This window comes from Phocoena sinus, chromosome 15 (assembly GCF_008692025.1).
Source record: "Phocoena sinus isolate mPhoSin1 chromosome 15, mPhoSin1.pri, whole genome shotgun sequence".
Taxonomy (NCBI): Eukaryota; Metazoa; Chordata; class Mammalia; order Artiodactyla; family Phocoenidae; genus Phocoena; species Phocoena sinus.
The window spans coordinates 772,369-841,817 of NC_045777.1; the positions used below are offsets into that span (position 1 = coordinate 772,369).

The following is a 69,449-nucleotide window of genomic DNA, read 5'->3' on the forward strand; positions in this document are numbered from 1 at the left end:
CCGCGCTGCGGCTGCGGGCGAGAGGGCCGACAGATGCACACCTGCTGGGCGGTCCCCGCGACGCCACTGGACACGCCCATGTGACTGCCCAGGCTCACCCCGCCCTGCCGCGCGAGACTGGGACCCGGGTGTGAGATCCATCCCGCCGGGCGGCGACGCGCAGGCGCGGCGCGTGGCGGCTCGTCGACCTCCCGGCCTGCCCCGCGTTCGCTGACGTCGCGCAGCCTCGTCCTCGCTGCCGCCGCCGCCACCGTAGTCGCCGCTGCTGTCGCCGCCGCTGTAGCTGCCGCTGCCGCCGTTGCCGCCATTGAAGTCTGCGCCTCGTCAGTGCGTCTCGTCCCGCGCTCGCCCGCGAGCGGCCCGCGCGCCCAGCCACCGCCGCCGCCGCCCGGACGGCGCCCGGGGAGGAGGCGGCGGGCCCGGGGCCGCGAGAGCGCGGGTGACAGGCCCGGCCTCGCGGGGAGGCCCGAGCCGGCGGGCGCCCCGGCCCCGCACCGCGCCGGCTGTTCATGAAGCATGTCGGCCACCAGCGTGGACCCCCAGGTAGCGGTGGGGCCGGGGTCGCGGGGCCGGGCGCCGGGGTCGCGGGGTCCGCTCGCGGAGCGGGAACATGGGGGCCGGGGTCGCGGGGCCCAGGTCGGGGTCGCGGCGTCGGCGTCGCGGGGCTGGGCCGACGTCGCCCGGGACCGCGGGCCCGTTGGGGCCGGAGCGCGCCGCCCGCCCGGAGGGGTTCTCATGGGTAATTTTGTGTTCCCTTCTCCCCTGGTGCTGTCCGCTCGCGCGTCTGGGCTTGCGGCGAAGCAGAGAACAAAAGGGCAAGATAATAAAGGTGAGCGGAGTCCGGATGGCGGTGCGGGCCGGGAGCGGAGGGGGCGGCGCTCGCCTGGAGCTCGGCGCGCGTGTTGGGGGAGGAGAGGTCTTGCAAGCGGCAGCCAGAACCGCGGAGTGTTTCTCCCTCCTCTTCGGGGAGACGAAACCTTAGGCTGTGATATTGGGGGAGACGTAACAGGTCGGAAACAGGGAGTTTTCAAGGAGAAGCAAGCAAATCGGTGGTGAGAGTCACTCCATCTCTCCCTCCCACGGCAGGCTGGTTGATTGGGGTGGGGGAAGGGAAGGAGGCCGGGGGCCGAGCGACCTGCCTGTCTGCGGGCCCCAGGTGTGGGGCTGGCCCTGGGGCGGCTGCTGGCCTTTGGCCCTGTACGCTGGCGCCTTACCCCAGTCGTAAAGCCCCTGTCTTTTGAGCCTCTTGGGATACTCTGGCTTGGGGTCCACCCCCAAAACTCCGTCTTGGGAGAACTGGTGACGCTTCATGTTTACTCCAAAGACTGTTTTGAACCAGTGTGTGTGTTACTCGGGTGTAACCAAATACGGTTATCATGTTTTGAGATTGGAGAAGGCCCAGCACTTATTTACCTTTCCCTTCTTTTCCTGGCTGAGCGTGGTGACAGTGGAAAATAAGAGCACAGCCAGATAACAGTTAAGAAGCGTCGCTCAGTTGCAGCTTCCCAGCTTTGCTGCCCACATAGCCAGGCTTTAGGAAGCACCGTTCTCTGTCTGGAGACGTAGGTCTCAGCCCACATCATCTTTACCAAAACCTGGTTACGAGTTCCTTGCAGTATTTTGTCTGCACCTATATTTTGTCAGCATCTACCAAAGTACGATTAATTTTTATCAGAAGCGTAACCTAAGTTATTGTATCAGCTTTCTAATTAGTTGTGTAAGTATCAGTTCTGTAATGTCTGTGCCCATTTTTAAGTAAAAGTGATTTATAGTAGAAGCTGATGGGTAGAAACTTGACTATCTTTAATTTCTGTGATTAAAAGCAACCTTAAAAAAATTCAAAGGTAATATTTTGCAACTTCTCATTCTAGTACAAAATGGTTCTTTGCATCAGAAGGATACAGTTCATGACAATGACTTTGAGCCCTACCTTTCTGGACAGTCAAACCAGGTGAGTTTTTTTATTTTTTAACATTGTTACATTTATTTGGACTGAGGTTTGTAATAAACCTTTATTAGCGTATTTCTGACTTTATTATCCTAAACAACAGAGAAGCAGACTATAAAGTACTAGAAATAAAGGAAGAGGCTGACAAAGGCTTATATTGAAGGGCAGCTTCACGTTGCAGGTGGGGCATGAGTGTGGGGAAGCTGGTTTTCTCTCTGGAGGAAATGGCGTCCCACGCGCCTGGCAGGGCCTCAGCACTGGTGGGTGAGTGATGCACTGCGTTAGACAGAGCGGGGGTGTGCGTGGTTCTCTGAAGTTTTCCGGTGACTGTTTTTAGCTTTGGATGATTGGACGTTTGGTCTCGGAGCAGCTAGAGCAGGACTCTGGAGTGAGACTCCGGCCTTGGGTTCTTCACACCACTGCTGACTGTGACGCTTCTTCGATGGCTTGCCCCCTCTGTGCTTGCTTCCTTTTCTTAGGACAGTTGGAAGAGGTGGCTCCTGATAGAGTTGTGGGGAGGGTGAGACTAGATGGTGCCCAAAGAGCTCAAGGCGGCACCTGAGTGAGATGTAGCCACCTGTTCTCTCAGGTGTTGCAGGCTTTCTCAGCCTTGGCACTAAGGGGGTTGTGGACAGAAACACTCGCTGTTTGGGGGGCATTGTAGGATGTCTAGCAGCCTCCCTGGCCTCCGTCTGTGAGATGTCATTAGTATTTGCGTACCACCCTCCGCGTAACAACCAAAAACGCCTCAGCAAACATCTGCTGGGGGGCTAAACTGTCCTGGTTAAAACCCCTGGGCTAGTTGGAGTTGAGGTTTAAGCAGAAGATCTGCCGCTTTTAAAATGCACAGTGTATGTTTGCTTTAGAGCAAAGTCAGGCTCTGCCTCTTCCCTGCGGAACGAAGCTAGTCTGCCCTTCTGTAGAACGTCTTAGAACTTTTCTCCATTCTTCTCCTCCTGCTGCACTTGGCAAGTCAGCCGCTGAGGAGCCTGAGAGACCCTGTTCAGGGGGCCCCCGAGGGCCCACCCCTCCTCTGGGCAGGACAAGGGGCTGCTCGGTGATGGGCTTTCAGCCAGAGGTGATGGCAGGAAGTTAAGTGGACTTATTTATTTCTCTTACATGGTTTGTTCTAGCAGTGTTGTGTGTTGATTTTAACCAAAAATTCAAGGGAGGGGGTTGCTTCGCTTGGAATCTTTTTTTATAAGGTAGGAGTGGAGCAGATGACTTTCTGATGTCAGGGGAGTAGTCCCAGCTGGCTCACGCTGGAGAAGCCGCGTGGAAGGACTGTGGTGGGTTGGTGCTATCGGTGGACAGCCTTCAAACACCCTCTTCATCTCGTGTGTTAAAATGTGTTCTTGTCAGCAAGACGATTAATCCGCACGCCACTTAGGAGTGAATTTATTGAGAAAACTCTTAATTGAGAGCAGACCTTCCAGAAATGCCCAATTGTTGCAGAGTGTGGGAAGCGTGCAACACGGGAGGGCTCTTAGATCCTAGTTTTCCTGGCCTTTTCGTCGTGCGGATGAGGAACCTGAAGGCCAGAGAGGCTCTGCTGTGCCTGGTGGCAGAGCCAGGCTGTGGACTGAGGGTCGGTACCTCTCACCCAAGTGTGCAGCGGGGTCCTTCGGTCCTGTGTTCGCCACTCATTTCTTCACGTGGGCTGTGATGCAGTCAGGGGTCGCTTGGGATTGTCACTGCCTCTAGATGTGGCCTCTACCGTGACGTCCAGCCCAGACTGCTAGTGAGGAAGCCGGAGCGGAGATTGGTGTGGCAGGAAGCAGTGAGCGCACACTTCCTGTCTGTCCACTTAGCCTTTACTGAGGTGGTGTTGACGTGAGATGAACTGCCCGTGTTTAAAGAGGACGGTTTTATATGTGACCTTTCCCTGGTACGCATGCGCACCTGTGGAGCCGTCACCGCGGTGGAGGTCGTGGGCGTATCAGTCAGCCCTGGGCTGCTTTCTTACCTTTTCTTAACCCAGCTGTGGTTTGTAGTAGCCGGTTGGAGACACTCTGGTGTTCTGATTTGTGACACCTTAGTGCTTCGGAAGACTTGGAAAGCATTTGAAAGCGTGCCTTTCCGTTAGCTGACTTGTACCACGCTCGGGGTGGGTGCGCTTCCCTCAGAAAGGCCTGGGGACCCTGCCCTCGGTGTGTGTTTTCCTTCCTAGTGGCACCCTGGAGCATCCTTACGTAGCAGACTTGAACTACGCTTCAGTCAGCTGTTTGGACACGTTGCGGGGAGAGGATGCACGGGGTGGGGGGCGGGGGGGCCCAGGGGCGAGGGGGTGGGGCTCTGGGTGGGGCTCTGATGCTGCTGGCTTGTCCTGACTTCGCCCTCCTAAGGGCCGGCCTGCTTTCTCGTTCTCTGTTTTTTTCTCTGAAAGGTAAGGAAAGACTGCAAGGACCCAGAAAGTTCCTGCTCAGAGTTTTGGAGACAGTGCCTCTGAGTTTGGCGTAGGTGCTGCTGGCCAAATGCCAGGCCGAGCGTGTGGACGGAGGGGTTACCAGGGATTCTGCGTCTGCACTCCAGCACTCAGTTGTCGGCAGCCTTGTCAGCGTGCCCGGTCGCGTCTGACGTAGACAGAAAGGAGAAAAGTCAACTTTTTCGTTTTTCCTCTTTAATAATTCAGCTGTGTTCTAAGTGTAATGAGAAGCATTCACCTTTTAGGAATGTTGTATAAATTTACTCGTTTCAGGTTCTAGGGCTGATCATTTGTAGTTGGTTTAAGCCGTGCTGTTGATTGGGTCCTCTGATGAGATGTGGGTAGAGCTGCCCGGAGTGCTGTGGGGTGTCCGCCACTTGAGGGTCAGTGTGGCATCTCTTCGAGACCTCGTGTCCACTGTCTCTCACGTGCCGTCCGTCCTCCGTGGTCGAGCTGACACTTACGCCTCTCTGCTCTCTTGGCAAGAAGCTCCTGTCTGGCCACCCTGAAGGCTCCTTCCTTGGAAATGGTGCTCAGCTGTCACCCAGCGTTTCTGTCAGGGTTGGGGGCGTTTCCCCCAGCGGCACAAAGCTGGACGCACCGACGCCTTCTCGCAGCGCCTGCCCCGTGCAGAGAGCCTGGAGGAGCTCAGCCCGCGCTTTCCTGCTGCTCCACAGTGGCTCCGGGGGCCTGGGCGGGGGTCAGGGGGAGCGCTTGCTCATGGGCACTGGTTGCCTGTGGCTGCGTCTGGGAGCCGGGGGCATCCTTCAGACGCGGCGATGGTACCGCCGAGTGGCATCGGGACACACCGCTCACCGCTGTGAAGCTGCTCAGAGCCGCGCACCTCAAGGCGGGAGACAAGCGCAGAAATTGTGTGGGTGTCGGAAGCCATGGTCTCCTCTGACCTGACCTGCAGCCTGAAGCCCGGGAAAAGCGAGCGGCCAGCCGCACCCCAGGATTTTCCCCAGGAGCTGTGGGCGTGGGGGGCCTGCTCTCAGCCCTGGGTCACTTCGTCACTGCTTTCACTAATTGCCCTTGGTACCTCCCCTCTTGCATAGTTTATTCCAGCCCCCTGCATCCCCCACGTAAATGCTTCTCAGCGTACGAGGTGTTCCATGTGCCTTGGGCGTCTGAAGCCTTGGGCTTTCTGTTTCTCCCTCCAATCCCTCTTCTTGGTCACTGTAATGGCTGAGTCACTTTATTGTTTGTGAACCATAAAGCATTTGAGTAACTTCAGAACTTCTCAGAAAAATGGATCTAGAAATCAAACGTTCCAACTTTCAGGCAGGTGGTTTTGGTCATTGAGCATGAGGGTTTTTTATAAAAGTGGTTAAGTTTTGTTTTAAGTATAAAAAACTTAATTATAGAATAGGTTTATGGGTTTATCGTGTTTTACTGTCTGGTTTTTCAAAGAAAGTCATCTAGGGGTAACTGTCAAGACTATTGGAGTTTATTTTGTTTGGAGTGCCCATTTTGTTTATCGCTTTTGACTCGGTGACAAGGAGGCACCCTGAAAGTCCAACGCTTGGGGGTGCCTTTTCTACTGTCACTAGACTAATGCTGCTTTGGAGACCTGTCAGCCTCCCTTTCTTGAGTCCCTAAGTTATACAAAGGCTACAGTTAGACGTGTCACACGTGAAAGTGGTCTTCGGGGGGGGCGCGATTTTACCTGTGTCGTCCTTAAAAGAGTTTGTTCCATGCTGCTCCTTTGAGTAGCCCCGCGATACCTCTGCACAGAAGTATTAGTGCACTAAGAGAAAGGGTGCGATTTGTCGTCATCCCTTTGGTTTCTGCACCCACGTCCCTGGCAGGTGAACTTGGGCCTCTTTACCTGGGCTGCACAGCTGACTAAGTAGATGGCGTGTTTGCTGTCGCAGGAGCCCAGCTGGGGAGCGTGGCTCTGAAGAGCCTGAGGCCGCGGCTGGGCGGGCTTCTGAGGGGCTGGGTGTGAGCTCTAGCAGTGCCGGAACCCTGCGGTGCCCCTGGCGGCCTTGTGTCGCAGCTCTCCGAGTGGCACGGTTCAGTTTCGCTGTGACTCGGGGCTGGGACAGTCAGCCCAAGCACTGCGGACAGTGGCCCCGAGCCCTGGTGGCGGGGGGCGGGGCGGGGGGATGCGGACCGCAGCAGGGAAGGCCCCCCGGGTTCTCCTGCTGTTCCTGGCAGCTTTGCCTGTTACTCCGCTGCTTCACTCCTGGAGTTTGGAAGGAGACCCAGCAGATATGGTAGAAGATGGGCTGCCAGTAAGCGGATGAAAATGGATTCAGTTCCCAGCACCGGAGGTCACTGCATGCGGCCTGGTGGGGACAGACGATGTCGGGAGGGCTCGGCCAGGGCCAACTCGGAGCCCTGGGGATGGCGGTGCGGGTGGCACGCGGCATCTTCTTAGTAAACCACAGTTTCTTACCCTGTGAACTTGAAGTGAGGCGTCTTTGTTCCTTTTGTTGTATGAATTTAAGTGTTCAGGGGAGAGCTGCAGTCCAGGTTATTTCACGATTTTGCAGTAAAGAGCTGCAGCCTCACTGGTGCTCTCCTCGTAGTGACCTACCTGCATTGACACGTTGTGGGAGGAGAGGTTGGAGTCCTCCCAGGGCTGCCTCCGCCTTGGTCCTGCCTGTGGCTGGGTGGAGGATTCGGGGGTGCCGGCTGGCTCGCCTTCTCTTTCCCTGGACAGTCCTGGCTGGAGGTGGCTGAGAGCTGCCCATCTGCACGATGGGGTCTGTGTGACCAGGGTGTTGGGCTTCTGCATTAATAGTGAGGTTGGGGTGGACTTGCGGGACGTGCCAAGGTTAACACAGTACGTGTGGGCTCACGTTCTAAGTGAAGTCCTGTTGTGCTTAAGGCTGAAGCGCGGGTCAGAAGGGAGGTGCTGGCCCCGTGGGCTCAGTGTTCCGTGGCCGTGCTTCTGTGGCTCTGGTTGGATGCGTGGCTGTGTGGTTAGGATGCCACGCAGCCCTTGGGTCCTCTCTTCTCCCGAGTGCATTCCTTGTGTGCGAGGGAGGACGCGTTGATGTGGCCCCGCCACTGCTGAGGTGGGTGCCCAGCTGACGGGGGAGGGGAGTGCTGGCCTCCCTTCAGAAGGCTTGTCCCCATTGTGCTGTTGAGACACCGGTGGGCGCCAAGGTCAGAGGCTGGAGGCTTCCACCCCTGGGGCTGCCACACCTCACAGGGCAAGTCCGCCACCCTGGCCTCCCAGGGACTGACTCTCCTCAGAGCAGCCCCTCCTGCGGGCACAGGGTGGGTGGAGGCAAGCAGGGAGGCGGGGCTGGGGGGGCCACGGTGCGGGGGCCAGAGTCACTGAGATCCTTTCAAGGGCAGTGGCTCATACGGCTCCCCTGCATTCAGAGCACTGATGACGGCCACTTGTCTGGCTTTTTCTACCCCCTGAGAATCTCAAGGATTCGTGTTAACAAGCAAATAGTCATTACTCCATTTTAAAAGTGCTTCTGGAATAGTCTGCCATCAAGTGGAGCAGCCAGCAGGAAGGAGGTGTGATTCCCAAAGCCCCAGGAATCCTAGGATGGGGCAGGGGGGAGGAGGTGTCAGTGGGGACCGGCGGCGGGTGCCTGGGTCAGCACATCCCGTGCTGGGCCGGGATGTGCCGAGGAGCTGGCCTGTCCTCCACGGGACTTCTGGGGGCTCCGGAGAGCTACTCCCTGTTCTCATTCCAGTGAAGCAGAGCCTCCTCCAGTCACCTGGGACACCAGCCACCCTCTGCCGGCCAGGGCAGCGGGTCCTCTGACTGGACGACAGGTGCGGGGTCGGGGAGGAGGGCTCCAGCTGCCGCTCTGCTTGTAGAACTTTCTGGTTACTTGGGAGAACTATGCAGAAATCGGACCAGAGAACTCCACGTTTGCCCCCGCTCTTGCTTTCCTTCACAGCCTTTCTGCTCTCGGGCCCAGTTCTGACTAGAACCCCTGGGTGAGTCTCTCTGCAAGGAGACGTCTTCCCAGAACTGCTGACCCCAGGTCTAAACCCGGCCCTGGGCAGCTTTCCTGAACCCCGCCCCCCCCAAGGGGAGGCCCTGCTGCTACTTAAACTCCTCCCAGGGGTTCCGGCCATCACACGGAGGCACGTTTTCAGTAAGGGTCTCCCCGCTGTAGCCAGCTCCCCTCTGAGAGCCCCAGGAAACGGTGGGGACTGAGGGGGCCAGACCCCTTTGGGCTCAGGGGTAGGGGCAGGGCGGGAGTCCTGGGGGTCATCCAGGTGGGTCATTAGCACGCCTGTAGCCCTGAGCTCGTGGCTGCTGCCCCTTAAAGCTTGCTCACTTGGCGCTGTGCTGTCCGTGCTGTCAGTGTCCTGTGTAAGCATTATTGCCAGTGGGACAGGGACCTGTTCCTCAGGCTGAGTGCCTTGAAGTGGGCCACTCTTCAAGGTGCAGTGGAGGGGTTGCTGAGAAGATTGCTGTCACCTAACTTGAATCCAGATCAGTTGCAAGTGGTCCTTTTGTTTGGAGTGGCCCCTGGGTCGTCTGGGCATCGCCGTCTCTGTCCTGGCTGGGCCCGCTGGGAGGGGAGCCGGTGCTGCACAGGCCTATTCCCCACCAGCCTGCGCTGAAGTGGGTGCGCTTGACGTGGCAGCGCTTCCTCCGTGTTGGGACACGTCTAACTCATCACGTGCTTGTTTTCGCAGAGTAACAGTTACCCCTCCATGGCCGACCCCTACCTGTCCAGCTATTACCCACCATCCATCGGATTTCCCTATTCCCTCAATGAAGCGCCATGGTCTACCGGAGGGGATCCTCCAATCCCATACCTCACCACCTACGGACAGCTCAGTAACGGAGACCATCATTTTATGCACGATGCTGTTTTCGGGCAGCCTGGGGGCCTGGGGAACAGCATCTATCAGCACAGGTTTAACTTTTTCCCCGAAAACCCCGCCTTCTCGGCCTGGGGGGCGAGTGGGTCTCAGGGGCAGCAGGCTCAGAGTTCAGCTTATGGGAACAGCTACACCTACCCGCCGAGCTCCCTGGGCGGCACGATCGTGGACGGACAGACGGGCTTTCACAGCGACACCCTCAACAAGGCCCCTGGAATGAATAGCCTGGAGCAGGGCATGGTGGGCCTCAAGATCGGGGATGTCACCACCTCTGCAGTCAAGACGGTGGGATCGGTCGTCAGCAGCGTGGCGATGACGGGCATCCTTTCCGGCAGCGGCGGGACGAACGTGACCATGCCGGTGTCGAAGCCGACCTCGTGGGCAGCCATCGCCAGCAAGCCCGCCAAACTGCAGCCGAAGATGAAGGCGAAGAGCGGGCCCGCCGTCGGGGGCGTGCTGCCCCCTCCGCCCATAAAGCATAACATGGACATTGGCACCTGGGACAACAAGGGGCCCATGCCCAAGGCCCCGGCTCCGCAGCCCCAGCCGGCCCCCCAGGCGGCCCCCCAGCCCCAGCCGGCCGTGCAGCCCCTTCCCACCCAGCCCCCCCCTCCGGCCCCACCACAGCATCCGGGCCCCCAGCAGCCGCCCCAGACCCGCTGGGTCGCCCCTCGCAACAGAAGCACGGCGTTCGGGCAGAGCGGGGGGACCAGCGGCGACAGTAACTCTCCCGGGAGCGCCCAGCCCAGCGCCACCCCGAGCCCGGAGTCCCACCCCGTCCTAGAAAAACTGAAAGCCGCCCACAGCTACAACCCCAAGGAGTTTGACTGGAACCTGAAGAGCGGCCGCGTGTTCATCATCAAGAGCTACTCGGAGGATGACGTGCACCGCTCCATCAAGTACTCCCTCTGGTGCAGCACGGAGCACGGCAACCGGCGCCTGGACAGCGCCTTCCGCGCCCTCGGCAGCAAGGGGCCCGTCTACCTGCTCTTCAGCGTCAATGGCAGCGGCCACTTCTGCGGGGTGGCTGAGATGAAGTCACCCGTGGACTACGGCACCAGCGCCGGGGTCTGGTCCCAGGACAAGTGGAAGGGCAAGTTCGACGTGAAGTGGATCTTCGTCAAGGACGTGCCCAACAACCAGCTCCGGCACATCCGGCTGGAGAACAATGACAACAAGCCGGTCACCAACTCCCGTGACACCCAGGAGGTGCCCCTGGAGAAGGCGAAGCAAGTGCTGAAGATCATCGCCTCGTACAAGCACACCACCTCCATCTTCGACGACTTCTCGCACTACGAGAAGCGCCAGGAGGAGGAGGAGGTGGTGCGCAAGGTGAGTCTGGGTCCCGGGGGTGCGGTGGGTCGCTGGCAGGGGCGGGGGACGTCTGAGTGGTCGCCACCCCGGAACCCGGGGTCCTTTTCCAGTTGTTAAGAAACACTGGTGCACACACTCTTGTAAAGGGCCTGCGGGTGACTTGCTCCTTTTCTCTTTGTGAATTATGGTGTTTTCTAGAACAGTGCTTCCTAGTCTCTGTCCAGCCAGGAACACTTAGAAATACTGTTCTGTGGCCCCGGGGTGGACAGGTGGGGCCGCTGGGGCGGATACCCCACCGAGGGCCTCGCTGGGCGTTGCCCTCAGCAGTGGGGACGCTCTGGTCTAGGGGTCGCTGCTTGCTTCTCTCTCGAAAACCCAACATCCTGCAGTTTTTGGAAACCTGAGTTTGCTCGTCTAGAGAGTAGAAGGGCAGGGGAGGGGGAGGTTGGAATGCAGGCAGTTCATAACTGAAATGTGTGCATCTAGAGTCACAGTGAAAACCCTTGGGTGGGTCTCTGAGTGAGTCCCAACCTCCTGTGACAGCCCACGGAATGAGTCTGCTCTGTAGGAGATCAGGGCTCAGAGGCCTGTCAGTTGGCCCAGAAATGGGAAAAATAAGGACATTGTGACACACTTGGCAAAGCACTTCGTTCAAGAGAGTTCGTCCTGAGATTCTTCCTGCTTTTTTGGTGTTAAAATGTTCTTTCTTTCATGAAATGTCAGTTGATAATAGGTGGGTTTTCAACCCCTGTTTGGTCCTCTGTAGTACCAAAAAAAAAAAAAAGCGTTACCCATCTGGGAAGTTCAGTGTCCTGAGTGTTTTCCGGCAGAAAGGCTTGTAAATGGGATGTACAGAGAACCCAGTGCCGGTAGCGGTTTTAAAGTTGTACAAAACTAACAGCTCACAGTTTGCAAAACTTTGAAAGCAGGTTGGTCCCACTCTCACTCTTGGGCGGAAAGGAGAAGGGCTTATTTCCAGTTACTGCGAAATTGGGTATAAAATGAAACACCAAATTGCTGGATTTGCAGGGACAGGACGGAGATCCCCTGGTGACTGGGCGCCGGCTCTGCGTGTGTGGCGTCTTAGGTGCTGTGGCCCTGGGTTCTGCTGGTTGTGATGAGCTGAGGGGTAAACTTCTGCCCCGCCCTGGTGGGTGTTTGAAGGTGCTGGTGACCTAGAACTTGCCTCGTGATGGAGCTGGCACGTCGGGAACGGGCGGAGGAAGGAGCAGCCCTCCCTCAGACCCTCGGGGCCCGAGGCTTCCAGGTGTTACTGTAGTGGGCTCGGCCCGGTGTCCTCTGTCGCCCGGTGTCCTCTGTCGCCTGATGTCCTCTGCCACTGGGCTACGCTGTGAGGCTTCCCTGGGCTGCTCCCCCCTCCCCCTGGGGCAGCGAATGCTCCAGAAGCAGGTGAGCGCCTGCGAGGAAAGGTGCGCGGGCCAGCTGGGCTGAAAGCCTTTGTCCACAGGGGTCAGCGTTCCATTAATCCATGTCTGGAAGCCCGACCTCTTGCTGTCCTGGTGGCCTCTCTCGAGCTCGCTGGACTGTAGAGGAGTGGAGGTGGGTCTCAACTTTGCCCCAGAAACTTCCACCAGGACGCTTGTCTTCAGGGTTCATTCTGGAGTCGGCAGCTGGCGCTGCTTTCCATGCAGGAGTTGGGTGTGTCCTTAAGAAAGACGGGTACTGAGATGAGGTTGGGAGCCGCTCCCTTAAAACCCTGAGCTTGCTGGCGAGGCCACCGTCACCAAGAAGGCCGCCCTGGAGACTTTCAAGAAGTCCTTTTGTTGATCAGCTGGAGTTTGACTCCATTGCTTTGAAATGATCCTGATGCTTAGAAACGCGTTGTGTTGAAGGTAGGATGCACTTGCCCTTCCGCAGGAGTGCTGGCGGTCCTGCACCTCAGCCGTCCATCTGAAAGCCAGCTGGCTCCTTAGGGAAGCACCAAGTCTTGTGGCAGCTGGGTCAGACCCAGCCCTGCAGGCCTCTGGGTGTTAAATGTAGAAACAGCCACTGCTTAGGGCACTTAAAATAGTGTAGGTTTTAAATGACAGAGTCAAGCTGAAGAGTCCCTCATACGACTGGCCTGGCCACGGTCCAGGGTCAGCTCTGCACAGGCACGGCAACTCAGTGGAAAACCGGGCAGAGACAGGGTTAGAAGTGCGCCTCCTCTGTTGGGTTTGCTGTGAGAAGAGGCTGTTCACAGTCTCAGGGGTGGTGGTCCTTGTAGTGGTTGAAGGGAGTCGGGGCTTTGGGAGGTGCCCACCCTTGTCGGCACCACTCCAGCCGCAGCCACTTTGAACTCCAAAGAGGCTTGCATTGCTCTCCAGGAGGGGCGGTAGCTGTGCTCTTCCTCGGAGGATGCAGAACACAGAGTTCCTGATCCTTCCAGTTCAGAGTTCAGGGTCGGGAGGCAGTGTTAATTCTTGGAGCTGCGGCCATCCACCCACCCAGCCCGGCTCACCCACATGCTCTGGGGCTTTTCAGGACGGTGAGACGGTTTGAAAAGCACCGCAGGTGCCCTGCCCTGGTGACGGCACGGAGGATGTGGGGGAGTCGGCGTCTTATGAACCTGAAGACACACGCGGTCTGTTTCTAGCAAAAGAGAGGGTTTTGCTTGTGTTGTACATTACATGTGTAGTGATCCCGAATGTTTGGGCATTGCGTCATCGACCAGCCCCTGTCCAGCAGTGTCCATTACCAGCTTCATCCTGCTTGGGGGGGGCAGCAGGAGGGGGACTGTTCCATGTCTCAGCTGAATCGTAAGTAGAGGCCTAGATGGCTTCCGGCAGGCAGGCAGCCGTGGGGAGGGACTGAGCTGCGGGTCACAGGCTTGTCACACGCTTTGGGAAAGGTGATCCTCTTGGTGGGAGGAAATAAACTGGCCAGGGGAGTCTTCCCTGCGCGGGTGGCCACCACGTCAGGCGGTTATTAGGCGTCCATTCCGTGTGGCCAGGACCCCGAAGCTTGGAACTGTCTTGGGCGGTGGCCCCTGCAGGGAGCCGGGTCCAGATCTGGCCACAGCACCTCGACCTGGAGGGAATTTGTCTGCGCGGCATGTTCGCTCGCTGTGTTAAGCTGCTTTTCTCTTTTTACAGGAGCGGCAGAATCGAAACAAGCAGTGAGGACGAAGCAGGTTCTGTACCGTCAGACGTGGGGCTGGCGCGGTTGGAGAGTGTGTGCTCGGTGCTGTCTCTTGGCGTCGGCTCTGGCCGGCCTCGTGCAGGGCTCGACTGCTCGCATCTTTACGTTCTTTGTAGTTTATTTTCGCCCAGATGATCCGCACTTGTTTGTATTTTTTCTGTGTGTTACAGTATTGTAGAACTCACTAATAAAGGACTATGTTTCCATCAGCTTATCAGTCCCACTGACCTAATGTGAAATATAAGTATCCTTAAAAACAAAAACCTAATCCATCCCAAAGATTTATTATTATTATTATTGGTGAAACTTACGTTCTTATGTTCACGGTCATTTAATATCTTTACATGAGACTTCTTGTCTCTCACCCCTTTTGCTTTAATAGCGAGCGTAAGAACCCGTGCGTCGTCCGGCATTTAGCGTGTTCTGTTCAAGGGCTTCCCTTCAGGATATGCCGAAGTCACAGGCTGATGACCACCTCGTCAGCCGCTTTGCCATTTCGTCCGTTACCTGTCGTCTGAATGCTGATCTGACTGGCCAGAAGGATAAATTCCAGTCTCCCCAGTTTGGTGAACCTGCTGTTTCCTAGGAACACGGGTCTTGCACAGCCGTGCGCGCCCGGCGGCTGCTCTGCTCCTACTCAGGCGGTGACCACAGGCCCGCGTGCGGAGGCCTTCCTCGTGTGCAGGCCGTTCGCTCCCCCTTTTCTTCACTGGAGAGTCCTAATGCCGTTTCACGTTTTTATGCCAATAATGCTAAGCTTTAAACCTGGGATCTGGTAGTCCAGACGGTGTGATGGATGATGCCACCGATTGTAAATTTCAGCGTGCGTGTCTAGTTTTTTTCCTGTTGAATGGGTACAAAAAAGCAAACAAACAGAAAACCTTTTAGAAACTGAATTTGCTGTCGTGTCTTGTGGAACGAGGGGCCTCCGAAGCGCTCGCCACGGGAGTTTGAGCATGAAAGCGGTGTGCACGCCTGCCTGGCGCCCCGCGCACGAGCCGGGCAGAGCCTCCCGTGCGGAGCGCAGGTGCTCTCTGAAAGCTGTCAGGCCCTCCGAGTTACAGTTTAAGCCGTTTTATCTAGACTTGTATTTAGAACGTGTCACTTTCTCTGAACTGTTATTGCCTGTACGGAGTCACAGACGACATCGGATAACTTCCTCTAGGAGAATACAAGCCTTAATAAACAATACCTATTTAGCAAGTCTGCGGTCACTTCATTCTTCACCCCGTTTTACCGGTTGATGTTTTTGTTTGTTTTTTGCGGTACGCGGGCCCCTCACTGTTGTGGCCTCTCCCGTGGCGGAGCACAGGCTCCAGATGCGCAGGCTCAGCGGCCATGGCTCACGGGCCCAGCCGCTCCGCGGCATGCGGGATCTTCCGGACCGGGGCACGAACCCGCGTCCCCTGCATCGGCAGGCGGACTCTCAAGCACCGCGCCACCAGGGAAGCCCACTGGTTAATGTTTTACTTGCAGAGCTGGTTAAAAGGGTCACTTCGAGAGGTCCGTGTGCGTCTCCCATGTCTGCCAGCCGTTTCTCACGTGTGCTTGGCCGTCGGGTGGCCTCAAAGAGCAGGTGGCTCCCGGCTCGTCAAGTGGTCGGTGGGCGATGCGCTGATGGCAGTGCTGTGACACGGTGCCCTGCCTCTTCCTGCGAGTCAGCGGCAGAAGCCATGACAGAATCAGCTACCAACCGGCCTGTGCACCTGTTCCTTAAATGGCACAGGCTCTGAAGGTGACCCCCAACGCTGCCGGCTCGCACCAGCCCTGGATCAGAGGGCGGCCGCCCTGCTGGCTTTGGGGGCACTCGGGCCTGAACGTTCCCGAGGAGGGAAAGCTACGCAGGTCGCGGTGTGGAAGGGTCAGCGGGGACCTCGCGTCACGTCTCGCTTACAAAGGGCTGCTGCTTGTCTGCCCTCCCCCCAAACCCAGCCGGTCAGCCCACCCAGAAGCCCACCCGCGGGGAGTCTTAGCTCTGCGGTGGCTTCTGTCCGCCCAGTGTGCTCCATACATCCCTCCGGCTCCAGAGGTTTCCTCGGAGGGTCTGACCGCAGACCGCGTCCTCACAGGCTGGCCCATGGGCGGCTCTTGCGCACTGGGTGTTAAACTGTCCAGTGACAGGGAGGCCCGGACAGAGGCGGGCTTGGCCTGCTGGTGGCCTGTGGCTTCTCCCTCAGTGGGCCCTGTGCCTCGGGTCCCTTGCCATCCAGGAAACGGGGGGTGGGGGGGCTCATCGGGCACGACGACAGCCTGAGCCCAGGCCCACGAGCAGGTTCCTGTCAGGGCGCGGGGTCCTCGTGTCCCACCAGCGAACGCCGTGGCCGCCAGCGGAGTCCTCGCGTGGGCTACTCAGCCTTGTGTGCAAACTGCTCCTGCCCCCTCCCCAGCCTCCCCTGCACGGCCCCCGCGCTGGCTTCTCCCGCATCCTGGAGCCGCTTTTGAGCTTTGCACGCTCAACTTTTTTCGAAACCAGTGTGTTGTAAAAGGAATTTGAGCAGTTGTCCTGCACCGTGTCTTTACTCCAGTGACGGGATGAGTCACACGGGGAACCTTTTTGAGCTGAGCGATCACCCGGTGGACCACGTCTTCCTGTACTGGAAAGGCCCCCAGAGGAGGGTGCAGGGGAAGGGGGATGGGAACAGCCACGTGCCAGGTAGTAACTTGGACCCCTCCTCGCCAGGCAGCGGGTCTAGGGTAGGTGCCACCTGGACGCAGCCTCAGCACCCACCCGGGGGCCCTGGCTTCACCCCTGACGGCAGCCTTCCTGAGGGCAGCTCTGGGAGCGACCAGATGGGTGCCCGACCTGCTGGCCCCCGTGGTGACACAGGGCGAGGCTCCCGTCGAGGGTCCCAGCGGATGCAGAGCCGGGAGGCGCAGGAATACCCCTCCAGGTACAGGGCGGCTCTGGGCTCTTGCAGGGTGGCAGTGCGGGTTGTGGTTTCTCATGTGACCAGGCTGCGCTCTGCCCCGCTGGAGTCTGGGAGGGGAAGAGAGATGAGGGGCTGGTGGCCGACCCCTGCTTGACATGGTGACAGGGTGAGGTGACATGGGGAGGGCCATGTCACCTCAGCCCTGCTTAACTGGCTCGGAAATTAGGGGCTTCCATAGGTTGAGGGGAAGGGGCTCTCCCCGGCAGGGGCCCAGCCAGGCCGGGGACCCAGGGCGCAGTGCTCTGGATGAGTAGTGGCCGGAGGCGGCGTCCAGCCCCGGAAGCACCCCTCCCACCTCCCAGGTGTCAGTTCTGCCACCACCTCCATCCGGCGGGAGGAGACCCCGAGCCGTCCCTCTGTCTCGGGACAGTTTGCTTGGGTTGGGTTAGTGGTGGCCTTGGCGTCCCCAGGGCCTATGGGAAGTGTCGGCAGGGTGGCCTGCCTCGCTCCTGTCTTGGTGGGAGAGACTGAAGGGGGGAGCAAGTACCATTTCTCAGTCTACGTCGAGAGGTCAGGACGGTGGGCTTGATGAGCCCCCAGAAGGTCCAGGTCCCTGGGCGGAGCTGCTCCATGGGCTGGGGAAGGCCTCACTCCCCTTTGCTATTTTGGGGGGCCTGCCACCCCCTTGGTACAGGGCTTAGGCACCTGGAGATGGAGAGGGTACCGGGTGCCGCGAAAGGGGACCCTGGTCCCAGGTCGGGGAAAGCTGCTCACAGAGGCATATTCCAGGGGGCTAGGATGGGGGTGAGGGCTGGTGAGGAAGCCACATTCTTTGTTTTCAAACTTTTTTTTGCGATACGCGGGCCTCTCACTGCTGTGGCCTCTCCCGTTGTGGAGCACAGGCTCCGGACGCGCAGGCTCAGCGGCCATGGCTCACGGGCCCAGCCGCTGCCGCGGCATGTGGGATCTTCCCGGACCGGGACACGAACCCATGTCCCCTGCATCGGCAGGCGGACTCCCAACCACTGCGCCACCAGGGAAGCCCTGTTTTCAAACTTTTAATTTGGAAATAATGTCAGATTTACAGGAAAGCTGTGAGAAGAGGAATAGAACAGAGAATACCTTTCACCCAGAGCTGCTTGTCGCCGGCGTTTCGCCCCATTTCCTCGAGCATTTGCTGGCTGTGTGTGCGTGGGTGTGTAGGCGTGCCATTGTCTTGTATGTGTATGTGTGTGTATATATAGGTGTGTGCATGCGTTATGTATGTGTGTAGATGTGTGCGTGTGTGGTACATGCGTGCCTGGGCGTGTGCAGGTGTGTGTGTGCACATGTGCGGTATATGCACGCGTGTGTATGTACAGGTAGGTGTGTGCTGAGTGCATGTGTTGCGTGCGTGTGCTCTGCCCCGTGTGAGGTCTGTACGGAGCTCGCAGCAGGTGGTCACACGTGTTGGGCTGCAGCGCGTCGTCAGGCTCCAGTGAGTGGACGCGGCTGCGCCCCGTTTGGTAACCAACACAACAGTGTGCCTGAGAGCATCCTGGGGGCGCTGCTTCCTGGCCAAGCCTCCCTGTGGAGGAGGCCTCAAGGTCATGCTCAGCCCCCACCCCGCTCCCTGCTCTGGACCAGGAGCCGCGGCTCCTCGCCGACCTGGTGGGGAGGCCTCGGGGTCGATCTTACCCCTCCAGCTCGTTCCGCCGAGGCCCCTGGGTGGCCGCCTCTGGCGATTGCTGTCCAGGGCCGGTGCACCGGGAGCGCTGGGGCCAGGTGCTTGGTGGCCAGGAAGCTCAGGGCAGTAGCCCAGGGGAGCGGAAGTGGGTTTAGTCCCTGGGCCGCTGCAGGTGGTGGGACGCCCTCCGGCAGAGGCAGGGGCAGGGGTCCAGGGCTGGGCCAGCAGGCGTTCAGCAGGGCCTGTCCCGCTGGTGGGATGAACTGCGGTGTCTCCTTGCTCACGTGAGACGGGCTGCCAGCTCCGCGGGAGGCCTGGCATCCGAGTGGTCCTGAGTAACGACTGCCCTCTGTGCCCCACTGCGGTGGCAGGGGCTGGACAGCCTCTCCCCACCCGCAGTGTGAAGACAGCTGCTGGCAAAGGTTCTGACGTGGCCCAGGTAGGGCAGGGTCCGTGCTTCATGCCTGAGCCCTGGGACAGTCCCAGTAGAGGACAGTTTCCAGGGAGTGGCCGGGGCCTATGGTTTGCCCCCCTTTTTTTTTTGCCGAATGGCACCCTTTGCCCCAGTCACCTCCCCCTAGCGATGTCAGTGTTCCTTCCTGCCCAAGTGCAGGCCTGGTGCAGGCACCTGAAGCCCGTCACCACATGAGTGGACGTGTCCCTTCGTGCAGGTCCCCAGGGCCTCCCACCGTCCCCAAGCCCTGCAGTCACTGGAACCTGGAACTCGGTCAGCCTCTGGAGCTCTGGTCACTGGCCTCTTTCAAAGGGACAGGGCTTGTTGACACAGTCCCTGCCACGGTGGGCCCCTGGGCCCGCGGGGGGATGAGGCCCCCGGGGGTCACAGAGCACATTCAGAGGGCGAGCAGGCTGGCAGAAGGAAGAGGCTGGTGTGGACCAAATGAGGGGTCCCAGCTGCACAGGAGGCGGGGGCGCTGGTGGGCTGGTGGGGGGTAAATGTGGGTGCTGCCAGAAGACACACTGCCCCACCCGGCCTTCCTGGGACAGTCCCCACCGGTGCCTTACTCTTGGGCAGTGTGACGGAAGCGAAGCTCAGGGCTGGCCCGATTCACCCCGTACCTGGCGGCCGGGGGTCCCAGGAGGGGATGGCACGGAGCTGGCTTCGCTCTCGCCTTGGGTCACAGTTTTTCCGCCACTGGCTGTGGAGGGGCGTGGCCTGGTGGACGCCAGGATGGAGTGGGGCGTGGCTGGAGAGGAAGGTGGACAGACCTTTGGCAGCCCTGGACCATGGGATGGGTCCTGGTCCCAGCTTCTCTGGCTGCTGGTGAGGGACCCCCAGCTCCAGGGGGTGGGGGGAGTAAGGAAATGACCACCAGAAGTGCCTGTGCCCTGGGACGCCTGCCCTTGGGGCGGTCAGGGTGGAGCTGAGGCCTGAAGGGCTATCTGGGGCGGGGGGGGAGGGTTTTACAGTTAGAGCAGCGGGGAGTCCAAAGGGCCCTGCTTCTTCCCAACCCTCAAGCTGCCCTCTGTGCTCTGCGCGCGCACACGCGAGGACACACGTGCACAGTAACATACATAAAACACAGATGTGCGCGCGAGCAAACATACCTGCCCGATGGTGTGCACATATGTAAGCCATCACACACAAACATCCACGAACACGTAACAACCCACATACCTGCAGTCACACATGGGCCCCGTGACACTGACGGTTGGTTGTAAAGGTGATGATGGCTCAAGACGAGCAAGGGCCCCTTGGGAGGAATCCTACCTGACCCTCCGTCTGGGCGTAGGTGCTCTGCATGTGGGGAAAGTGGGGTTTATCTGGGAATGGGCCTTCTGTGGGCTCTTGGGGCATCATCTCCAGACTTTGTACAAGTGGGCTCTGAGAGGGATGGCCATGGTGCCTTGTAAACCAGGAGGCAAGACTGCGTGCCTCTGGGGGGTCTGTGCTTCTCTGGTTGCAGTGTGGTTGGGTGATGCGATTCGGGAGCCAGGACAGGGGTCTCCCCTGACATTTTTTTTCTTTATTTTTTTGGCTGCATTGGGTCTTAGTTGCAGCGTGTGGGCTTCTCTCTAGTTGTGGCATGAGGGGTTTTTTTTCCTCTCTCTAGTTGTGCCACGCAGGCTCCAGGGCACGTGGGTTCTCTACTTGTGGCGCGTGGGCTTAGTTGCCCCGTGGCTTGTGGGATCTTAGTTCCCTGACCAGGGATCAAACCCGCGTCTCCTACATTGGAAGGCGGATTCTTTACCACTGAACCATCAGGGAAGTCCCCTTCAAGGGTCAGCTGGGTCTAGGGCTGACTGGGCAGTGATGGCGGAGGCCTCAGTGGCCTGGTGAGAGCTGTCGTATGTGGGGTCAGAGACCTGAGCATCACACCCAGCTGGCACTGAGAGCCCCACACTTCACCACTCAACTCTCAGCTGTTCACCTCACCCCATCAACGCCTTTCCTGAGTGCTCAGTATGTGGCCACCCTCCTAGGAGCACATGGGTCTTTTGAGTGATCTGTGGGTGGCCACAGGTTCAGTGGGTCTGCATCCTCTTCATTCTGCTTGCCCACCCCCACTGCTGCAAAGGACTGAAAACAGGACAAGCCAGAGGGAGTTTAGTGACCTCATCCTGTGAGGTCCATGATGGTGGTGATGGTGCTGCCATTGCTGATACTGACGATGGTAGTGGAGATGACAGTGGTGGTGACGGTGGTGATGGTGGTGGTGATGGTGATGGTGGTGATGGTGGTGATGGTGATGGTGGTGATGGTGGCGGTGATGGTGGTGATGATGGTGATGGTGATGGTGATGGTGATGATGGTGATGGTGATGGTGATGATGGTGATGGTGATAATGGTGGTGGTGATGATGGTGATGGTGGTGATGATGGTGATGATGATTATGATGGTGATGATGGTGATGGTGACGGTGATGGTGGTGATGGTGATGGTGATGGTGATGGTGACGGTGATGGTGGTGATGGTGATGATGGTGATGGTGATGGTGATGGTGACGGTGGTGATGGTGATGGTGATGGTGGTGATGGTGATGGTGGTGATGATGGTGATGGTGGTGATGGTGATGGTGACGGTGATGGTGGTGATGGTGGTGATGATGGTGATGGTGGTGATGATGGTGGTGATGGTGGTGATGGTGATGACAGTGATGATGGTGGTGACGATGGTGATGATGGAGGTGATGTTGATGATCATAACATTTACTGAGTGAATGTGTCTGAGCTCACTCTTCAACCACAGATGAGGAAACCGAGGCACAGAGAGGTGAAAGAATTGGGTGAGGCCTGAGACTGGTCATGACCGATGGCGGAGGGGGCCCACATTCCTGCCTGCTGTTTACAAGAGGCTCCTGCTCTGTTCCAGACTCAGTTCCAGCCAGGTTCCCTCTCTGCCCATCAGGGTCCCACCCCAGACCTTGGCGGCACTTGTGGCCTGGTCCCTACAAGGGGCTCAGAAATGTTTGTTCAATGAATGAAGAGCATTCAGGTTCCCCCCACTGCCCCCAAAGCAGAACCCTGCAGTGGCTCTGAGGTGCCCTCATGTGGTGAGTGACAGCACCTGCAGGGGGCCAGGAGCAGACCCAGGTCTACGCTGGTGTAAAATTGGAGAACTCTGTGTGGGCTGTGTGGAACAGACAATGCCCACTGTGGAGCGTTGGCCCTCTGTGCTCTCTGAGCTGCAGCTGGGCACGGCCTGGGGCTGGGAGTGTCCAAAGCCTGGTCTTGCTGGTCATCATTCCTGTGGGGTGCACACTGCTCACAGGACCGGACTTCCCCGGGGCTGGTCACGGGTCTTGGTCCCAGCTTGGGGCTCTCAACAGGAGGGTCCAGGGTGGTCACACCCCGGGACAGCCCAGGTGCCCTCCCTGAGTATCTGGGGCTCCTGGCGAGGCTGGAATGCCAAGCCTGCTGGACTCTGGGGCCAGAGAGTTGTCCCGCACCAGGTGGTGACCCTGGGGTGGGAAATCAGGGAGCCCACAGACATTTGGGGGAGGCCTGAAAGGACCTGCTGAATGGGGCTGAGGACCTGAGATGGGGCCGGGAGCCCCTGTAAGCAGAGTCCTGTCATCTGTAGAGGGGCTGTGCGTTTCCACCTCCCTCAATTTCCCACCCCTGGCCGTGGGGACAGGGCTCAGCTCTCCTCACACCCGTCAGAGTCTCTGCAGAAATGGCTTGTAGAGGGGCCTCATCAGAATGATTTCTGGCTTCTGTTCCCCAGCACAGGGGTGATTCCTGCCCCGGCCTTCCTGCTGCAAGCTCCCTGGGTGGTGAGCGTTTGGGGACCAGCCGGCCAGCTGGGGTGGGGAGTGGAGTTGGGGAGGGCGGGTGTGTGCCCATCTCTGTGACCATTCTTGTCTGGGCTGCTGGTGCCCATGAGGGAGCCAGGCAGTCTGCACGTGTCCTGGTGTGGGCACAAGGACGGCTGTAGGAATGTTGGTGGGATGGGAGGCACCTGGCCATACTCCCCCCGAAACATGGCCCCAGCTCTGGGCTGGGCCAAGCCTAGGTTTCCCCAAGGCTGCCTGTCTCGTTTACCCCTGGGAGATGCGCGTGTTCCGTGCGTGCTCTTTGTGCGGAGAAACGGGACGTGAAGCTGAGGAGGGAGGTGGGCCGAGTGCAGGGGCTCTGGCTCCCCCATTCTGCGACCTCTGCAGCCCTGCGGGGTGTGGAGGGGATGAGGCTGGGGGTGTGCGTGAGAAGACCCCACCACCTTCTTAGTCCCACTGGAATGGGGACCCGACACAGAGGCAGAGCCCTCACCATCCCCTCTCCCCACTGGCAATAGGGGGGCCGTACTTTACCACTTCCAGTTCTTGACTTCTACTGCCCCCCAGCTGTCATTATCCTGCACCCGACTCGGCTGCCAGGGTCCCAGGGGTGAAGGCTGGGCTGCCAAGGTGGGGGACTGTCCTGAGCTGACCACTGCCCGGCCCTGCAGTGCCTCCCTCTGCTGCCGCATCAGATGGATTGGGCAGTGCTGGGGGCTCCGGGGGTGTTTGGAGGAGGTTGTAGACAGGTGGCACCAGCCTTGCTGTTTATTCGGTTTTACTCAGAGCAGAGAAGTTCTCTCCGCAGGGCTGGATCCTTGGGCAGGCCCAGGGCAGGGGGGGGTCCCTTGCCGTCTGCTGCTGTACCCCACTCTGGCCCCACACTGGGGGTGCTCCCTGCTGGAGAGGCCTGGGCTGGACCCCAGCTTGGTACCCAGCCCCATCTCAGGGCATGTGCTGAGTGCTCACCCGAGCTTGTCATCCCCAGGATGACTCCCTGGCACCTCCATAGGGAGTGTCCTGTGGGCCAGGACCTGTGGGGGCCCAGCCCTTCCCTGGGAGTGGGGTCGGGGGTCCGTGTGTGGGCATGTGAGGAGGGAGGTTGAGCGCGGACATGCAGGGCTCTGGTGGATGCAGGGTGCAGGTTTGGGCTCAGCCCTGAGGTCTGGACTCTGTCCTGCGGCACGTGGCCGCACTGCGGCTGCCATCCAGCTGTAGCCCAGGCCCAGCAGCGCCAGCCCAGTGGAGCCCCTGAGAACCCCGCAGCACAGTGGACCTGCTGGATGGGACTGGGGCTTAGGTGGGCTGTGACCTCAGGCCTCCTTTGGGGGACTTCTTCCCAGGGACTCCCACCAGAGACTGACCAGCCTGGGAAACATGCTGAGGGCTGTTGCTCCACCCTAGGTGTCCCGCAGCCCCCCCGGCTATCCGCTTGGAAGGTCCATTCCAGTCAGGAGCCAAGTCCCCAGGAAGGGAAGTGGACAAACACAGAGCCCACCCCATTCCTGGTCCAGAGACCAGGGTGCAGAGGCCCCCTGCCCTCAAAGAGAAGGTCCGTGCTGCTGGTCCAGACCCTGGAGAAAGCTCAGACGGGACAAGGGCCACCCTCCTTCCACACCCAGCGGGGACACCCAGACCCAGGGCTGCCCAGAGTGACCCTGGGGCCCGTGCCGGGCTCCTCCTGCCCCCTTGACCAGAGGTGCCCCTGGGGGTGCTGTTTGCACCCCCTCACAGGGGAAGGAAGGAGAAGGGGCCAGCCTTGCTGCGCCATGGTCGGGCTGTGGCTCTCTGGCCTTCCTGTCCTCCAGGGGGCAGGAGACTGGAGGACTCTGTCCTCGGGATCTGCAGTGACCCCGATGTGGGGTGGGGTGGCAGATGGAGGCCCTTGGCTTCTGCTTGTGCCTGCAGGCCACGTCTCAGGGAGGGGTTGGAGGGCTGAGCTGAGGGGGAGGGGGAGGCAGGTGCCCTTGCCCTGCAGCTGCAGGAGGGGGTGGGCATGGAGGGTCCACAGCCGGAAACCCAAGTGGTTCCTTTTGTGCTGATTTTCTGCTCCCTGCCTGGGGCGCGGGGGCTGGGAGAATAAGGGAGAGCAAGGCCCCTGCCCAGGCTTGGAGCCTGGCCAGAGGGCCTCACCCTCATCCCAGTTAAGAGGAAAGGATGCAGCTGCAGAGTCAGGGCTGGGGGCTTGCTGGAGGGGAAGCAGGGCACACTGACCTGGTCAGAGAGGCCCGACTGCCCCAAGGGTGACCCAAGATGCTGTCGGGATGGGGGGGGATGGAGCCTGGTGGGTGAGTGGGGGACAGAAGGAGCCCGGGGGGAGTGCCGGCCAGGGTGCCAGCAGGTGGCGCTGGCTCCGAGGACAGAAAAAAAATGCCTGCAGCAAACCTGAGTGGGTGTCACTGCGGCTGCAGATGGTGGGGGAGGGATTTGCCTTCTCCCCCGGGCTGCGGAGCCTCACGTGCCTCAGTCCTGCATAGTCTAGAGGAGAATTGGGGCACGATGTGGTCAGGCACATCTACCTGCCCTTGTTTGGACCCTAGCCCTGGGTGTAAACGCGTCCCCCTTCCCCATTTTGACCCTTGTCCTCGAGGCACAGGGGCAGTTCCAGGAGCTCAGAGAGGGCCACCCCCACCCCGCGGCCCAGCGGACTGAGGAAGGACAGACTTTGCAGTGACCTCAGGTCTTATCCCACCCCCTCCGTCGTAGCCATGGCAACTGCCCAGCGCACCGCGGTTGGGGCGAGTGGCCCTCGGGACATTGTTGGCCCCGCGCTCGCGGAGCTCCTGTCCCGTGGGGCCACCCACCGCCAGCACCGCGGACAGCGCTCCGACCTGCCCGCCGGGTGGCCCGACTTCCCTAAACCCAGCTCGCGCGCGGCCAACTCCCCGGCGCAAGGCGTCCCCCACCACCGCCGCCGGCGCCCACCTCCCATTCTGCCGCCCCCCGCGGACCCTCCCTTTGTCTCCCGGTCCCCGCCGCCCTCTGGGCGCTCCGTGCTGTGGACACACGTGGCCGCAGCCTCGTCCGGGCCGCAGGCTTCCCCCGCGGTCGTCCCCACCCGCCCCGCGAAGCCCGCGGCGTGCGGGTCCCTTTGTGTCCCGCGGCCAGGTCCCCGGCCCGGCAGCTGGGCCGCCCTCTGGGCGGGCGCATTGTTCGCCGGATTTGTCCGCGGCGCGAGGGGCCGCCGGGGGCCGGCTTGCCTTCCTCCCGCGGGAGGGGCACCGCGCCGGCCGAGCTCGCGGGCCATTTCCATGAGAAAGGAGCGGCAGAGGCGCCTCTCTTGGCATTCACCGCGTGCCTTAATTGTATAGACATTAAATCAAGGTCCGCTGTGAACACGCAGAGGGGCCCTCAGGGCTGCGGCGGGCTGCGAGCTGCCGGGCCGGGGTCGGGGCAGCGGCTCCGGCTCGCGTGGGATCCTCGCCCGAAGGGCGCGAACGCTCCGGCGTCTTCGCCACGGGGCGCGCGGGGCGGGGGCGCTGCGCCACGCCGACGGTTTCTCCTCGGACTCCAGCCCGGATCCGCCCCCAACTCTGAAGAGCCCACTCTTCTTCCCCTTCCGCAGCGGGGAGGGGGCCCAAGCAAGCCCCTCGGGCGGAACCTGGCACACCGAGGAATCGCGGCAAGGAGGCGCTGGAGGCGAGTGGTGAGCGAGCGTGTGCGCGCCCGGCCGCCTGCCGCGGGCTGCCGAGAGGCGCGGAGCCCGCTCCGACAGCGCAGCGCGAGCTTCTCCGCAGCTGCCTCCCCCGCTGTACCTCCCTCCCCGGCCCGACCCGCGAGCGCGCTACGAAAGCGGTTATAAAAAAGAATCTCGATGCTCAGAAATGAAAGCCAGTCTCTTTTTACAGCCCAGTGAGCTCACCCTGCCCACGCGCCGGGAACCGCGAGAGCTGTTGGTGGAGAGAAAGCCGGGGAGACCCGGAGAAGCCGCTCGCGGGACCGCCCCGCCCGGCCCCGAGCACAGTTACCCGTCCAGGGCGGGAGCTGCAGCCGTCGCCTCCGCCTCCTCCTCGGGCCCCCGCGCGCCGCTGTCCGGGGCGGAGGAGGGCGCGGGGACGCCGCAGAAGGAGCCGAGTAAGTCCCCGAACGCCGCGGGCCGGTTGGAAGCCGACTGTCCGCGGGCTCAGCGCGGCGGGCGCCCAGCTCCTGCTCGCTGGCGCCGGCCCGGGAACGACTGTCCCCCGCCCGCCGCCGCCGCCGCCGCCGCCGCCTCCGCGCGTATCCGCGCCCGGCTCGGGCACCGGGCGATTATCACTGGGGCGCGCGGTGACGTCACCCGGACACCGGCTCCGCCGCCGCCTCCGCGAGGTGTCCTTGAGAACTGCGGGGGCACGCGCGCCGCGCACACGCGCACACACGCACTGCGCGCCCGGTGCCTCCCGCGGACACTCGCCGCGTCGCGCCCCGCGCGCTCCTCCGCTCACACGGACGCCGCCCTCGAGCGCCCTCGACCGTCCCTGGCGCCCCAAGGCCACGCGTTTGCCCCCGGGAACGCCTCTCTGACACACACACACCAGCCCCTCCCGCGCCCCTCCTGCACCCACGCGAAGGCTCCTTCTGCAGGCCACCGGCCGCAGTCCCTCTGAGCGCACCCTGACACCCACCAGCCACGCCTCAGCTCCACGCAAACTAATCTCACCCGCAGACGCACCCCCGCCCTCGGCCTGCGCCACAGGTTCGAGCCCGCAGTTGTCTCCCCGGCACACGCTCTGCACCGTCACTCTCCCAGCCCCTCCAGCCCCCAGAGGAAGGAAAGGGACTTGCCGCGGCCCACTGGGCGGTTATCTGGAGGACGGAGGTAGCCACCCCCACCGAAGAGCGCTCTTCTCACTGTGTCCTGACTGAGGTGGGTGTTCTCGATCCCGGCCCACGGCCCGACTCGGAGCTCGGCCCTCTCCTTGGAGTCCTTCTGAGGGCTGAGACTGATTCGTCCCACTAGGGCCAAGGACTAGTGGCTTCTCTAAGCCAGACCACCTCAGGCCTCCCCCACGGGCCTTTGTTCTGGTGTAGACGTTGAGGGAGCCGCAGGCCCAGGCCAGGCCAGCAGGCCTCCGTCCCCTCTCCTTCCCTCCAGGCCCACCCAACCCCTGCGCCATCTGCCCTCAGATCAGACCCCGCTGACCCTCCCAACCTTGCGAATACGGTCCTGTTCCTCCCTCTGGGCCTGCTCCAGCACTGCGGGAGCCCTGGGGAAGCAAAGCCGACTGGGAAGGGGGTGGCACTCGGAGAGGCTCTGCCCTCAACCCCTGTGGGTCCTCAACCCACCAGGACCGCCCTCCCTAGGAAGCTTGCCAGCTGCAGTTCCTTGCCCTTTGCTGGTGTCAGGAGTGGCCCTTCTCCCTTGCATGGGGTGTGAAAAATCCCTGCTTGTCTACAGGAAAGCTGAACTTCACCTCCCCCAGCCCAGCGCCCAGTACGACACCCAGCCTGGCGGGTTCACAGCCACAGCCGGGCCCAGGCCTGACGCCGGCTGGTGGGGTGAGGGCGGGGCAGGCGGGCCCCTGGCAGTTCGCCCGCAGCCTCTCGTGCGATTGGGGCGGGTCCCCACCGAGGCGGGGGCTGCTGTCCATGGTGTTGAACCCGACCCCTGAACCCCAGTCTCTCTCCTCCCGCGTCGCCTCTGGACTTTTCTGGCCCCGCTCCTTCCTCACCCTCGAAGGGTTCGGCCCACGCCCCCCACCCTTGGCTTCGTCGACAGGTCCAGGACGGCTCTGGCATCCAGCTCTCTGGAGCTTGTCTGCATTCTATGGGGGAGGGCTTCTCAGGTTTGCAGACTCCAAATCTTTCTTCGGATCCCCTTTCGTACCGGGCTGGCCCCACCCAGGGCCAGGGGAGGATCCCGCTCCTTGCAGGCCTGCTCCCCTCCCTGCTGAGCAGATCTCTCCCCAGACGGGTCAGGTGGGGGGTTGCCTCCCTCGCCTTGGATCAGACCGGCTTTTTGCGCATCCCCAGGACAGCCTGCGGCATTTGCTCTTGGGATCCTGAGCCCCCACGGGCCCGAGGCTCGCCCCTCCCTCCATTCCCAGCGAGCTCCGGCCCTCGGGAGGAAGGGCCTCCCTGGGCATGGGGGTGGGTGCTGGGTGGGAAAGAGAGACCAGCTGCAGCCTCTGCCCTGCCTGCCCTTCTGTGCCAGCCCGGTGGGGACCTTCTTGGTGGCCCCGAATCCTTTGAAGTTTTCGTAAGAGTCAACCTGCTGCTGCCAGGCCCCCACTTGGGTGTGTGCTCCCTTCGGCTCCTCGGGTCCCGGCCCAGCCTCACCAAATCCCAGCCCAGTTGCACCCGAACCTTCTCTCCGCCGCTGCCCACGCCGCCGCTCCCACCCAGCGCACCGAGAGTTTGTGTTTGTGGATTCATTTATTTGCCAGCTCCACGGATGGGGGCGGGGGCTCCCCGGCTCCCAGCGAAGGGCGCAGGGAGGTGGCTCGGCCGTTGGCTCAGGGCTCCGGGTTCTGGGCGGCTGCCTCCGCACGCACGCACAAAGGCCTCGCGAGCCTGGGCCTGCAACTTGGAGATGGGTTAGGTGGTTCCGAGGGGCGGGGGCGGGGAGGAGGGAGGGAGGGATGCGGGCGAGACCCCCTTCCTTCTCCTCTCCCCTCCTCTCCGCCACTGTGAAAGCCTGCGAGTATCGCGTGGGATTAAGCAAATCCACAGGAACCAGGGGAGAACCCCCGCCCTTTCCGCTCCTGCTTCCTCATCACACTGCCCGGCTTCCTGGGTGCTAGGCCTGTCATTCCTCTAGAAAGGGGAGGGCCCGCGGCACATCTGGGAACTGCTGGCTCTCGGCCTCTTGACCCTTGACCCTGTCCTCGCTCCAAGGTGGGGGAGGAATGGAGGACGGGGTCTTGGGACCTGAAGGGAGTGGGGAGAGGCTGGAGGCCAGTGGCAGGGGCCTTCAGGGCAGATGTAGCCTGGGAGTGGGGGAGCCGGGAGCTTCAGCCCGAGGGACGGGGAGCAGTCCGCTGACGTGGGCACAGAGCTCCAAGGCAAGCCCTGCTCTGGGCCCCCTGTACCCTCAGAAAGGTCCACAGCTTCCAAGCTCCAGCTTGGGTGGTCCAGGGACCTCAGACATGCTCCTGCAGTGAGGCCCAGGTCCCCCCAACATCCCCCGAGGAAAGCACCCGGGTCCTGCCCATTCCCTCCATTCCTCCCACAGCTCAGAGACTGACAGAGCAGGTGCCTGATACCATGGGAGGAGGGGCTCCACCCCACCCAGCTGGGACCCTTCTGGGGCCTCTTCCGCTCCACGTGCTCCAAGGACACCAACCTATGGCTTCTCCCCGTATGACTGGGTGGAGGGAGGCCGGGGTGCAAACACGGCAAGACCCCCACAAGCGCAGAGGCTCAGGTCTCTGTTCCTGTCTCTTGGCTTAGATTTGCAGGGCGCCTGACGGGAGGAGTTCCTCCCCTCACCCTTTGAAGTAGGTGGGGGGTTGGGACACCCGCCGTGCCTGAGTGCGGGGGCGAGGGCGAGGGCCAGGGCGGGAGCAAGGCCACCACAAAGGCTGTGATTGTGAGCTGGCCAGGCGCACAATGGGCGGGGGCGCTCAGGGGCCGGCATGGAAATGAGGCTGCAGCCCCTCTCCCAAGTTCCCACCCCCTTCTCCCTCCTCCCTGGCCCCAGCTAGCCCAGCCCGGCAAAGAAGGACTGGTGGGCAAGGACCCAACAGGCCCAGAGGTGCAGCTCTCCTGCTGGGTCATTGGGCCTTGGATGCTGCCAGGTGTTCACCAGGAGGCAAGGTAAGTGGCGCACCTGGGCAGTCAGGGAGCGCAGAGGCCAGCGCAGAGTCCCAGGCAGGGCCTGGCGTGAGGGGCTCCGCCCAATGCCTGGCCAGGGGCGGGCACAGGCCTTTTGTTCCCCACGCACCCCTGCCTGACTTCCCTGAGGTTCCAGGAGCCTCCTCAGCCACCCAGTCACCCTCCCCTGGGCTGGCTGCCCCCCATGCTCCCCACGCCCACATCCTGGCAGTGGAGCAGCCCCCGTTGCCCCCAGGCCCAGCCCGGTCCCAGAGGGCGTGTTGTGGGGAGGGGACCCAGGCTGGCTGGCTCCCCACTTGCCCTGCCTAGGGGTCTAGTGCCAGCGAATTACCCCTGGGAAGGAGAAGGCGAGGGCTCGCCCCCACTGCTGCCCTCCAGAAAGCACAGAGGAGGCCGGGCCAGGGGCAGGCCTGGGGGCCGGTCTCCCTGGAGTTCCTCCAGGGCCTGCAGAGTCCCCTTTAACAGCCCTGAGCCCCTCCTGCCCAGCTGCAGGGGCCCAGCCCACCCAGGCACGCAGGACCCCCTGGGCTAGGATGCCCACTTAGAGGAACTTTCCTCCTGGAACCTGGGCTTTGCAGAGCTGGGGGCAGGGACCCCTTTAGCCCTGGGGTGTCGCTCCATGGGATCCCTGCCACACCTGGCTGTCTCCTCAGCCAGGCAGGGTAGAGGTGGGGTGAGGTCCGCCCGGCCCAGGGCCAAGGCTCTTTATCCCAAGTCTGCACTGGTGGGGCTTTGCTGCACCCCTGCCTCTTCCGCTTACAGCCGGGGGGAGGAGCAGCCCTGCCCCCACCAAGGCCCCCCCGTGTGCCCCCTTGTCCCTCGGCTCCGAGAGGCCCCAGCACGGGGTCCACCCCGGCAGCACGGAGCCAGAGCCGGCCCAGACCAGGATTCCAGAAGACTGCAATGGCTTGACTCGGACGGGAGCCGCAGGACACTCCTCGGCTGGCCGCAGGGCCAGAGCTGGGCCTCTGGCAGCCTCGGCCACGGGAGGGACCAGGGTGGCCTCCTGGTGGGCACTGCTGCCTTGGGCCCAGGTCTCTGCCCTCGTCTATGTCTTTCTAGTCGCTGTACCTTGGCCTCCGGGTGAATTCTTCCCCTTTGGTCCACAGTCTGTGTGTCTCCAGCCCTCTCAGCACCGTCTCCCCCACTCCCCCCATCTCTCTTCCTTCCCTGCCTCCTCCCTCCTGCTCCCACTGCCTCTGTTCCCGCCGCCTCCCTCCACCTCTGAGCGCCTCCGGCTCCCTTTCCCTCCTGCCCCCGCCCCCCATCTCCTCCTCCTGAGCGATCCCAGCAGGAAAGGGGTCCTCAGAGGGGCGCTTACGACAGGAGCATCTCCCTCCGTCCTCTTCAGGGCTGCCTGCCACCTTGGAGAGGCAGCGGCACAGGGAGTGTCCCCTGCTGGGAGAAACAGGTGGAACCTCCTGCCAGGCCTTGGGAGGGGAGGGGGAGGAGGGGAGGGAGGAGGGGACAAGCCATGGTCCCCAGGAAAATGGACCTCCTGTCCGACCAGTGCTTACCCTGGGCGGGGCGGGGGTGGCACGCGAGAGCCCAGGGTTCACAGGGGTGATGGAGGTCGGGGGAGGGCATGTGCTGCAGGGGCTGCTGGCAGGGGACAGACCCTGAGCCTGGGCCGTGTGCCTGGGGAGGAGGGCAGAGCATGCGGGGGGGGGGGCGGGGAACAGGGGGCCAGGTGGACAGGGCTGCCTGGACTGGGAGGCCAGGGACCCACACTAAGGGACCTGGGCTTGACTCGGTAGGGGTGCCCTGGCATCCGGGGGTGGGGGAGGAGGGGCCGCTGGTGCTGGTCACCCATCATCACGTCCCTCAGAGCCTCCAGCCTGCCGCGGGCAGGCGCTGAGTCCAGGAGGCTCTTTGGCGCTGTGTGCGTTTCAGGGTGGATGTTTATTTGAGGCAAGTGATAGTGATTTTCCACTAATAGTGCAGTTCTAAAGCTCTTTCTAAAACACAGTTACTTAAATAAGAAGAGTGGGTGGGGTGATAACGAGGCCAGGAAGAGCAGCAGGTGGGTCTCGGTGGCCCAGTGGTGCAGGGACATTGAGGCTTGTGGACTGGCGGCCGCGGGGGCCTCCACACCGGGTTTTCCTGGTTTCTGCATGAGAGGCTCACATCAAGTATTGGGTTTGGCTTCCTAACTTGTGGTTGTTTCTACCCAGATCTTGCTTGGAGAGAGGGAGGTCTGGTGGTGAGCAGGGGTGGAGTGGCACAGGCTTGGACCACTTTGTGCAGCTCTGTTTTTCATTGTCTTTCCAAGCTTTCTTTCTCCCTATACCTTCCTTTGGAATTTCTTAGACAGTAATTCTCACTAAGGTGTGAATGACTGCTAAGATTTGCTGTTTCTCCTCCAGCATGCACCCATCCCCTTCTCTGGGCTCTGTGTTCGGGGCGGCTGCCTGGGTGCTGCATCGGTGGGCTCTGTGCCTATGGCTTCCAGTTGGCTTTTGACTTAGACTCCTGTGCTTTGCCTTAAAGAGAGAAGAGGCCCCGGTGGCCCTCATCCTGCCCCAACCTGGATGACCATTTTCGCTTGCCCCTTGGAGCTGCCCCGCCCCCACCCCAAGGCCGGCCCGGAGGTTTTACCCCACTGGCTGTGGGAAGGAGGAATTCGGAAGATCCCTGCGTGCCTGAAAATAGGTCAGAGGTGGAGAGGAGAGGGCAGGGAGGGGAGCTGTGCTCTGTTCTCCACACAGAAGGAGGGGTGTGCCTGGGGCCTGCGTGGCTGCCCGTCTGGCAGAGTGGGCTGTACCCCAGGCCTCCTTCCTGCACTGTACCCGGACCCCCGCCTCTGGGGGGCTAACGCTCTCGGGGAGAATGGGCCCTCCCTGGTACACACCTCAGCTGGGTGGGTTCTGCCCTCGGAGGTGGCCCTGGCCCGTCCTGCTGACAGGGCCAGGCTAACGTTAATGAAAACAGTCCAAACCACTGCCAGCATGGAGAGAATGAGGGCGCACTGAACTTGCTTTTTCAAAAATATTTTCTTGTAAGTCGTTCTTTTTTTTTTTTTACATTTATTTACTTTTGGCTGCGTTGGGTCTTTGTTGCTGTGCACGGGCTTTTCTCTAGTTGTGGTGAGCAGGGGCTACTCATCGTTGCGGTGCGCGGGCTTCTCATTGCGGTGGCTTCTATTGTTGCAGAGCACAGGCTCTAGGCACGCAGGTTTCAGTAGTTGTGGCATGTGGGCTCAGTAGCTGTGGCTCGCGGGCTCTAGAGCTCAGGCTCAGTAGTTGTGGCGCACAGGCTTAGTTGCTCTGCGGCATGTGGGATCTTCCCAGACCAGGGCTTGAACTCGTGTCCCCTGCATTGGCAGGAGGGTTCTTAACCACTGCGCCACCAGGGAAGCCATTGTAAATCGTTCTTGAAAGTGGAATCCTACCTGGGCATAATGGGCGAGAGACTGTGCTGGTAGGTGAGGACGCCGGGCCTGCCCCCTGTTTCAGGTCACCTGGGCAGAGTCTGCTGCCAGGGGCTCCCAGACCCACCCTGCCTCCCTGCCCCTCTTCCTCCTCTCCACCCCTGCGTTTGCTTCTCCTGGTACCTATTTGCCTTCCGGGTCCTTCCTGCATGGGCCTGGCCTTGCCCCCAGTGCAGCCCCCTAAGTGCTCCTTACCCAACCCCACTAGAATTTGGGCCCTTGGGTGGGACATAGCCTCCACGACTGGGTCAGGACCTGGCTGAGTTCTTCTGGGGACAGTCGGTCATCTCTGCTGGTGTCCACACACAGGCAGGCCCTGGCCTCGTGGCTGGAGAGTGGGTTCCGAAATCGACAGGCCTCAGTGAGCCCCCCTGGGGCCTCCTCTCCAAGGGCTCCTGAGCTGCTCTGAGCCTCACCGTCCTCAGCTGAGAAATGGGGACAGGGACGGCCCTGCCCCCGGGGCCGTGTGAGAGAGTTCAGGGCGGGTGAGAGTGCGGCAGATGTTTCATTAGTAAAGTAACATGTTAACGACAGCACACACTTCTTCTTTTCTTGGCTGCGTTGGGTCTTTGTTGCTGTGCGCAGCCTTTCTCTGGTTGCTGCAAGTGGGGGCTACTTTTCGTTGCAGCGTGAAGGCTTCTCATTGTGGTGACTTCTCTGCCGCGGAGCACGGGCTCTAAGCATGCGTGCTTCAGTAGTTGCGGTGTGCAGGCTCAGTAGTTGTGGTGCGCGGGCTCAGTAGTTGTGGTGCACAGGCTTAGTTGCTCCACGGCATGTGGGATCTTCTTGGACCAGGGCTCTAACCCGTGTCCCCTGCATTGGCAGGCGGATTATTAACCACTGCGCCACCAGGGAAGTCCCAGCACACACTTCTGAAGGAAGACGATCCTGGGAAGCTGGGCTCAGAACCCCGTTTCCTCCCATTTTGAAGACCCCACCTCACCTAAGAGCACCTGGTTTCCACTAGAACTGGGCGAGGAACGTGGAGAAAGGAGGCGACCAAAAATGGGCCTGTGAGAGGCCCCAGAACGTGGACTGTCAGAGGCCTGGCAGCCTCAGGACAGGAGCACCTGGGGGCGAGGGGGTCGCTGCCCTCGGACCCCGAGACATGGCCTCCAGGGTGTGGTGGGGGTGGCTTTCTTCCCCCGGTCAGGCCCTCCCCAGGGATGCTGGCTTAACCTGGCTCCTCCGTCAGAGATCCTGATGGACCCTCAGGGGCAGGAGGGGAAGAGGGGACCCCCAGAAGGTACACCTAGCTCTGGCGGGCAGGGACTCCTCACAGGGCAGGGAGCTGTCCGAGGTGCTGCCCAGGTCGCCAGGGAGCTTTCACCCACCCAACAGCGCCAGGTCTCTTGTGAAGGGGACCCCTCCGGTCATTGGCCCACCCTCCTGTGAGAGGGGCAGAAACACAGTCACAGCCAGCCGTGAGGTGTGGGGACACACGCCAGGACCTCCAGACCCCAGCCCTGGGCTTGTGAGAGGCACCTTTCTGGCTTGTCCAAAACGCTGGCCTCACACCCCATACTCTGGGGAATGGGAACTCAGGGGATCGTTGGCGAGGGGCAGGTTTCCAAGCACCTGGTAAGTCCCCCAGGACTGTAACCCTCGCCCACCTCAGTCCACAGTGATGGTGTCTGCGGGCTTCGGCGTAGTTCTGGCCTGCTGCCCGCCCTGTGCTTCAGGGAAGTCCCTGCTCTGCTCTGGGCTGCTGGGCCCAGGTCTCCTGCCGCCTCCCCACCCCCGCCCCCGGCCTGGCTTCTGCCCCTGCAGTGCCGGTCGGCACAGGGCTCCACATCCCCTGCCCCACCCCATCGCTGAGCCTGTCCACCCTCCTCTGCAGTGCGACCCCCCAGCACGCCCACCCCCTGCCGCCCTGTGCCGGGGCCCCACCCCCACAGCCCCCCACCTGCTGGCAGTCGGCTCCCTGTGCTGCTCTCCAGGGTGAGGCCTGCCTGCCCAGCTGGCCCCCAGGACTGCAGGACTGGTGCCCGCCCTCGGCCCCCTTGCTCCGGTGTTCGAGGCAGGTTTGTGGTTGTGTCTACCTGCCAGCACCTTCCTCGTCCTCTGCGATGGGCTCCTCAAAAGGGGGCCACCTGAGCCTCATCACCTTGGGGTCGGGCCCTATGGGACCAGGTGTGGAGGGCTGATTTCCAAGGGGACTCAGAGCTGCACGAGCTGCAACCAGCCCTGGCCTGAGGGTCAAGGGAGGGCAGGGAGTGGGCAGCTGCCAAGGGAGGGGCTGAGGTGGAGGAAGCAGGCAGGCAGGGAGGGCTTGGGGCCACCATCTCCCTGCCTCTCGTCCCACCTGGACCCGGCTGGAGGTCCAGCGGCCAAGGAGCAGAGAAGTGGTCAGCCTCCGGGCTGCAGCAGGACAGCGGATGGGAGAGGGACAAGCAGAGTGCCCAGCTCAGGCAGGGCTCAGGTAGGGGCTCGAGTCAGGCCGAGGTAGGGCTCAGGTAGAGCATTTGTGGAGGCCATGCCTGTTTTCTCTTCTCTGTACCGGCCACAGTAAGGACCACATTGGAAGGGCCTGTGAGTTTCTCTTGCTGAGAAAACTGAAGCTCAGAGGCTGCAGTGACCCCTCAGGGCCTGTGGCTGGTCTGGGGAGGTCAGGACTCAGGTCCACAGTGAGCCTGAGGTCCTCTCCCTGGTGTGGACAGTCCTGAGAGCCCACAGAGGCCTCTTCCTCCATCTTGGTGGCAGGCAGAGGGGACATTTGGCCTCCCCTCCGCCTGGCTCCTCTGGGTGCCACCTTTGCCCTTGAGCTGCCCTTTAGCCAGTGTGGGTGGGGTCCTGCCCACCTCCGTGCTGGGCACTCACCTCTGCTCTGGCCCAGGTTGGGGCCTGGGCAGGGTGGCAAGGAGCATGCAGGCTGGTGGGCCACCTCCGTGCTCAAGCCCACGGGGCAGTGGGCAGGACTCAGGGCTCCATACATCTGGTGAGCTCAGGGGGCAGCTTGCCCAGACTCTGGGAGTGGGAGGGCCCTGGCTTCCCCAGTGACCCCAGAGGGCACAAATGAATGCATGGGGTGGGCTCCTGAAGGGTGGACTTGGACCAGAGGGAAAGGGAGACGGGAGGGAACCAGACACACAGACCCACCCTCCTCTGTGGGCCGCTCAAGGGGCAGCTTCTCTCTGCCAACTTTCTGGAGGAGTCCTTGCCCTCTGGGCATGCAGCTGGGGTGCCTGGCAGCACACCCTGAGGGGATGGCCCACAGTCACACACACCCCCGCCCTGCCCTACAGAGTTCCTTTGTAGTAACCCTTGCCTCAGGCTCTGCTTTCTAGGGACCTGGGCTGAGACAGAAGCTGGGGCTCTGCGAAGTGGCTGGGGTGACATTGGAGAGGCTGGCTAAGGCTGGGGTCACTGCTCTGTCACTGCCCCAATCCGGGATCGTGGGGTAAGGGAGGGGGTGGACAGTTGGATGCGTCTTTTGGGAAGCCCGCTGTGCTGTGCTTGGCTCCTGGGTGGGAATTTAATCCTGTGGGGGGACCAGGTGGCCGACTGCAGGACCGCTGGGATGCCCTGGGTCAGCACCAGGTCTGGCAAGAGCGAAGGGGTCTAACCGTGTGGACCTCTCCCCTCTGGGTGGCGAGCCCTCGGAGCCCGCCCCAAGGCGGCCAACGGTGTGTCAGGGAAAAATCCAGCTGCCAAGTGGTTCATTGGCTTTGCATCCATCAGCCCAATGCATATTCATGAGGTGCGCTGTCCTCATCAGGCCCACGGTCTACGTTCAGCGTTCAGCCTCGTGCGCCTGTGCACGCGTGCGTGTGTGCGGTGCTTGCCACGCACGCCTCTTCCGCCTGCTGACAGATGCCAGCCCACACTCCACCCCGATTCGCCCAGCGGCGCTCTCCGAGATGCCGTGGCAACCCCTGGCTGGTTGCCTGCCAAGTCACCCCTTCTTCCCTTTTCTCCGTCAGGCCCAAGCCGGTGATCCCTAAGGTAAGGGGGGAAATGTCTTGGTGCCAGGTGTGCGCACACAGGTGTGCAAATATCTGTGAGCGTGTGTGCAAGCAGAGAACTGGAAGGAGCTGTCACCCACCCCCCCGCCGCCGCCGCAGCAGACCCCAGACCCGGGCTAGGCTGGCACACGTAACTGCCCTGGCTCGCCTGCCTGAGCCCAGGCTGGGAGTGCCCCTTGCTCGGGGGGACGATGGTGGGGACACAGACTGTAGCCCAGCTGGGACGTCCTTGATGCCCACTGCATCACCCACCAGCCAGGGTCCCAAAACCCAGTGGACCCTAGGGACCAGGGCTCAGGGCTTGTCTTCAGCCCCTGGGTTCTTGGTCAGTAAAGCAAACTTGATGTCAATGGCAAGGCTTGTCCAGCGTGGTGGTGCCGGGCTTCTGCCACGTTGTGGGCTGCCTGGAAGGCCCATGGCGCTGGGGTGGACCTGCGGTGTGAGGGGTCTTGTGTCACTGCCAGGCTGTGGGGAGCTGAGGCTGTGCCAGCGCCTGGCCAGTCCCCTCCACGGGAAGAAAGTGGTGGGAAGGCCCTCTCCGATTGGTGTCAGTGTTTATTTTTGCTTAAAAAAGACTTAAGGAGGGACTTCCCTGGTGGTCCAGTGGGTAAGACTCCATGCTCCCGACGCTGGGGACTGGGGTTCGATCCCTGGTTGGGGAACTAGATTCCGCATGCATGCTGCAACTCAGACCCGGAGCAGCCTAAATAAATCAATACATCATTTTAAAAGACTGAAGGAGAATTTCAAACCGGAGAATTTGGCAGTGGCACCTAGATAAGTTTCAGAGGCCAGATCTGAGACCAAGAGGGGTCCTGGGCTTGTCTGGGGACAAGCCAGCAGCACTGCCTCCCCACCCCATACGCTATGTCCCTGGACGAGCGTGTCTTGGCAGAGAGGACCAATGTGGGGGCCTGGCAGGGGTCGTCTGGGATCCGGGGTCCTGTTTGCCCTGCCCCGGACAGGCTGGGAGAGCACGGCTGGAGCGGGCAGCCCAGGGAGACTCAACAGGCCCACTGGCCACAGGGGATGGGGGTGGGAGGCTGGTTCTAATTTCCAAAAAGACGTGGGTGAAGGTCACTCTTTTCCTCGTGGGTGGAGGTGGGTGAGAAATTGCAAGCAACATTCTGGAGGTTTGTTAAGTCTCTGCTATTTCCGGACACCAGAGAATTTAACTCTTTGCTGTCAGTGTCCCGTCAGGATCAAGAAACCAAAGGCGGGCTTCCCTGGTGACGCAGTGGTTGAGAGTCCGCCTGCCGATGCAGGGGACGCGGGTTCGTGCCCCGGTCCGGGAAGATCCCACATGCCGCCGAGCGGCTGGGCCCGTGAGCCATGGCCACTGAGCCTGTGCGTCCGGAGCCTGTGCTCCGCAACGGGAGAGGCCACAACAGTGAGAGGCCCGCGTATCGCAAAAACAAACAAACAAACAAACAAAAAGAAACCAAAGGCATCGGACCCAAAGCCAACCTCTAACACCTACTCAGCACCACCAAGCAGAAGAGTAGAGAAAACCTCTACGTGTGCACAGGGCAGACATAGAATCTGACACCCGTCTCCTCACGAGTAGCGTGTGTGCATGCATGTGCGTGAACACCCATGTGTGCTTCTGGGGTGCACTCAGAGGCCGTGGCCCCAGCTGATACAGACACACTGTGAGCTGCGGAGGCGGAATCGTTTGTGCCTGCGCTGAGCCCCCTCTGGCTTCCACACAGCAAAGAGCATCTCCGTGGAAAGCTGCACGGTGACTTGATCTCAGCCCGTCTGAGGAGAGGAAGCCAAACCCGCTCCCCGGGGCCTGGGTGGCCGGTAGCAGTTGTTCCGGACGTGGGACACGGGCAGGAGGTGCACAGGGTACAGACAGGAGCAGAGGGGAGCGATGCAGCCCACTTCCTCTGCGCTGACTGAGAACTCAGTGGAGGTGTGATTAACGTGGGGATCCTCTTGGGGCGGGGGGGGCCCAGATCAGTTCCCGCTGGGTGCTCGGCCTGGGAATCCCCCTCCACCCCCCTCGTGTGTCCTGAGACCCCCATCCTAGCGTCAGGGGCTGCGCTCTTGTCCAGACCGTGGCCGAGGGCAGCAGGTGGAGGGCATTTGAGCAGGTCCTGGGGTGACGGGATGTGGGCTTTTCCATCAGCTGGGGACGGTGTCAGCCCAGGTTACTGGTATTGAGGGGCTTGCCCCGGGGAGGAAGGAGGGCTGGACAGAAGGGGGCTGGGCTCCACTGAAAAGCTGGGGACCCGCAGTCGTGGGTGCAGCTGGATTCGGCAGCAGCTGCGAGTGTGGGTGGGCGGGTGTCCCGGAGAGCCCGGGAGATTCGGCGAGGCTGGGGCAGGGTGTCCAGAGACGGCAGTGTGGGCAGAGGCAGAGAGGAAGGGCCCGGGATTGCTGGAGTCATCAAGAGGACCCCATCGTGCCAGGGGTGCCGGGGGCTGATGTGAAATACACGTCTCCCTGGGGGTCCCAGAGTCTGCCGCTCCCAGGACACCAGGGTGGACGGTCTGCATGGAGACCTCTTCTCCTGGAAGTGGGGGATGGAGATTGGTATGCTCCACCGGGGAGACCCTCTGTGGTGTTTGGAGATTAAGGAGAGAACGAGGGGCCTGGGAGGGTCAAGAGTACGGAGGGAGGCCAGCAGCTGGCCAGACAGGCTGTGTAGAGCCAGCCGTGGCACTCGGCCTGTCCGGTTCTCCAAAGGCCTCCAGGGAGGAAGCGGTGACCCCAGGACCCGCGTGGCTTGTTGTGGCGCCTGGGAGGGAACACATGGCCGACATGTTCAGGGTGTGGCTGGCGGTCACTTCACACACTCTTCCTGCTGTGCCTGGCCAGGCCTCACCATGTGACGCTGGGACACTGAGGGACGAGGCAGAGAAGACCCAGAAGCGTCACCATGGAAACGAGGTGTGTTGGGAGGAAGCTGCAGTGCAGAGGAGCTTTGTGGGCGGGCCTCCCGAACGGTGCCGGGGGCCTGTCCTCCTGGAGGCATTGGGGTGGTGGGAGCTGCGTCCTGGGCTGGGGGAGCTGGAGCTGCTGATGGACCCACAGGTGGGCACGTCTGTCCACCACCACAAGGGCCTGTGCTGGGGGCCTGGCAGCCAGGACGGGGTCCTGATCTGGACCCCAACAGCCGCTCGCCAGGCGTCTCCCAAAGCCTCCTCTGGCTTTAGTTTCCTGACTTCTCGGGCGTTGGGGCAGATCGCCTTTGGGGGATGGGCGGGGCTGGCTTTTCCATGCTCTGTAGCTGCCACTGTCTTCTCCCCTGGCAGGTATGGGAGGGTTTGTGTGCAAGGCTGAGGGGGCCCGCTTTGGGGGCAACCGTCCCGAGTGTCTGTGGCGATGGGTCCCGAGTGCACCTGGGAGGGACGTGTGACACCGGGACACCAGGCCTCCTCCCTCCCTCCTGCTCCTCCAGGGAGAGCCACCTTCCCCTCCCGCTGCCCCGCGCAGAGTGACGGCATTTCCACAGCTGCAGCCAAACCTCTGTGACCCGAGAGCCTCTCCATGGGCCCTGGGAGGCGCCTCTGCACACTCCCAGCCCCTCCGGCCTCCCACTGCTGCGCCCTGCACCCTCTGGCATCTGGCCCGGTGGCCGGGCCCCAGGCCTGCCCACCGGCCCTAGGGACCAGTCCAGCAGCCCCTCTGCCCAGCACTGCTCTCGCCCACTTTCAGGGAGGGGCAGTGTCCCTACAGAGACTAAAGCCTGGTAAGCCGACCCTCCTAGGTACCTGGAATGTCCTTGGTGAGGGCAGAATTCCGCAGGGCAGGGACCAGGCTGGATACCTGCTCACTAACCACACAGCCCGCAGCCAGGGGGCCTCCAGGCCTGGGGGGAATTCATCCAGCGGCCGGTCTGTGGTCCCGGCCGTCCAGTTTCTAACCAGAGGTCAGAGCCCAGCTCCCAGGGAGCATTTCTGAAGGACACAGAAATGCAGGTAGCTGCACCCCAGGGCTGAGCGAACCCACCTGAGGCACACGGGGCCCTGCAGCTGGTGAGCCCCTGGAAGGGCAGGGGAGGGCCTGCAGGGACGGGCCGCAGGGCGCCCCTCATCCTGGCCTCTGGGACACAAGGTGATCTGGGCCCAGGCACAAAGCCCAGCAGGAGGCAACGTGGCCGAGAGGTTGGGCCTGGCCAGCAGCGTGGTGACTGCAGAGCTGGCTACGCACATGACCCTGGACCCAAGGCCCAGCCCAGGTCCTCCAGGGCTAACTCAAGCCCAGCCCCCTGGGGAGGAAGAGAGGTGGGGCTTTAGCAGCAGGCTTTTTGTGGTTTAACCCTTTCTTTCCTTCCCCCCTCCCTCCCTCCCTTGGTGTGTGTTATTTTTGGTTTTTTTGTGGGGGGGCCGTGCCACGGGCCTTGCTAGATCTTACTTCCCCGACCAGGGATTGAACCCAGACCCCCTGCAGTGGAAGCACAGAGCCCTAACCACTGGACCACCAGGAAATTCCAACTTTCTTTCTTTTTTTTTGCGGTACGCGGGCCTCTCACTGCTGTGGCCTCTCCCGTTGCGGAGCACAGGCTCCGGACGCGCAGGCTCAGCGGTCATGGCTCACGGGCCCAGCCGCTCCGCGGCATGTGGGATCTTCCCGGACCGGGGCACGAACCTGCGTCCCCTGCATCGGCAGGCGGACTCGCAACCACTGCGCCACCAGGGAAGCCCTCTTGCCTTTTTTATAACAGCTTTACTGAGATATAATTCATGTACCCTACAATTCACTCACTTCAGGTGTACAGTTAAACCATTTGTAGTATGTTCCCGGAGTTGTGCAGCCATAACCCGCAGTCCATTTTGTAACACTTTTATCACCCCCCAGATAAACCCTGCACCCGAGCTGTCACTCGGCACCCCCCATTCCCTCAGCCACTGGCGACCACTAGTCTACTTTCTGTCTCTCAGGATTTGCTTATCCTGGACATTTCATAACGGTGAGATCATACAACAGGTGGAATCTTGTCTGGCTTCTGTCATTTCTCATGATGTTTTCAGGCCTCATCCCTGTTGTAACGTGTGTCATTCCTTTTCATGGTGGAATAATATTTCTTTGTATAGATAGACCACATTTTATTTATTCATAATGTAATAGACATTTGGGTTGTTTCCACTTCTGGCCATTGTGGATAAAGCTGCTATAAACATTGGTGGACAGGTTTTTGTGTGGATGTATGTTTTCCTTTCTCTTGGATATACACTTAGGGATGGAATTGCTGGGCTATAGGGTAATTCTATGTTTAGCTTTTTGATGAACTGCCAAACCGTATTCCCAAGTGGCTGCATTTTACATTCCCATTGGCAGTGTAGGAGGGCTCACCTTGCATTTTAATATCATCTTTTTCTTACTCTCTGGAAACTAAAGCTATCAATTCATCACCCACCCACCCGTCCACCCACCCGTCCACCCATCCACCATCCATCCATCCATCCATCATCCATCCATCCATCCATCCACCCATCCACTCACCTATCCATCCATCCACCCATCCACCCACCTTTCCATCCATCCATCCATCCGTCCACCCACCCACCCATCCATCCATCCACCATGCATCCATCCATCCACCCATCCACCCATTCACCCACCTTTCCATCCATCCATCCATCCATCCATCCATCCATCCACCCACCCGTCCACCCATCCACCATCCATCCATCCATCATCCACCCATCCATCTATCCATCATCCATCCATCCATCCATCCACCCATCCACTCACCTATCCATCCATCCACCCATCCACCCACCTTTCCATCCATCCATCCATCCATCCGTCCACCCACCCACCCATCCATCCATCCATCCATCCATCCACCATCCATCCATCCATCCATCCATCCACACATCCATCCACCCATCCACCCATCCATCCATCCATCCACCATCCATCCATCCAACCACCCATCCATCCATCCATCCATCCATCCATCCATCCACCCACCCACCCATCCACCCAGCTATCCTTCCATCCACCCACCCATCCATCCACCCATCCACCCATCCACCCATCCATCCACCCATCCATCCACCCATCCACCCATCCATCCACCCATCCATCCATCCATCCACCCATCCACCCATTCACCCACCTTTCCATCCATCCATCCATCCATCCATCCATCCATCCATCCACCCACCCATCCACCCAGCTATCCTTCCATCCACCCACCCATCCATCCACCCATCCATCCACCCACCCACCCATCCACCCACCCACCCACCCACCCATCCACCCAGCTATCCTTCCATCCACCCACCCATCCATCCACCCACCCATCCATCCACCCATCCACCCATCCACCCATCCATCCACCCATCCATCCACCCATCCACCCATCCATCCACCCATCCATCCATCCACCCACCCATCCACCCAGCTATCCTTCCATCCACCCACCCATCCATCCACCCATCCATCCACCCACCCACCCATCCACCCACCCACCCACCCACCCATCCACCCAGCTATCCTTCCATCCACCCACCCATCCATCCACCCATCCACCCATCCATCCACCCACCAATCCACCCATCCATCCATCCATCCATCCACCTATCCATCCATCCATCTATCCACCATCCATCCATCCATCCATCCACCCATCCACCCATCCATCCACCCATCCACTCATCCACCCATCCTCTATGAGATCCCTGAGCACCTGCTGAACCCCAGGCCTGGGCATATGAGCTAGGGATTCAGTGGGGTGTGGTTCCCTGCCCTCTTTAAACTGGGGAAGGAACAGCGGTGGGCGCATGCCCTGACACCCAGGTGTGTGGGCACCTTCTGGGACGGTTTTCTTGCTTTTGAAGGGGAGTATGATGAGGCAGCGGCCGCGCCAGTGTCCTGACGTGAGATGTGGAACTTCAGGCCCTGGACGGCGCTCTAGTTCAGGGGTCACTGCTGCCTGCTCCATGGCCCTGCCCATCCTGCGGGGCCCCCAGCCAGGCCAGCCACCCCGGAAGGCTCAAGGGCAGCAGTGCTTCTCACACTTAAACCTGCGCCGGAATCACCGGCAGGATTAAGGGGTGGGTGGGGCCTGAGGCCTGACAAGCTCCCAGGGGGAGGGCGTCTGGACCCAGAGAGCAGCCGTACTATTCCCATGCCGTCTGCACCATGCATTTTCCATGGTTTCCCCTCTCTTTGTGAGGTCGTGTTGCTGGTCTGCTATCCAGCCAGATGAGCCTCTCTGGAGGCAGGAGCCTCACCGCACAGGCCTCCAGCTGGAAGACCAGGGTCATCCCAGGCTCTCTTGGTCACCATTGCCCGCCGCTTGACCAGAGGTCTGGCAGGAAGAGGTCTTGGGGGCTGTGGAAGGACCCTTGACCACTCCCAGCAAGGGAGTCACTCATGGTCCTGTGAGCCACCAAGGGGCTGGGAGCTCCGAATGCCCCTGGGGCGGGCCCAGGAAAGAGCTACCTGGGAGGTCAGCTCCGGGGTCTGGAGCTCATCGCACTGGGCTCTGATGGGGCAGGTGCCGCCCGCCGTGGGCAGCCGGCTGCGGAGATGCTCCTTTCAGCAGCTGGCGGCCAGCAGGTGACGGGAGTGGACGACCAGTAATCCCAGCCGTCCCCAGGGAGCTGGTCTTCCCTTAATAACTCCTGCTCCCCTGGGACCACACTCACCTGACCACCACCGCAAACGGTGCTGCATGTGAATCGAATCGGAGGCCTTATCTCTGGAAATTAATCCAGCTCAGAGCAGGATTAACCAGGACATCCCTTTAGACAGCGGTGCCCAAGGTCAGGGGAGACGGGGGCTGGGCAGCGGCCAGCTGGGAGCCGCTGAGCCCTGATTTCCCTGTAAGTAGAGCTGCTGGTCACCACGGGGTAGGGGGCTGGAGGGTCTGGTAGCTAGGGTGGGGAGGGAGACGTTGTTGAGGGAGCAGTCTGGCCGGGAAGTTCTGGGAGGAGCAGTAGGGGGTTAGGGAGGACAGAGGAGAGGCTGGGGCTGTGGACCAGAGTGGGGCTCACAGGAGTCCTGCCCCGAAGCCAGCAGGACCCCAGTGGCTTTCCCAGCCCGCACGCCTCCCTGTGCAGGTGGAACAGGTGAGGGGCTGCAGGTGGGAGGTAGTGGGGGTCCTGCCACTCAGGAGCCAGGGATCCCCAGGGCGGAACTTGGTGCCCCCAAACCTGCAGGGGCTCACAGACCAGGCCTCTGCAGCAGCTGGGCTCCTCTCCAGAGTGGCCTTGGGGTTGAGTCCGCCAAGAGCCTTCTCTCCCTGCCCCAAGTGGGGACCGTTGGCAGGGCACTCAGGTGGCGCTGGGTTAACGGTGACCCCTCTGATTCCTAGGATGGGTCTGGGTGGAACTGCCCCCAAGGAGCCCCTGATGGCTCTCCCCCACTTCCCCTGCGGCTCCAGGCTGGATCCCTTTCTACCTACCCAAGGACATTCGGGGTCGGGTGAGGAGTCTCCGTGGGTCTTGGGCCATCCTGGGGGCTGGGGACGGGGTGAAGGTGCCCGTGAATGAAGACTGACTGGTCTCCCGTTTCCGAGGAAATTGGGGCTGCCTTTAGTCTCTTACGTGAACTTGGGAGAGGGTTGTGTTCTGTTCTTCTGCCATTCTCAAGAGTTTTTTTTTGTTCTGTATGTGTTATTTGGAAACTGCCTTCTGTCCTTGTTTAAAAGCAGAGGTTGGAGCTTTGTGGGAAAGAATAGACTCTTGGATGGTGGCTGGAGTTGGGGCTCTAAGCAAATAGAGGGAGAGAGAAGGGGAAGGGGAGAAGGGGAAGGGGAAGGGAGAGAAGGGGGAGGAAAGCAGGAAGGGGAAAGGGAAGAAGGGGCACTTAACTTGCTGTTTCCCCAGTATCCTCCCTGCAGCCTTCCAGGCAGTGGTCCTCCCCCCACCCCATTTTGCAGATGGGGAAGCTGAGGCCAGACACTCCCTGCCCCCACCAGCACCCCAAGGGTCTCTGTCCAGCCAGACTCTTTCCCCACGGGCTGCCCACAGCCCAAACAGGAGAAGGCCAACCAGCCAAAGGGCAGACAGGAGGGCAGGTGATGCCCTCTCCCCACCTCCCACCCCCGACACTCCTGCCCCTCCCCCGCCTCCCTCCCCCCATCTTTGGCGGTCCAGGGCGCCAAGGGGACACGGCCTGTGTGTGTGTGTCTCCCTGGAAGAGCAGCACCCCCACCCCATTCTATTCATGGGTTGGTGCCCCTCAGGTACCAGAGGGTCCTAGGAGGGTGGCCCAGCTCCTGGCATGTGCCCTGCTAGGCATTCCAGAAACGCGAAGGATTTCAAACAGATTTGTCGTGAGTTATGGCTTTCAGTGGCGATTTCATAGATCTTCACGATTCCTTGTTCATTTTCTTTGCTTTAAAATCTGGGGCTCCTTGGATGGGATAGGAGAGAAATCTATCAAATTCAGCCTCTCTGTATGCAAACATATGAGTAAGAGGCGCCCCTTTAAATGGGGCTGCGGGCCTGGCGCCTTTGCAGAGTCCGGCCCCCCGACAGCCCACACCTTTATTACTCTGTTAATTTAGAAAACAGGTCATGGGAAATTACATTGCTTAAAATAGGACACCAATTATAACTCTGCATTCTGTTAAAATGAGAGCATCTCTGAAATCTTTATTAGTTTATTGTAATTAAAGGCAAAATACTGAGAGTTAAGTCATCACTGGCTCTCAGCCTCGCGGTGGCCTCGCCTCGGGTGTCAAGCACGGAGACCCCACCACGCGTGGCGTCTTGGGTCACAGTTTAGGAAAGTCACTTTGTGAGCGAAGTCCCAGCGGGCAGAGGGCAAGTGGATAATAAACACATTGCTGACCAGTATTAATAAAGACGAGACAGAGTTTCACCCGTTAGCAAAACGGGATGACCGTCTCCACTGAATTCAGCCCTGCAAACAGCGCCTGCAGCGAGGACCACGTCTGCGAGGCCTCAAGCGGCCGCGGCGTCTGTGGAGCAGCCCTGGCTCCCGCCGGGCCAGCAGCAGCTGTGTTCCCGTGCTCAATGCCACGTGCCCTCTTCTGCAAGCTGCCCTCCGTCCAGGAGGAGACTGAGGCACAGAGATGCTGAGCAGCCGGCCCACGGTCACAGCGCAAGTGAGCCTTGCCCCGCACCCTGGTCCACCAGAGAACGCAGGCGTGTGCTCCCCCAAGACAAGCCTCGTTCAGCTCCCAGATGGGCAGCTCAGGGAACGGGGGTCCGCCTCAGCCCCCGCCCCCCACCCCGAGGGGGAAGGAGTTGCTTAGAAACTCGCTTTCCTCCGTCATGAGCCGAAGCTCCTCTGGTGACCCCCTGGAAAAGCCCTGGACGCAGCGGTGAAACAGAGGCCTCCTGAGGAGGGGCTGTGTCCTGGGGGGGGCGGCTACACTGGAGGAGGGACTGGAAGTGGGGAGGAGGGCCCAGGTTGTGGGTGACCTCAGCCTCAGCGGGCGTGGGCGGCACCTTCGGAGGGGGGCAGCCTCACCTGGCCTGGCTCTGTGCCAGCCCCGCCCACAGCATGACCTCTGCCAAGTGCTGGAGGAGACATGGGCACAGAGGTGTCCCCACGCTGCAGGCTCTGCTCCCTTTCAGCCCCACGAAGGGCGGCCCAGACAACTAGCCCCAGAGCTTGACCTCCGGTGGCTCAGGAGGGCCGAAACGGGCCCGCAGCCCCCACTGCGAGGCCACAGGGGAGGAGCCTCATGCTTTCTCCTGTGGTGACAGTGAGGGGGCAGCCACACACTCTGGAGCCAGCTGGGTGCTCCGTGCACACGGGCTGTGTGACCGCAGACGAGTCCCTCAGCCTCTCTGTGCCTTTGTCCCCTCTTCGCGGCATGTTCTGGTTGTAGTTCTCTGGTTTGGCCCGGATCTGAAGCCTAGGCACATCCAGGTCCCACAGACAGCCTTGCTCGTTAACCCCTGTTAACTGTGATGAGCCTTGCTCGTTAACCCCTATTAACTGTGATGACACTGAAAGCCCCAGCGGGTGCCGTCTGGATCTCCTGGGAGGAGGGCCTGAGAGCTACTCTCTGTCTCCAGGTACCCAGCCCCGGCCTCCTACCCCGGGGCATCTGTCTGGACAGGGGATCCTGGGGCAAAGCCCTGGCAGCTTGCCAGCCACGGAGCTGGGGTGTGCGTCCGTCATCTCGCACTGGGGATGCCCCTCGGCTGGTCTCACTGATCTTCGAAGCTAGTGTTACTGCGGAAATCATTTTGCGCTTTATTTTGAATTGACACTTTGCCAAGTGGGCTGTTGGCTGGTGGGATCGCACTGTTTTTATTGCAATCTACCAGCGTCGCTGTGATCGAGTTCACACTAAAAATAAACGCTCCTCTCCAAAGCCGTCCTTAGGCTGGGCTGCTCGGGTGATGTGCTGTTTGTCCCGACTGTGGGCGGGCGCGATCAGGGTGCCAGCGCACCTCCCCCACGTCGGTAGACACCGGGCTCGCCCGAGACCCTCCGAGGAGCCGTGTTCTCCGGGGCCTGGCGGCCGAGCACCCTGAGCTTCTGTCTGTTTCTCCTGCTGGGAACGCGGGGGCCTCGGGCTTGACTCTGAAAGCGTCTTCTGGGCAGCGGTGCACCTGAGATGCCCCATCTGTGTGCACTCTTGCTTCTTCTCCATCCTGCAGGGCAAAGTCGGGGCACAGCCTTTGCTGGGACCGCAGTGACAGCGGCTCCCTGAGCCAGGCCACGGGCACGTCCCGGCCCAGCTTGGTCGGGGGTGCCCCGCACCCGTTCACACCTGCCCCCGGGCCCTGCCCACTCCACAGACAGTTGCAGGGCCCACCCTGTGGGACGCCCCTCCGTAGCCCCCTTGCCCGGCCTCTGCACCCGCCTGTTCTGGTCTCTTGGAAGCATATCAACACCCTGCCCCAGGGTCCGGGGGCTTGTAATGCTCACCGCAGAGGCCGACCCCCAGCCAGTGGAGAAAGACTCTGAAAGCCACGTCCCCAGGTCCACACAGGCTGAGGCCAGGCCCCCGCCGGCCACACCAGCCCCACGCACATCAGCACGGCCACGGGGCGAAGCAGTCGTCCGCTGAGGCCGTTGGGCTTTTAACAGATAAAACGCCCTGCAGACGGGAGGGAAGGTTAGAAAGGCTGGTCCAGGCCACTCGTTTACTGAGCACCGGCTGTGTGTGGGCCCCATCCTAGGCACGGTGGGTGCAGGCGGCACAGCCCCCCCCGGGTGGAGTCTGGGGGTCGACGGTGTTGACCAGCACGCTGGCTGCCTGAGGACGCGGCATTTGCATTGAGACTGGTGACTGGTGGGCTGCAGGCTGGGCAGGGGGCGGGAGGGGCCGGGGCTCAGAGGATAACGGAGACACACGAGGGGACACACCAGGGGAAATGTCAAATGGGCCGCAAGCATCTCCGAAAGGATATGCCCTGCAAGGTTCCTGCCGGGTCTCCTGGGGGAACAGAACAGGACCCAGTCGGCCTCTCCCGGCGGCCAGTTGGCTCAGGGTTTGCAAATCCAAAGGCTCAACTGTGTCTGCAGAACAGCTCTGGAAGGTTCCACCTGCTGCTCTGGGTGTGCAGGAACGGACCCCTCCCCTCGCTTCCCCACCCCTCCCCGTCTGCCCCCATCCCCCCTCCCCCGTCCTGCCCAGGTGCGCTGTGTGGAGCCCCACAGGCCCTTGTAGGGACCCCAGGCCAGCAAGGTGAGGCCCAGAGAGCTGCCCTCAGCCTCAGCCTCGGACAGGATGTCTCCTCCCCGCCTCCCGGGTCCCCCGACTTCAGGGTAGGAGGTATGAAGCTGGGGAGGTGAGCACCGGCCCAGGCTGACCAGGGGGGCGCTTGGTGGGACCAGCCTGTGAGGTGGGCCGGGGGGGGGGCCTATGTGACATGGTGGGCGGGGCTGGGAGGCACACGTGAAATGAAGCCAGAAATGTGACGCACGTGCGTGCGTGCGTGTGCACAGCGGGGCTGGAAATCTCCTAGATCTAAGCATCAGGCCAGTGAATTCTCGGCACAAGTGTGTTCACTGGATCCTGGAGGGGACCTGACTGTGCTCCCTGGGGGTGCTGAGCGACGGCTCCCCACCCTGCCCCGCACCCCCTGCAGTCCCGTAGCCCCTCGTTCCCCCTCCCCGCCCCCACTCTGAGGGAGCAGGGGAGGCGGGGGAGCCGCTGGCGACCTGAAGGACAGGAAACCTGCTTTGTGCGGAGCAGGGCTGCAGCCCCACCAAGGGCTTATGGCCACTGGGAGCGCCCACCCTCACCCGACCCCGGACAGCTCGCTGGGCGTCCACAGAGGGTGGAGAGGGCCTCGCCGCCCATCCTTCTCAGAGACTCGGGTACGAGGCCACACACTTGACTTTGGATGGAGCCCACGGGGGTGGACGGAAGCAGGGAGGGAGCAGGCTGGCCTTGCTGCCCAGCCTGTGATGCTCCTTGAGGGCAGGGGTGGCCACGCCCTCTGCCCTGAGTGCCCTGGGTTGCCCAGTGCTTGGCCAATGTAGTCAGATGGGTGGTGGGGGGAGCCACCTGCCCCCCTACACTGGTGCCCAGAGCTGGATGCTGCAAGAGCCCCTAGACACGGGCCAGGTGGGGGTGTGGCGGCCCTGAGGTGGGCGGGGCACAGGCAGGATCACGGAGGCCCCAGGTGTCTGCCCTGCAGAGCCCGCCACAGCAGAGGCTGGCAGAGGGACAGGCAGAGGGACCCACGGAGGCTTGTTTTAGATGTGGTGTGAGTTCCCTGGGGCGGCCACGGCAAAGCACCACAAGCCTGCTGGCTTAGAACAGCAGGAAGTTGTTCTCTCACAGTCTGGAAGCTGGAGTGGAATCCAGGTGTCCCAGGGCCGCGCTTCCTCCGGGGGCTCCAGGGGAGGGTCCTTCCTGCTTCTTGCAACTTCTGGTGGCCCAGGCGTCCCTGGGCTTGTGACCAGATCCCTCAAGTCTCTGCCTCTGTCTTCACGTGGAGTTTTCCACTGCATGTGTGTCTCTGAATTCCCCCTCCTTATAAGTCATTGGATTCAGGGCCACCCCCTCCACTGTGGCCTCATCTTTTTACACCTGCAAAGTCCCTATTTCAAAATAAGGTCCCGCTCACAGGCACTGGGGTTCAGGCCTTGAACAGAACTTTTGGGGAATATGATTCAGCCCATGACAAAGGGAGCCCAGCCTACCCCGCCCACCCACCTGCACCCACTTGTGCTCTCCCCTCTCCACCCTTGGGGGAGCCTCTCACCGCTCATCTTGTTAATAGCAACACCCTCTCCAAAGTAGCTGGGTTCTCTTCATCCCTTGTGCGCACGCCTTTTTCAGTTCAGCTTGTTTGTTCCACACGTGTCTGGAGGAACGTTCTGGCCAAAGGGGGACTCGAGGCCTCCTGGTGGGTGCCAAGCCACCTGGATGGACACATCTGAGCTGACTAAACAGGGCTGACCACAGTGCCTGAGCCTGGCCGTGGACCTGTCTGAGAGTCTCCCTGGGACCACAAATCTGGGGGTGGACCTGTGATGGTGACTCAAATCCGTCCTGTGCTGGCTGTGCAGTGTCGAGGGGCTGAGATAAAAGATGAGTCATTCTGGCAATTTCCAAGTCTCTGGAGAGCTGCCAGGAAAACACACAAATTAAATCTTCTCATTGGTTGCTTGGGATCGCACAGACCTGGTTTCTACCAAACGGAATCCGAGTGCAGTTACAGCAAATACCAGCACACGGAGGCCGGAGAAGGAGAGGCTGACACTGGGTCCTCAGTGCTGGGCCGTGGGTTCCGGGAAAAGTGCAGAAACGCGCAGTCTTCTCTTGAGATGTGGCCACAGGGTGGGGCCTGAAATTGAAGATGCAGCGGAAGGCGGGGGGGGTGGCCGCTCGCCCTGTGCACAGGAGGGTGGGCTCTGGGGTCCGGCTGCCTGGGCATCTTGCCTCTTAAGCCTCGCTAGCCATGTGGCCTAATCCTGTCACCCCTAGTCTCCTCATCTGACCAGCGGCGTTGCAGCCTCGTCCTGAGCTCTGAGAGGGTTGGACCAGCCGTCTGTGTGGCATTTCCATGACCTTCTTAGTAGGTCCCGGGTTAATGTCAAGCACTGGAATGTCTCAAAGTGGTCCCAGGGCCGCTTATAGCAGAATCGGCGTGCTGGGCAGAGGCCTGGAGAAAATGCTAAACCACAGAGCCTGGGGTGGCCTCTGCATCCAGCCGTGAGGAAATCCCTGGCCTGGACCTGCCTCCTGCCACTCCCTCCCGCTGAGAACCAGGCAGAATCTGGGGACAAGTGACCTCAGGCTCGGGCAGCAGGCGGCCCAGGACTGGAGTCCTGGGGAGGAGGTGCACCGGGTGAATGCCAGGCTGTCCCTGCTCCTGCCCGGGTCAGGTCAGGGAGAGGTGGAGCCCAGATAGTGTTCAGAGGTCACGCCCGGCTGGGGAGGCAGAGGTCGGGGCTGGAGCTGCGGGGCAGGATACCAGAGGGGGAGGGCCCCTGCGGGAGCGGGCAGAGCTGTCTGTCTTGGGTTCGTGGTCCTTGGCTGAGGGCCGGGCCGCCTGTGCTCAGTGGGGGACCATGGGGTCCAGCGGAGTGTGACTGCTGTGCAGCTATGAGCTGGACAGAGGTGCCAGGGACACAGGGGCCGGGGATGCCCTAAGTCCCTGCCAGGCAGGGCACAGTGGCGTGGCCAAACACCTGCAGCACTTAGCTGAAGCTCTAGGAAGGCCACACCTTAGGACTACTGGCCATGCCCCACACTCAGGGCACCACCCGAGGACGAAGGGCAAAACCAAAGCAGACCTGCCCTAAGGCAGAATCAAACCAAGCAGTCCCAGCAGCCCCAGGCCGTCCGCTGAGGATGGATGGATGCTTGCATGCATTACATCCACACGATGGGATATTAGCCATGAAACAGGTGCAGCTCTGACACACGCTACAACATGGATGAGACTTGGACGCATCGTGCTAAGTGAACAAGGCTACACACAGAACATCACATGTTGTGCAATTCCATTGGAACGAAACATCCAGGCGTCCCTGGTGGCGCAGTGGTTGGGAGTCCGCCTGCCGATGCAGGGGACGCGGGTTTGTGCCCCGGCCCGGGAAGATCCCACATGCCGCGGAGTGGCTGGGCCCGTGAGCCATGGCCGCTGAGCCTGCGCGTCCGGAGCCTGTGCTCCGCAACGGGAGAGGCCGCAACAGTGAGAGGCCCGCGTACCGCAAAAAAAAAAAAAAAAAAAAAAGAATAGAAATCAGTGAAACAGGAAACAAGCAATAGAGCCTGCGCTGCGTGTCAGCCCCTTGGCACCTCCCGCCCGGCCCAGGCTCCGGCCTCGCCTGCCCGCAAGCTCAGACACCGTCCCTGGGTGAGGCCGGCTGGGTCGTGCTGCTCTGCGCCGTGGGCAGGCTTCCTGGTGCAGGGCTGGGGACGGGGAGGTTGGGTCCCGCCTGGCACGTTGCGGGCGCTGGAAAAGTACTGGAGTGAACTATTGAACGGAAGGAGCTGCTGGGGGATCAGGGTGACCAGGACCAGGTGGGTGTTCGGAAAGTTTTGCCAGAGCCGGGGTGGGCACCTGGCAGACGGGGCACCTAAGGGGTCTCGGAGGGACCCCGCTTCCAGCCCACGGCCAAGGCTGCGGTCCCGGCTGGCCCTGCGCTGTGCGTGCATCAGCTGAGTGAACTACAGCCTCGTGGAGGCGCATCGCAAAGGGTTCCCAGTGAAATCTGCCAGTTTGCCGGAACACGGGGAGCTGATTACGTTCCATGTGTCACCGCTGTGGCTCGTTAATATCCTAGCAGCTGCTCCGGCAAGATAATGGTGCTCCAGCCCAAGTGACTGAACACGTAGGTTTAAAAGTTGGTAACGACTCAGTTCCCAGAACGTTTGTCCTCCGCACACAAAGTGGTGTCCTGCCAGTGGAGCCCGGGCACCCCTGACAGACGGAGATAAAAGCACCAGCATGGCCAAGGGTGTGTTAATTCAACTCTCTTGAACAACAGTTCCGCCAACGCTAACCGGCTCGTCTTCGACGGGGACACAGCTCTTGGCACCGGATCCGGCCTCACAGACTGAGTGCCCCACCCCTGTATTTGCAGTCTATTTTGGATCAATTGTGTGGTTTTGTAAAGAGGACATCTAGAAACCCTGGCGGCTGATACCACATCGTCTCCCTGCCGTCCTGTGTCCCCAAGGCTACTGCAGTTGGTTGCTGTCTCGCTAGGCAAACAGATTTAAAAAATGCTGTTATGACAATGAGGGCTTTTCACAACTTTGAACGTGAGATGCAGCGATACTGGAATAGCAGCGAGCCTAGATGACGGGCAGCACGAGCCCTTTTACAACATACACTGAAACGGGCCCGGGGTCCGACTCACCTGAAACAAAGCAGTGCCTGCTGTCACTTCAAAAAAAAAATTTTTTTTATTTTGAAATAACTGTAGATTCACAGGAAGTTGCGCAGACAGTGCAGAGGAGTCCATCTGTGCAGATGTCATCTGTAACACGTACAGTACATGTTACGTGACACAGCTCGACATCACAGCCGGCGCAAAGCACGTGGCTGATCCCCCGTGTGGATCCCTGGACACGCAGATGCAGGTCTGTGCCATCACAGAGTCTTCCTCCTGTGGCCCTTTACCGTCACCCCGCCCACAGTATCGCTCACGCCTGCAGCCACAAGTGTGTTCTCCGTAGTTTGTCATGTCAAGAACGTCCTATGAATGGAAATGTACTGCGTGTGACCTGGGACTGGCTTCCTTCCCTTGGGCGGGGGCCTGGGCGATCCGTCCACGTGCTGCCTGGTCCCTGGTGCTTCCTACGGCCAAGTCTAGCCCACGGTTTGGCTGTGTTTGGTTTGTACGTCTGTTTAGCCTTTCACCTGTTGCAGGAGATTTTGGGTTTTCCTGGCTTGGCTATTGCAAGTCGAGGTGTGTGTCCAGGTAGGTGTGGCTGGGTCTCCACTGCTCTGGGATAAGTCAGTGTTCCTGATGCAGCCCTTCTGGCGGGTGCGCTGACAGCCCGTTGTGCGCTCAGTTTGCGTTTCCCTGACGATGTGTGACGTCCAGCATCTCTGCCAGGGCTTGTTTCCCACCCACGTGTCCTCTTTGCTGAAATGTCTCTTCACATCTTTGGCCCATTTTGTAACTGGATTATTGGTTTTTCACTGTTGAATTTTGAGTATTCTTTACATATTCCAGATATGATCCTTGGTTGGCTATTTGCAAATACTTTCCCCCAGTCTGTAGATTGTCTTTTTGTTAATTTTTTTTTTTTTTTTTTTGCGGTACACGGGCCTCTCACTGTTGCGGCCTCTCCCGTTGCGGAGCACAGGCTCCGGACACACAGGCTCAGTGGCCATGGCTCACGGGCCCAGCCGCTCCGCGGCATGTGGGATCCTCCCGGACCGGGGCACGAACCCGCGTCCCCTGCATTGGCAGGCGGACTCTCAGCCACTGCGCCACCAGGGAAGCCCCCTCTTTTTGTTGTATCTGATGAAGTTGTGGATGTTGAGGGTGTCAGTACTGGGTCCTCCAGCGGGTCTCCCCAGGAACCTGGAGTCCACGTGCCCAAATTGGTCTGAAGCATCTGGCGGCTTGCTGAGTTCAAAGTCAATTGTTTTCTCTAGTGAGTTTGTTTAGTGATATAAGCTGGGCTATTGGATGAGAAAACGTTGAGATTTGAAAATACCCTCCGCATTTGCCACCTGCCTCCCCCGCCACCCCCCCTGCCGTTTTTGGCCAAGAGATGGCGACAGGGAGGAAGCAGGAACCCATGGCAGGGCTGTTGCCTGTGGAAGCCGGAGGCAACCACACACGCGTGGCTGCCAACGCCGTGGGCGCCCACGGGAACCGTGCACGCCGCAGCCACAGGGGCACGTCCACGTTTGGGACACGATGGTCCAACAGCGCTGGCGAAGGCCAGTGGCTGCCACATCTCCATGGTGTGCCCGTGGCATACCTCTAGGAGCAGCCGCGTAGAGGGGACCCAGATGGCCGGTCACCCCCTCCTGGCCTCCGGGCCCTCATCCCTGCGTGATCAGGCTTGTATTCTCAGACCTGCAGCACACGTCAGCACACAGAGGTCCGTGCCAGAGAGGTTCCCAAGCGCAGTTGTGTTCTATCACGCTGAATGGAGCTTTCTTTTTCTTCTTTAAACAATTTCTTTTTAACAATGTAAGTCTGTGGGAAGAGAAATCGAACCCCTCGTGCATAGCCAGTGGGAACGTAAAATGCTGCAGTTGCTTTGGAAAAGTTTGGTGCATCTTCAAAATTGTTAAACATAGAATTACCACGTGATCTAAGGCAGCGGTCCCCAACTGTTATGGCACCAGGGACCAGTTTCGTGGAAGACAGTTATTCCACGAACTGGGGTGGGGTGGTGGTTCAGGTGGTAATGTGGGAGATGGGGGGCGATGGGGGGCGATGGGGGGCGATGGGGGCGATGGGGGGCGATGGGGGAGATGGGGGCGATGGGGGCGATGGGGTGGTGATGGGGGGCGATGGGGGCGATGGGGGCGATGCGGGCCGATGGGGGGGCGATGGGGGGCGATGGGCGATGGGGGGCGATGGGGGCGATGCGGGCCGATGGGGGGCGATGGGGGGCGATGGGCGATGGGGGGCGATGGGGGTGATGGGGGGCGATGGGGGCGATGGGGGCGATGGGGGCGTGATGGGGGGCGATGGGGGCGATGGGGGCGATGGGGGCGCGATGGGGGCGATGGGGGGCGGTGGGGGGGCGATGGGGGGCGATGGGGGCGATGCGGGGGTGATGCGGGGGCGATGGGGGGCGATGGGGGGGCGATGGGGGGCGATGGGGGGCGATGGGGGCACGATGGGGGGCGATGGGGGGCGATGGGGGCAATGGGGGGGCGATGGGGGGGCGATGGGGGGCGATGGGGGCGATGGGGGCTATGGGGGGCGATGGGGGGCACGATGGGGGGCGATGGGGGGCGATGGGGGGGCGATGGGGAGTGGCAGATGAAGCCTCACTCGCTCGTTCGCCGCCGCTCACCTGCTGCTGTTCGGCCCTGTTCCTAACAGGCTGCAGACCACCATCGGTCCGTGGCCTGGGGGTTGGGGACCCCTGGTCTAAGTTTCCACTGTTGGGTATAAGCCCAAGAGAAACGAAAACGTACCTTCACACCAAAGCTTTAACCTGAATGTTTGTGGCAGCACGATTCACGGTAGCCAGCATCCATCTGTGATGAGTGGTCCACCCATACAATTGTATATTATCCAGCCATAAGAGGAGTGAAGTACTGACACAGGCTACAGTGTGGGAGAACCTGGAAAGCAGGATGTTTAGCGAAACAAACAAGTCACAAAAGACCACATGTTGTGTGGTTCCATTTATATGAAACACGCAGAACAGGCAAAAGTTCATAAAGACACAGTGGCTGGGGTGAGGCGGGGCGGCCGTGCAAGGCTTCTCTCTGGGGTGATGAAACGTCCTGACGCTTGTGGTGATGGCTGCATGATTCTGTGATCATAGCCAAACCCCTGAGTCGTGCCCTATAAATGAATGAATTGTAGGGCATGTGAGTTATCTCTCAAAAAAGCTGTTTTGGGGGCCTCCCTGGTGGCGCAGTGGTTGAGAATCTGCCTGCCGATGCAGGGCACACGGGTTCGAGCCCTGGTCTGGGAGGATCCCACATGCCGCGGAGCCACTAGGCCCGTGAGCCACAACTACTGAGCCTGCGCGTCTGGAGCCCGTGCTCCGCAACAAGAGAGGCCGCGACAGTGAGAGGCCCGCACACCGCGATGAAGAGTGGCCCCCGCTTGCCACAACTAGAGAAAGCCCTCGCACAGAAACGAAGACCCAACATAGCCATAAATAAATAATTTTTTTTTAAAAAAAGCTGTTTTTGAAGTTTATGTAAGGTCGTTTCTGTTGACTTTATTCAGAACAAGGAGTCACATACGTCACACATGGGATCTGTGTACGTGGCCGCCGGCTTCGGTTTCTGCAACTCACGTGGCATTTCCTGCACCCTGCACCTCACGGGGTGTCAGCAGGACGACAGGTATCAGATGTGCAGAGATGGGGTGCTTGGGCTGAGTGGTCCCAGCCTCACGACGGCACAGCCGGCAGCCCCATGGGACTCGCAGTTTCAGAGTCAGTTTGGGAACAGAGGATGGGTCACCCAGACGGAATCATTTGTCTCCAGGCTAGAAACTAGACCTCAGGCCTCCCTGCCGCAAACAGGGCCTGAGGCGTCATGAGAAATGACCTTTGTTTTTTTTCCCTCCTTTTGTTTTTGGTCTTCCTCTCCTGACTTAAAAAGTTAAATTAATTAGGGGGTTTTAATTTCTATTTTTATTTTCTAGTTGTGCTACCGACCAGGGTTCTTGGCCTTCCCCCATCAATAGTAATTGACTAGAGGCCCCTCCTGCAGCGGGGGGAGGGAGAACAAACAGGTTCCCTGGCTGGCTCGCTCCCTGACCGGCGGGGGGGTGGGCGGCGTTAGCTGGTTCCTTATAGGGTGAGGGTAGGGGCAGGTCCAGGGGTCAGGCCAGAGGGGTGACTTATGTGGTCTGCCCACCCCTGAGGTGGTGTTGCGTGCAGGGCGCGTGCGCAGGACCCAGCTTTTCTCCCGACATTCTGTTTTTGCTCCAGGCTCTTCAGAAGTGGCAGTTAGGTTTTTTGGTCTCTTTGTATCTCTTGGGTCCAGAATGTGCCCCAACTGCGCGTGCACTCGGTTATCTTTAGTCCCTTGTGGTTTCCTTGTGTTCGCTGCTTGGGGAGCGGTGTGTCCAGGGGCAAGCACTGCAGCGCTGCAGCAGAGGGTCCCGGATCCCAGCCCGGCTCAGCTGTGTTCATCCATCAGAGTACGGTTTGTGCTCTTTCTCTCTCTTAACGACCGAGCGGCGTCCAGTTTTGGGGAGGCCCTACCCACAGGCCCCGGGAAGGTGTGTTGTGACCCCGGGCTGGTGTCTGGTGAGCAACAGCTGAGCCTTCGATAACCTCCCCAGCCCAGCCCACCGGGTCCCCCTTCGCCTCCTGGCTGTGCACCATTCCGGGTGGGGCGGACCAGCAGCGGTCAGGAGAGGCTGCGGGACTCCGGGCCCGCCCTTGGGGAAGTCGCTCTGGACATGACACGGTCCGTTAGGAAGGAACTGAACTCCCCCTGAAATCCCAAATCGGCAAGTCCAAAATCAACTAGGCTGATCCAGAGCCACCAGTCTTGAACTCAGAAAATGACTTTTCCGAAAACTCCTTTCAGCAGTGTTTTAATTCACTATTGACCTCAGTAAATTGTGCCGTTGGATTCATGTTTTCAAGTGCTGGTTATGCTTTTCCATCACCCGAGTGTGGCGTCGGCCTCTGGGTCCAGGGTGTGGTGACCTCGGGCGGGGGGGGCGGGGGCGGGGGGGGGAAGGGTGGGACCCCTCCTGGCCCTGCCTGCCTGCGGGAAGGGGGCTGCTTCCCAGGACCCTGATGTGAGCTGAGGGGCTGCATCTTCATGGGTCTCTTACCCTGAAGCTCCTGCCCGGTTCTCGCCCCCTCACTGGTCCAGCAGAGGGAGCGTGTGGCCGGCCCCCAGCAGAAGGTCCTCTGAGTCCAGGCCCACCACACCAGGGCCCGGCGGAGCTCCTGCCTGGGGTCTCCCCGGGGCTCGCAGGAGCCCCCCAGCCCCGTCTCCCCTCTCACTGGACTTAGCCCTGGGGGTTTCATCTGCACACAGAGTCATGGGTTGCCCCCCGGGGATCCATGAATCCTTGACCCAGAGGCGGCATCGAGGCCGCCCTTCCTGGGAGGAAGATGTGTCGCTTTCAGTGAGTTTTCAGACTCTGAGTTCAGCCCGGGTCCTCAGGTCCAGGATGGAGCTGGTGCCGCTGCCCTAACCTCACCAGACGGTGGAGAGCCTGGGACGGATGGCCCCAGGGACTGGTGCACAGCGGGGTCACGGGCTGCCGGGGCTCTCTGGGGCTCCAGGTCCAAGCTGCATCCCTCCTTGGCCATGCTGCAGCCTTGCTGGGCACTGGTCCGACAGCCTTCTGGGTCAGAGTCTGGTGGCTGCACGCCTGGCCTTTCTCAGGACTATGAGCTTTCCAGACGCCCCCTTGGCTGACCAAGGCTGCCTGCCCCCCTCCCTGGAGGAGGAGAGTCAAGTTCGGGGGTTCACGGCGTGTCCGGACCCCTGGCTGGAGAGATGCACCTGGGATCATGACCAGGCCTTTCTGACTTAAAAGCTTCAACTCCAGCCTCTGTGCTATCCAGTGTCCAAGGAATGTCCTCCAGGGGCACCCGAGCGGGCCAGTGACCCTGGGGTCAGCTATGACGGTGCGGCCCCTGAAAGACCTGTCCCCGGAGTCCCCCGACCTCAGGGACCAGGGACTGCAGGCAGGGCCAGGCTGCAGCAGGATGGCCTGTGCGGGAGACCACAGGCTGGCTTGGTCAGCAGCCACCAGGCAGTGAGCGGCCAGCACACCCTGCCACTTCGCATGCAGCGAGACGAGGTGGCCGAGCACGTGTTGGGGGCCTGGGGCCGAGCCCACCTGGGCATGGGTCGTGCTGGAGACCCACCCCTCCTTGGAGTGGAAATCTCGGGCCCAAGCGCGTCCCGTGGGTCACCCGTCCCGGCTCCAAGCGGCCCCTCTGCGGCCAGATACTCATCACCTCTGGCAAAGGCCTCCGTGGGCTTGGGATGAGAGGGGCTCCCTCGGAGTCCCCAGGGAGCTGGCCGGGGGCCTTCCCACTCAGCTCTGGACCGGACAGAAGTGACGCCAAGCTCCCTGGGCTGGGCTGAGTTCTGGCACATGTGCATTTTTATGACGTGGACCCCCGCCCTGGGTTTTTGGGGGTTGATAGCCACCCTGCGCTGGCCAAGAAGATCGAGGGAAATGCAGCCTCTTCTGTGTCTGGGTCCTCATCCTGGAGGAGGAGCCCCCTCTCTCTGGGCGAGGGCGGGAGGGGGGTCCTCGTTTTGCATTTCAATGGGTTTTTATGAACCCACCTGCACACACACAAAAAACCCTTTCTGTGCTGTATGGGCGTAATTTCAGCTCCAGCACAGAAGCGAGGACGGCTGTCATTGCTCCTCTCAATGTACAGATGTTTCTTCCCCTCCCTCCCCCCACTACTGTCTGGTTGGTGACGACATAAATACCACGTGTCTCCTTGCCATCTCGAAAGCCTTTTGTTTTCGGGGACAGCAGCCTATTATGATGTCACGGGTGGGACAGTAATCTCCACCCCCAACCCGAAAATCTCAACACAGACAATGAAAGAGGCTGCGGTGGGCCCAGAGGTAAGGAGGGGCCCACGGGGAAGGGAGGCCCCAGCCTGGCGCCCAACCCAGGGTGAGACGCCATGCACCCCCGTGGGCCCCGCCCTGCCGGCTGAACGGTCACGTGGAGAGGGAAGGGGCCTGGAGTGGCCTTGACAGTGTCTAGGCTTGACTGTGGCTGTGACTTAAGAGTGGAATCTCCTCTGTCCATCCTCCTCCTGGGATTCGGGACCCAGAGCCGGGGGCTTGGGTGCGGCAGCCCCGACTGACGGGGCCAGGCCTCTGCGCTGGGCGCCCATCCCGGCGCCTTGAGGTGCGGTCAGGACAGCAGCAGCGGGACCTCGAGGGACATCAGGTCATTGGTAAGACTTTACATGAAATCCGTCTGGGGACCCGCCACAGCACAGTGCCGAGGGGGTGTCTCCTCCTTCCACAGATGCAGAAGAAATTTGATGAAATTAAACATCCAGGGACTTCCCTGGTGGCTCAGTGGTTAAGAATCTGCCTGCCAATGTAGAGGACACGGGTTCGTGCCCCGGTCCAGGAAGATCCCACATGCCGCGGAGCGGCTGGGCCCGTGAGCCGTGGCCGCTGAGCTTGCGCGTCTGGAGCCTGTGCTCCGCAACGGGAGAGGCCACAACAGTGAGAGGCCCGCGTACCACAAAAAAAAAAAAAAAAAAAGGAAGAAAATGAACGTAAGGAACACCATTTACCATAACATCTAAACACAAACTATACCAGGATAAGTACAACAAACAAATGTAATTCACTTATGGAAAACACTACGCCATTTTAGTGTATGGTGTTAGGAAATGTTCTAATTTCATCCTTTTACATGTAGCTGTCCAGTTTTCCCAGCACCACTTATTGAAGAGGCTGTCTTTCCTCCATTGTATGTTCTTGCCTCCTTTATCAAAGATAAGGTGACCACATGTGCGTGGGTTTATCTCTGGGCTTTCTATCCTGTTCCATTGATCTATATTTCTGTTTTTGTGCCAGTACCATACTGTCTTGATTACTATAGCTTTGTAGTATAGACAGATGAATGGATAAAGAAGATGTGGCACATATACACAATGGAATATTACTCAGCCATAAAAAGAAATGAAATTGAGCTATTCGCAGTGAGGTGGATGGACCTAGAGTCTGTCATACAGAATGAAGTAAGTCAGAAAGAGAAAAACAAATACCATATGCTAACACATATATATGGAATCTAAAAAAAAAAAAAGGTTCTGAAGAAACCAGGGGCAGGAGAGGAATAAAGATGCAGATGTTGAGAATGGACTTGAGGATGGGGGGAGGGGGAAGGGTAAGCTGGGATGAAGTGGGAGAGTAGCACTGACATATATACACTACCAAATGTAAAATCGATAGCTAGTGGGAAGCAGCCGCATAGCACAGGAGATCAACTCGGTGCTTTGTGACCACCTAGAGGGGTGGGATAGGGAGGGTGGGAGGGAGATGCAAGAGGGAGGGGATATGGGGATATATGTATATGTATATGTATAGCTGATTCACTTTGTTATACAGTAGAAACTAACACAACATGGTAAAGCAATTATACTCCAAAAAAGATATTTTAAAAAAACAAACAAAAACACTACACCATTTTAATTGAGGAATTAAAGACAATCCCGCTCTGCGGGCAGAGAAACCACATACCTACATTGGAGGGAATCAGCCTCGTAAAGGGGACAATTTCCCTGCATTTATCTGTAGATTCAAATCAATGCCAGTAAAAATCCCACGGGGGAAGATGTGTTCGTGTGCGTAAGAGGGAGAGCGGCAGGGCGACTGATTTTGCAGGCTGATTCTAAACTGTACCCAGAAGGACAAAAGCGCCCAGAAAAGCTTGGGCTTTGCCGGGGAGGGGAGCTCTCGCTCTCGCAGGTGACGAGACTCGTTTGAAAGGGACACAGGGACAGCGCGGGGAGGAGCTGGTGCCGGGATGGGCAGGCAGACCCTCGGGGAAGGACGCGGTGGGTCCCCGGACGCGCGTATGTGAGCCAGAGGCAGCAGATCATGGAGAAAGGTTGGATTATTTGAAACTGGTGCCCACACATGGGAAAAAAAAGTGACCTACGTCACACAGAAGTCAGCTCTGGGTGGACGATAAACCCACATGAAGGGCGAAATTATAAACCATTTAGAGACGATATGGAAAGGCATCTTAATGGCCTCAGGGCAGGGATACGAGATTTTCTTAAACAAGATCCGCAACGTTAAGCACACAAGAAAAGGCTGACAAAATTGCCTACATTCGAAAATAAATAAATAAAATGAATAACTTTGTTCATCAGGAGACACCCAAGAGTGAAGACTCTTGTGATCCATAAAACATCACATTTCTTTACCAAGAGGTTTTCGGCGCCTCTCTTTTGCTGATCAGCATGTACCTGGCTTTACGCCTGCTTGACGCAGGCGCATGTGTTTTCATCCCCCAAACCGACTTGCTCATAAAGTTGGCTCAGGGCCAAAGAACTCAAACCCAGAACATGGAGAACTGCAGGTCAGTAAGAAAAAGACGGGTCCCCGGGTGAGGGGGCAAAACACTTGATCAAGCATCGGACCCAGAGGACGACCAGACGCCCATGACCCGACAAGAGGTCCCCTCCGTGCACGGGTAGCGCGAAGCACCCCAGAGCGTCCAGACCTGGGGAGCGGGCAGTGGGCTTGAGAACCCAGACCATCCAGTCAACGGGGAGGTCCTGGGAGCCCCCGGGGTCCACCCCAGGCATTGGCGCTGTAGACAGAGAAGCCCAGACCCACATGCTGACAGTGATTCCGTTCACAGACCCCAAAACAGGCAGGATTCTAGCCTGTAAATGTGGTAAAAGGATAAAAGAACCTGGGAATCCAGCAATTCCACTGCTGGGTGTTTACTCAAAAGAACTGAAAGCAGGGACTCAGACAGGTATTTGCTCACCCATGTTCACAGCAGCTCTATTCACAGGAGCTAAAACATGGAAGCAGCCCAGTGTCCATCCACAGATGATGGATAAACAGAATGTGGTCCATCCACACAATAGAATAGTACTCAGCCTTAAAAAGGAAGGGAATTGTGACACAGGCTACAGCATGGATGAAACTTGAGGACGTTTTGCTCTGTGAAATAAACCAGTCACAAAAAGAGAAATACTGTGTGATTCCCCTTATCGGAGGTCCCTGGAGGAGTCGAATCCATAGAGACAGAAAGTAGAAGGTGGGTGCCTGGTGCTGGGGGAGGGGGTGGGGGATTAGTGTTTAATGGGGACATTAAATGATGGGGATGGTTTCTGTTGAAAAGATGAAAAAGTTCTGGAGATGGTTGTTGGCTGGGGCAAAATAAACATATCGATATCACTGAACTGTACTTTAAAGTGGTTAAGATGGTAAATTTTATGTTGTGTGTATTTACCACGATTTTTTAAATTGAGAAAAGAAAACTGGGGAGCAATGATTTTAGAACAGGGGTGGAGATTCCATCAAGAGGAGGGACATACGTGGGCTTCTCAAGGGCCGGCAACGCCTTATTCTGATCTTGGATGATGTTAGATTTGTAATCAGTTAAAAGCATATACTTTATGTAAATTTAAAAAAATTCTTTTTCTTTTTTTAAAATTTTTTGGCTAAAATTTTTTTTCTCTTTTGGCTGCATCGGGCCTTAGCTGCGGCATGCGGGATCTTCCACTGTGGCACGTGGGCTTCTCTCTGGTTGTGGCACGTGGGCTTAGTTGCCCCGCGGCAGGTGGGATCTTAGTTCCCCGACCAGGGATTGAACTGGCATCCCCTGCATTGCAAGACCAATTCTTAACCACTGGACCACCAGGGAAGTCCCAAAAGCATACGTAAAAAAAAAAATTCATTGGAGTAGAGTTGATTTCCAATGTTGTATTAGTTTCAGGTGTACAGCAAAGTGGTTCAGTTATACATCTGCGTATATTCATTCTTTTTCAGATTCTTTTCCTATATACGTTATTACAGAAGATTGAGTAGAGGCTAAAAGCACATACTTTTTACACACTCGTCTGTAACATGAAATTTCACAATAAAATCCTGAAAAATTAAGGCAAGCCAAGCGGTGTCACCTTCGCCTGCTGGCACGCTGTTCTTTAGTGGATTCGGTCCACTGTGAATTCTTTGGAGACAAACAGGCAACCTTTAGGAGGACCCCTCCCAGGTGGAGCTGGATTGGAGGGGCCAGGGGCTCCCCAGAGGCGGCCATCAGAGCGCTTTGCTGGGTTTGGAATCTTGGACGTGGAAAATCTGCTAATTTCTCAAATTTTTCACTTGACCACATATTTCTCCCAGGATATGGCAGCGTCTGCAGCCCAGGCCTCGCTGTTTGCTGGGAACACAGTTTGTATGGTTCAAAAGTTAGTGTAGTTCAGAGGCAGCCGCGGGAAACAGGCTGGGTCTCGGGCCCTGCTCTCCCACTATCAGCTTCCGTCTCACCCGACACGGGAATTCTGCCCGTCAGTCATTTATGCAGTGTCTCCTATGCTTTAAATTTCCTTGTATCAATAGACTATTTCTGAGAGCAGTTTTAGGTTTACAGAAAATTGACAGAAAGTACAAGGAGTTCCCACAAACCCCCTTTCTCCCGTGCAGTTTCCCATCATTAGCATCTGGCACTGGTACAGGATGCTGTTACAATTGATGAGCCAATATCGATAGGTCATTAACTAAAGTCTACAGCTTACCTCTTGGCGTCGTACGTTCTGTGGGTTTGGACAAATGTATGATGACCTGTATCCACCATTATGGTATCACACAGAGTAGTTTCATTGCCCTAAAAATCCCGTGTTCTACCTGGACATCCCTCCCTCCGCCTTAATCCCTGGCAACCCCTGACCTTTTTTTTTCTACTGTCTCCATAGTTTTGCCTTTTCCAGAATATCACGTAGTTGGAATCAGCCTGTAGCCTTTTCAGATGGCTTCTTTTGCTAGTAATACGCATTTAGGGTTCCTCCATTTCTTTTCAGGGCTTAATAACACTCCATTGTTCCTGGGCCTTTGTCGCCGGTAGAATGAGGCTTGGTGACAAGCCGGTCCACGTGAATCTGGCCGGCCACGCCCAAGGTCTGCCCTTCTCCTGTCTTGCTCACTGCACTCTCTTCCCTGAGGACTCACAGCCCCTGGGATGGAAGCCCTAGGGCAGGTTCCCTCTTGGTGGCCCCACCCCCACCCCGTTTTGTTTGAGTGTTTGGGCAGAAACTTTTTGCCTCTGTCTTTCTGCTGCCTGAGGGTCCTCCAGCCCCATGGCCACTGGGTGAGAGTCCTTGGGTGGGTGAGGAATCTACCTCACCTGTCTGTGATGGGCGTCTACCTCACCTGTCTGTGATGGGCGTCTACCTCACCTGTAAGTGATGGGGGAGAAGTATCCCCTGATGCTCAGGCCCGAGGACACAAGGAGGATCCACAAGGTGTGCTCCCGGGGCCCTGGGAAATCAGATCTGTCCCAGTAGGGGTGGTGCCCCCGCCTCTTTTTTATGCACATTTTAAAAGGCAAACATTAACTCCGCCCCCCAGACTTGCCGTGGGCTCCTTCTTCCTCTGTTACGTTTTCAATTACATCCTCATCGCATTCTCATTACAGATGGAGCTCGTCTTCATTAAATGCAAAACCAACCTTCCACCACAAAGAGACCTGGGTGAAGAGGGTAATGATTGAATTTCTTCATTTCACAGAATTGCATATCTTATCCTGGGGCAACATCTATAAACGCAGAGTACCGAGTGAGACTCCGTTTCCATGACTTTGTGGAGTGAGGGAGCCACCTCCAGGGCCCGTGGGGACTCGCCTGCGGCCTGGCGTCCTGTCTGCGGAAGCAGAGGCACCGAGGGAACCGCTGGGCCCCTGCTAACCGTGTGGCCTCCAAGAGCCCCTGCCCCCTGCCCCAGCTCAGCTTCTGAACAAGAAGCCCAGGCTCCACTGAGGAAGGTGGGGCCCTGTGGGAGGCTCGGCTCGCCTGCTCTCCTGCAGGAACCACCCGGGTGCTGCCATCCAGGTCTCAGGGCCCTTTGTAAAGCACAGAGAGGACGCAGACGCTGGCCAAGCAGCTGAGCTCAGGCCCCTCTGCAGGGCACACCTCTGTCCTCGCCTCACCCAAGCCTGGTGGGCCGGCGGGCTTGCCACCGTGGCCTCCCCGCGCGGCCCCTGGCTTCCACCGTGTCCTCGCGGCCTCCGGCCAACAGCTCTCCTGTCTCCTTGGCCGTGTTGTGTAATTTCAGGGGCAGCGAAGCGGACGCGGCCAGGCCTCCCTCCAGCCTGTCCGAGCCCCACCCCGACCCCTTGGTGCTGTGTGGGCCTCCCCTTCCAGGACAGCCTCCGGGATCTCCCAGGACTTTTTGCTGGTAATACCATGTGGGGAAGAAACCCAGACCTGAGCAGGGTCCTGCATCCCCTCCACACCTCACCCCCAGCCTCTGCATTTGCTTGTGTGGCCCAGACCAACTGCAAGCAGCGGGGCCCCACAGCGATTCTGCGGGGGGCAGTTTGGGGGATCTGGCTCTGAGCTGGGAGGTGAGGACGTGAAGATGGGGATTCACAAATATGGAGATGAGAATGAATGAAGATAGGCATGAGGACGCATAAATGTGGAAAAGGGACTCGTGACTATGGAGGTGAGGACACCTGAGTATGGAGATGAGCTCGTGAATATGGAAATGGGACTCGTGACTATGGAGATGAGGACACGTGAGTATGGAGATGAGCTCGTGAATATGGAAATGAGACACGTGACTGTGGAGATGAGGACACCTGAGTATGGAGATGAGCTCATGAATATGGAAATGAGACACGTGACGATGGAGATGAGGACACGTGAGTATGGAGATGAGCTCATGAATATGGAAATGAGACACATGAGTATGGAGACGTGGACACGTGAGTATGGAGATGAGCTCATGAATATGGAAATGAGACACGTGAGTATGGAGATGAGGACACGTGAGTATGGAGATGAGTATCGTGAAGATGGGGATTCACAAATATGGAGAATGAATGAAGATAGGCATGAGGACGCATAAATGTGGAAATGGGACTCGTGACTATGGAGATGAGGACACGTGACGATGGAGATGAGGACACGTGACGATGGAGATGAGGACACCTGAGTATGGAGATGAGCTCATGAATATGGAAATGAGACACGTGACCATGGAGATGAGGGCACGTGACTATGGAGATGAGGGCACGTGACTATGGAGATGAGCTCCTGAATATGGAGATGAGGACATGTAAATATGGAGATGAGTATCGTGAAGATGGGGATTCACAAATATGGAGAATGAATGAAGATAGTTATGAGGACGCATAAATGTGGAAAAGGGACTCGTGACTGTGGAGATGAGGACACGTGAGTATGGAGATGAGCTCGTGAATATGGAAATGAGACACGTGAGTATGGAGATGAGCTCGTGAATATGGAAATGAGACACGTGAGTATGGAGATGAGCTCGTGAATATGGAAATGAACCGCGTGTCCGTGGAGATGAGGACACGTGAGTATGGAGATGAGCTCGTGAATATGGAAATGAACCGCGTGTCCGTGGAGATGAGGACACGTGAGTATGGAGATGAGCTCGTGAATATGGAAATGAACCGCGTGTCCGTGGAGATGAGGACACGTGAGTATGGAGATGAGACACGTGAGTATGGAGATGAGCTCGTGAATATGGAAATGAGACACGTGAGTATGGAGATGAGCTCGTGAATGTGGAAATGAACCGCGTGTCCGTGGAGATGAGGACACGTGAGTATGGAGATGAGCTCGTGAATATGGAAATGAACCGCGTGTCCGTGGAGATGAGGA

The 69,449-nt window shown here is 59.6% G+C and overlaps 1 protein-coding gene across 1 annotated transcript; it reads left to right on the forward strand.

Moving 5' to 3' along the window:
* Window positions 1-233: 233 nt before the first annotated feature.
* Window positions 234-14,849, forward strand: YTHDF1 (YTH N6-methyladenosine RNA binding protein 1). Its single transcript, XM_032606034.1, has 5 exons — window positions 234-543; window positions 805-829; window positions 1,872-1,951; window positions 9,003-10,523; window positions 13,601-14,849. The coding sequence occupies exons 1-5, from the start codon at window positions 517-519 to the stop codon at window positions 13,625-13,627; spliced, it is 1,680 nt and encodes a 559-aa protein (XP_032461925.1). The 5' UTR covers window positions 234-516; the 3' UTR covers window positions 13,628-14,849.
* Window positions 14,850-69,449: the final 54,600 nt, after the last annotated feature.

What these genes read in the sequence shown, in the direction of transcription:
- YTHDF1 (XM_032606034.1), top strand. Translation starts at nt 517, where the DNA reads ATGTCGGCCACCAGCGTGGACCCCCAG. An exon ending in CCACCAGCGTGGACCCCCAG is followed by an intron (nt 544 to 804) that starts GTAGCGGTGGGG and finishes GCGGCGAAGCAG; the next exon opens with AGAACAAAAGGGCAAGATAA. An exon ending in AGGAGGAGGTGGTGCGCAAG is followed by an intron (nt 10,524 to 13,600) that starts GTGAGTCTGGGT and finishes CTCTTTTTACAG; the next exon opens with GAGCGGCAGAATCGAAACAA.